At 43.2% G+C, this 71,117-nt stretch overlaps 4 protein-coding genes across 6 annotated transcripts in view; 3 read left to right on the forward strand and 1 right to left on the reverse strand.

Annotated features, from left to right (window-relative positions):
* Positions 1–2,392: 2,392 nt before the first annotated feature.
* On the forward strand, positions 2,393–10,093 carry LOC115173339 (probable C-mannosyltransferase DPY19L4). 3 transcript variants are annotated; one of them, XM_029731331.1, is made up of 20 exons: positions 2,393–2,621; positions 3,321–3,420; positions 3,531–3,707; positions 3,934–4,058; positions 4,343–4,433; positions 4,639–4,760; positions 4,955–5,100; positions 5,455–5,578; positions 5,834–5,968; positions 6,166–6,297; positions 6,555–6,656; positions 6,854–6,927; positions 7,117–7,275; positions 7,401–7,520; positions 7,617–7,737; positions 8,412–8,468; positions 8,589–8,671; positions 8,831–8,963; positions 9,171–9,329; positions 9,520–10,093. In XM_029731331.1, the coding sequence occupies exons 2-20, from the start codon at positions 3,324–3,326 to the stop codon at positions 9,682–9,684; spliced, it is 2,322 nt and encodes a 773-aa protein (XP_029587191.1). In that variant the 5' UTR covers positions 2,393–2,621; positions 3,321–3,323; the 3' UTR covers positions 9,685–10,093. The 3 variants fall into 3 exon arrangements, with proteins under 3 accessions (XP_029587191.1, XP_029587190.1, XP_029587189.1); XM_029731330.1 differs by lacking the exon at positions 2,393–2,621 and adding an exon at positions 2,648–2,840; XM_029731329.1 differs by lacking the exon at positions 2,393–2,621 and adding an exon at positions 2,649–3,001.
* Positions 10,094–16,670: 6,577 nt separating this feature from the next.
* ints8 (integrator complex subunit 8) lies at positions 16,671–43,299 on the forward strand. Its single transcript, XM_029731332.1, has 27 exons — positions 16,671–16,800; positions 18,108–18,243; positions 18,399–18,573; positions 18,726–18,866; positions 18,975–19,046; positions 19,156–19,207; positions 19,318–19,500; positions 22,768–22,875; positions 23,050–23,202; positions 29,680–29,780; positions 29,997–30,138; positions 30,296–30,366; positions 30,559–30,734; positions 34,362–34,492; positions 34,616–34,726; positions 35,016–35,220; positions 37,448–37,569; positions 37,840–38,024; positions 38,210–38,303; positions 38,390–38,451; positions 38,631–38,749; positions 41,503–41,606; positions 41,773–41,823; positions 41,937–42,010; positions 42,121–42,185; positions 42,276–42,319; positions 42,490–43,299. The coding sequence occupies exons 2-27, from the start codon at positions 18,114–18,116 to the stop codon at positions 42,604–42,606; spliced, it is 2,988 nt and encodes a 995-aa protein (XP_029587192.1). The 5' UTR covers positions 16,671–16,800; positions 18,108–18,113; the 3' UTR covers positions 42,607–43,299.
* A 13,048-nt stretch (positions 43,300–56,347) lies between these two features.
* On the forward strand, positions 56,348–57,623 carry LOC115173190 (uncharacterized). Its single transcript, XM_029731112.1, has 3 exons — positions 56,348–56,920; positions 57,108–57,189; positions 57,355–57,623. Exons 1-3 carry the CDS (start codon positions 56,435–56,437, stop codon positions 57,519–57,521), a joined length of 735 nt encoding a protein of 244 aa, XP_029586972.1. The 5' UTR covers positions 56,348–56,434; the 3' UTR covers positions 57,522–57,623.
* Positions 57,624–64,994: 7,371 nt separating this feature from the next.
* Positions 64,995–71,117, reverse strand: part of LOC115173120 (uncharacterized) — a 12,380-nt gene continuing 6,257 nt past the window's right edge. Inside the window, exons 2-4 of the mRNA XM_029731053.1 lie at positions 65,697–68,697; positions 65,424–65,505; positions 64,995–65,262 (exon numbers count right to left, since the gene is read on the reverse strand). Coding sequence (XP_029586913.1) covers positions 65,114–65,262; positions 65,424–65,505; positions 65,697–68,648 — 3,183 coding nt within the window. The 5' untranslated portion in view covers positions 68,649–68,697 and the 3' untranslated portion in view covers positions 64,995–65,113. The remainder of the gene's footprint in view (positions 65,263–65,423; positions 65,506–65,696; positions 68,698–71,117) is intronic.

Genomic DNA, 71,117 nt, shown 5'->3' on the forward strand with positions numbered 1-71,117 from the left:
GAAGTAGGGTTTCCCCTTGCGTTGCAAGGGCCGCTGCTTTTGTGGCGCGATGGGTAACGATGCTTCGTGGGTGTCATTTGTTGATGTGTGCAAGGGTCCCTGGTTCGAGCCCAGGTTGGGGCGAAGAGAGGGACGGAACCTACACTGTTACACAAGCATGCACTGACCCACTGGCAAGTGTCTTCACTTACATTTTCAACCTCTCCCTGTCTGCGTCTGTAATACCAACATGCTTCAAGCAGACCACCATAGTCCCTGTGCCCAAGAACACTAAGGTAACCTGCCTAAGTGACTACCAACCCGTAGCACTCACGTCTGTAGCCATGAAATGCTTTGAAAGGCATCAACAGCATTATCCCAGAAACCCTAGACCCACTCCAATTTGAGTACTGCCCCAACAGATCCACAGATGATGCAATCTCTATTGCACTCCACACTGCCCTTTCACACCTGGACAAAAGGAACACCTATGTGAGAATGCTATTCATTGACTACAGCTCAGGGTTCAACACCATAGTGCCCTAAAAGCTCATCCCTAAGCTTAGGACCTTGAGACTAAACACCTCCCTCTGCAACTGGATCCTGGACTTCCCGACGGGTCGCCCCCAGGTGGTACGGGTAGATAACAACACATCCGCCACGCTGATCCTCAACACGAGGGCCCCTCAGGGTTGCGTGTTCAGTCCCCTCCTGTACTCCCTGTTCACTCATGACTGCACGGCCAGGCACGACTCCAACACCTTCGTTATGTTTGCCGATGACACCAGTGGTAGGCATGATCACCGACAACGTTGAGACAGCCTAAAGGGAGGTCAGAGACCTGACCGTGTGGTGCAAGGACAACAACCTGTCCCTCAACGTGATCAAGACAAAGGAGATTATTGTGGACTACTGGAAAAGGAGGACCGAGCACGCCCCCATTCTCATTGACGGGGCTGCAGTGGAGCAGGTTGAGAGCTTAAAAGTTCCTTGGTGTCCACATCACCAACAAACTAACATGGTCCACGCACACCAAGAAAGTCGTGAAGAGGGCACGACCAAACCTATTCCCCCTCAGGAGACTGAAAAGATTTGGCATGGGTCCTCAGATCTTCAAAAGGTTTTACAGCTGCACCATCGAGAGCATCCTGACGGGTTGCATCACTGCCTTGTATGGCAACTGCTCGGTCTACAGAGGGTAATGCGTACGGCCCAGTACATCACCGAGGCCAAGCTTCCTGCCATCCAGGACCAGACGGTGTCAGAGGAAGGCCCTAAAAATTGTCAAAGACTCCAGCCACCCTAGTCATTGACTGTTCTCTCTGCTACAGCACGGCAAGCGGTACCGGAGTGCCAAGTCTATGTCCAAGAGGCTTCTAAACAGATTCAACCCCCAAGCCATAAGGCTCCTGAACATCTAATCAAAGGGCACATACCCTCCCCCTACATCTCTGTCCCTACGAACCACTACATATCCTTGTATGATAAACTCCAGTCGGTTTGAGCCATGTTTCCTGCACACAAATCACATCAGGATTAGCCGGCAGTGAACTGCTTGAACTCCTGCCAATTAGCCAACAGACTTCGAGCATTACATTGTAGTACTACCACCATAAAAAAAGATCCAGTAATACATGACTCTAACCTCTTCCCATGTCAACCCTGTCATACTCAGATGTCTCCCAGCCGCTTTCACTATGAGCTGAATCCTCTCTGTTTTAAACTACTTTAGCAGTGCTATTGACAGCTCCTGCTATGAACATACCAGCTTTCTATTATCTATCTACCTGCCACGTAATCCCCGGTCTAGATACTCCTACCCATCTCTCCCTTGAACCTGAACCTCCCAAGACCTGGACCACTCTCACTGCCTCAGCATATGACACCCTTCTCTCCACTCTCAGTTGTTGCACCTCCACTGCAACATTGCCTCACACCCACCATATGGGTACATAAGCCCTCACATAATAACTCATATATCCTATGGTTACTTTATTTGGCAGTACCCTGTCCTTGAAGTGTAACAGAATAGACAGGCTATCCAACCCTAACTCCACCCCTTGTTGCTTGCAATCTTTGAATATTCACTAGAATGTTGTCGCGTACCTCTTTAGTGCTAACACTCACAGGCACTCCTGTTATCACCCCTTTAATCCACTGCTTCCCTGCTTGATCAGTCCAGCTGCTCGACACCACCTTACACTTCCCTATTTGTTTCACTCTGTGAGATTTTTCCCTCTGCACAATGTTCTTACACAACAACAAGCTGCATCTCTTAACACTTTAGCACTGACAACTTACCCAATCAACTATTTTATCACAGCCGTCAACCTTATCGGACTCATTGCCCCAACCCGCCCTTCCTCCCTAAACTTCAGAATCACTTTATGCTCCTACACTCTCTACCAACGAACTGCCGCTAGCCTTGGAAAATGTTGTTCTCCTCAAACTTCATTTTCAGCCTCCTCTGTGCCTCCATAGACCTCTCGCTCCCCTTCAAACCCCTGCCCCCTTTCTTTTTCTCATTTCTACTCCACCCTTTATTTGTACTACTGCTCCATACTTGTTTCACTTTCTTCCCCATCACTATCTCCTACCATCTCTGACCCAGTTACAGCCCTGCCGAACCACCGCCACACCGAGTAAAGTTGTATTGTTTGTTTATCAACGATTGATACCGGAGTTCCGAACAGTTTTAGTAGAATCTCCCGATGCACTCTTTTTTTTGTGTTTATTTTCCTGGTTTAGACCTAGCTATGTTGAAGACTTCTTCCTCGGGAGTTCTAACAGAAACATTTAGCTAGTTTCCACACTGCCATCTAGTGTGTAGGAGAAGGGTTGACGACAGTAGGGAAGAAATGGTTGGTTAAAGAAATCGCTTGAGGACAGGGAGTCGCTAGCTAGCTCGTTAGTCATTCGTTGAATCAAGTTCGAAAACAAACTCGTTAGCTAGCTAAGTATTAGCAAGCTAGTAGTAGTAGTAGCAGCTCTGTTAATGTCATGGAATTGCTGTGAATCTCTGGTAGGTAGCTAGGTATTCGTTAGCTTAGCCATCTAGATAGCTACCTGTTTGTACAGATATGTCATAATTTGCTAGGACTTTGTCAGTATGCTAATTTTGGTTAGCTAGCTAGCAGACTTGCTTGCTTGCAGACTAGCTAACCTTAACATTGTTAATTAACGTTAACGTTATCTAGCAGGCCAGCAGTAACGTTAGCTGCTAGTTAGCTAGAATGATAGCTAGTTAGCCAGGAACTAGCTGCAGTTACGTTAGCTGTGTGGATTATGTTAGGCCAGGGTGTCTGACCCATAATGTGAATATGCCTCTTGTGGTTTAACAGGATATGGCAGAGTTGAGATGCCGAAAAACTGTGGTAAAGGAGGGAGAAGAGGAGGAACACCAGCAATGTGAATCTGAACCTTGCTCAGAGAATTTTACAAGTAACCAACCACACTCAATAGGTGTCAACTGTAGGCCTGCATCGTTTGATGACGGCCAGGAAATAAATGTATGTGGGTGAAGTTGTAATGTATTCCTTTTCTTTTACCAGTGGACAAGGTTAGTCTGAAGGAGAAGTGTTCAGAGGACACAGATGGAGCTACCTGTGGGGTTCAGGAGAAAGATAAGGAAGATGAAGAGGAGGAGGAGAAGAAGGAAGAAGATAAAAAGGAGGAGGCAGACAGTCAGAAGCCCTCTCCTGTCAAAAGAAACCGGAGCGCCTGCAGATGTGAGTGGATCTCTTGTTATTTTCTCGCTGTAAGGGTAGGGATGGAGCCTCTCACTGATGAATCTCTTTCACCAGATACTTCCTCCAATGCTATGTGCAAATAGCCTGGGTACAAGGTTACTCACGGATTGACACAATCACACAGTAAAAGACGTGCATTGGGTAATGTGTGACTTTTGCCTCACAATAACGTGATGTTCAAACGTACTCTACCCCCACTCCGCAGCGGTTATGCTTCAGAGTCTAGTGAAGCTGTTCTTCGGATGCCTGGCAGCAGTTACATGTGGCATGATGTATGCAGTGTATCTCTACACCTACCACGAGAGGAAGTTCTGGTTTTCTAGCAGACAGGTGGGTAGCGCTAGCCTGGGAACTAGTCTGTTTGTGCTACCATTCCACTCCTTACCACTCCTTGTCATGCCACACTTGCATGACAAGGAGTAGCACGGAGTGGAATGATAACCTACAGACTAGTAACCAGGCTAGGGTAGCGCTGGGTCTTCCCCAATCCATTTCTCTCTCGCTCGCTCTCTCTCTCTCTCTCTCTCTCTCTCTGATACATCGTTAGATAATGGCCAGGTGTTAACAGGAATATGAACACTGCTTACCCTGCCTTTGTGTTTATTTTGTTTCAGGAGCTGGAAAGGGAAATCACCTTCCAGGGTGGCAGTGGACTCTACTATTACTACTACAAACATATGTTGACAGCACCCTCCTTTGAAAGAGGTAATAACCTAATCTTTCCCCAAACAAACCAGTATCCAATACAAATCAGTGGTTTTGATATCCAAACCTGAGACAACCTGTCTCACCCAGTTACGGTTATACTGTAACACTATCATATGTTGCCATACTGTTACTACATCTAAGGTTTTCAGTCATCGTCATCATCTTATTTCTGTCTTATGGATTCGTTGTTTTTCTGCTTTAGGGATATACGAGCTGATGAGAGACAACAGGACTGTGTCTGGTCAGACCATTAACGCAGTGGAACGCCTGTCTCTGTACCCAGAGCTTATTACTAGCCTGCTCTATAGAATCACAGGAAGCCAGGTCAGTGCACCACCTAGAGATAATCTCTTTCCCTTGATCAAAAAGATCTGACATGAACTTGTGGTTTTTAGCTGCATGGCAACTTGCGTTAGTTGACGCGCTGCCTACCCACATCCTGCAGTCTTATCACCCATAAAGATGCTAGTGATGTACTCTGTGTGTGTCTGACTGGTAGGGTTTCCTCCACCCTGCAGGATGTAATAGAGCCAGTATACTTCTACATCGGAGTGGTGTTTGGCCTCCAGGCTGTCTACGTCACTGCCCTCTTCGTGTCCAGCTGGGTGATGAGTGGCACGTGCGTGGCTGGCATACTGGCTGTGGCCTGGTATGTTATCAACCGGTGAGTGGGAGATGGACACACTATCAGACACAATGTGTGTGTCCCAAGTGGCACCCTATTCCCTTTATAGTGTGCACTACTTTTGACCAGGGCCTTACGATGCAGGCTATGTCTGTTTCCCCATTGTCCTGCTTTTTCCAGAGGTGTGCACTTGTACCCTCCCTCTCATGGATTTAAAAGCATAGGAGTGTTGGCTGGCGGGTAGTTTCCACCATTGTTAAATCCATGAGAGAAAGTGTTTAAGTGTAAGTGTGATGAATCAGGACATAGCCATTATCATGGTCTTCCTAGGCATTCAGACATTAAAACGTAACTTGTTTTAATTCTGTCATTGTTCATTCATTGTCTCCCCAGACCAGACACAACCAAAGTGGACTATGCCATTCCACTGCGGGAAAACTGGGCCTTGCCTTACTTCTCTTGCCAAGTTGCAGCCTTAACAGGATTCCTGAGTAATAACGTTAACTCAGCCTCAGAGGTGAGCTACCTTTGCATGTTACTCCAAATGTAAAAATTGCTTTTTAAACACCTAGGTCATTGGAGTAATGGAAGAGGGATAGAGTGAGACATTCTGTGTATTGCTTTCAATTAAATTGATTTAAAAGCTGTAAGCTCATCGTTATGTGTGGGATATAGGGAATATGGATATTATAAGTTTGTGTTTCATCATACCACCTGTCGGTTTTTTCCTGTGGGTAAAATTGACATGATGGCTCTCCCCTCTGTGTTGTAGATGTTCTGTTACCTCCTGATGAGTGCCACCACCTTCACCTTCATCCTGGTGTGGGAGCACAGCCACTACGTGCTCTTCATCCAGGGCCTGGCCCTGTTCCTGCTCGACTCCTTTGACCTGGTGCCGTCCCGCAAGGTACTTACTTACTGCCCTCCAAAGTTATTGTGATATTATCTCATTTTGAAGACATATTTGCTGACTTCCGTCTTCATGGTTGTTGTAGATGAAACATTTGCTGAAGGATATTTTGGTATGATAAAATGTCAAAGTATTCAGTCAATTGGATATAGTCTCAGTATCTCCCTTTTCTGTCTCTCTGTGTGATTGACAAGATGGCTGACATTCACAAGGTGTACCTGAGCTCTCTCTTCCTGGCCTACGTCCTCCAATTCCAGAACCCAGCCCTGCTCAGCTCTCCTTTGCTCAGCCTCCTCATCAGCTCAGTGCTAGCGAGGTACTTCCAGGTAGAGAGAGCTTCTGACTTACTCTGTGAAACCAAATGGCAGTGAGGCTTTGGAGCTGTAAGTTAGCTTCCACCTTGCACACAAAATTATGAAATATTGAACATCCACTACCGTTCGCACATGGAGGGAACGTTTGATTGAAGCATAAGGCGTAAATTAGACTTAGTAAGATGATGGAAGCTGCTAATGTTAGATAATCAGAGGTTGCTTTGGCAGTTGCCACAATCGCTTTCAAATGTTTGTGGTCTTGTTTTCAGCAAAACATGAAGATGGGCCCCCTAGTGGCCAGACTGATGAAGCTCTTTCTGCATTTCTACCTTTGCTTCACCACCGGGATCACCTTCAGCTATGTGGCCAAGGTGAGAGTCCCTGAGTTTAGGTTCAGTTTCATCAATATTGTAACATTGTTGGAAATATGGGAGTGTTCCCCCTCTGGATGTGTATTTGAAAGGAAATTGCAACATCTGATTAACAATCACACAACATGTTGTAGTAGATGGGATTTGAGTTGGAAAATCAACATTTTCATGTAATATGCATCTAATTTGATTTCCAGCGACTAATGCCAGTCAGAGAGAGTGATTTCATTTTGAAATTTCTTGAAGTGAAATTCGGACTCAACACAACAACGTGAGTTGTAACACTTTCTAACATACAACTGACCCAAATATTTGGCATTCAGCAATAAGACAAAGATAAGGTAATTCTAGTGTGTTATCTTATTGTAGTAAATGTAGTAATATTAAGTGTTCAATCATAATGTTAACAAGCAATGAACAACAGTAAATATGAAAATATTGAATGGTTTCTCTTCCTCAGAGACTTTGTGACTAACCGGCTCCTGTGTCAAGAATGCTTCCAGACCCCCAGTCAGGACTTTTTCCTGCGGCTGACCCAAGCATCAGTCCTGCCTTTTTACCTTCTGGTCCTCCTTATCTGTCTCATATCAACACTGCAGACCATCTACAGGAGGCTCAGGTTAGAAACTACACATAGTAGACGGCAAGAGAAGCTGTTGTTTTGTGTTCTCATAATATGGTCGATTTGAAATACAAGAACCATCATATGGCCGTTCAGTAATTTTTGTGTCTCCATGGTGATAGTGGTGAGCCAATGAAAACGAACCTCAGACTCGAAGATGGACGAATAGGAGAGCAACCCGAGGTCATCTACCACGTTTTCCACACAATGCTGTTCGGGGCTCTGGCTATGGTCTTTGAGGGGTATGTTCCTAAATGATTCAGGTTTACTTGCTATAACCTTTCAGACATGAAAACAAAAAATGGCTGTCATTGTTCACACGTGGTGTTCTCCCGCAGGATGAAGTATTTGTGGACCCCATACGTCTGCATGTTCACAGCTTTCGGCGTGTGTTCGCCAGAGCTCTGGGTGACTTTGTTCAGGTGGCTGAGGTTGAAGTCCATCCACCCTGTGGTACTGGTGAGAGAGGCATTTTCCATTCAATTGTCTCCAATCACCATAACCTCTACGCTTTGAGTGTGGACATGCCTCCGTTTCCATTTTCATAGCTAACGAATAGATTCCAGAACACCAAACAGTCCCTTACAAGTCAGAATGTTGAATACATTTTATTTGAACTTACTCTACTGGTTGTCAGCTGATTTCATCCTTATGCAGTTGGAAATGTGAGACAAAATATTCCCAGGAAAGTATTATTTAACCGACTTCAAAACGCATGTGGGCTGCTGTGCGTGGCTATCACAGTTTGTTCATCACCTGAGGCACGCTCATACGATGTAAATACATGCTGCATGCATACTAGCCGATCGCGTGCAGGTGTGTACATGGTTATGCGCGTGTGTCAGGTGATAGAAATCTCTGTGCAGTACCAGCGTCTTGAAAAGTCAGGTTAATAATAGATATTTCTTCTCAAATTTCCAGAGGCATAAGGAACAACCGCAGAGACAACCAGTAGAGTAAGTTCAAATGTCATTTCATTCTGCTTGTAAGAGGAAGCTTTCCAAACAATTGTATTGCTTTGTTTCAGACTGTGATACCTAACTATCACAGTCTGTTTTAGGCTACAAGCACCATATCTGTTCATAATGTAAAAATATAACATTAATCTTTTGCTGCTTGTTTTACCCAAACAGGCCCTGATATTGAGCACAGCAGTTCCAACCATCATTGGATTCAGTTTATGGAGAGAGGTGAGGTTTGCAATATACGTTAGTATCATCATGTATTAGTATTCTCATGCTTTGAACTTTAACAATTAAGGTGACATTTGTAACATGTTAAATTGGCATAACCCTCTGTCCTTCTTTCAGTACTTTCCCCGTGTCATAGCAGAACTATCAGAGCTGCAGGAATTCTATGACCCAGATACAGTCGAGCTGATGAACTGGATAAAGTGCGTAATCTGCCTCATTGCCTCTCACACAGATCATTTAATACAGACTTGAGGGTTACACAGTACGTTCTTACTGAGGGTTCTGACCCACCAACCCATTTCTGCATCCCTCCCTCTTCTTCTTTCCATCCCGCCTCTGTTCCTCTCTTTCCTCTCCAGGACCCATGCCCCGATGGCGGCAGTGTTTGCGGGCAGCCCACAGCTGTTGGGTTCGGTGAAGCTGTGCTCAGGTTGGACTGTGACCAGTCTGCCTCTCTACTCAGACATTGACCTGCTGAGGAGGAGTGAGGATGTGAGTAGGGCTACCTGAATCATATGGTGTGCACTTAATAGAGTAGATGCAAACAGGAGAAAACATTATGAGATAGAACAAATATTATTAATCCTACAGGTTAAAACATATCTCCCCCTGAAACATAGGATAGCTGATCTCCCTAGTAATTAGTTTTTTCCTTCTGTCAATCCCCCCATTTGAAACCTTGTGTTTTGCGTCAAATAGACATACCAGGTGTATGCAATGAGGTCTGCGGAAGATGTCTACAAGATTCTGTCTTTGCACAAGACGAGCTACGTGATTATCGAAGAGTCGCTGTGCAACGAGTTGAGTCATACCAAGGGCTGCAGGATCAAAGACCTGCTGGATATCGCCAACAGCCATGTGAGTATTATGAACACCACTCCCTATACTGCAACATTATACCAGGCACACCCACACACACTTTGATGATAAACAGTAAATTGTTACAGTACATAACGACGCTCTGAGAAATATAGCCTATATACATGATTGCTTTCTTGCACATGACTGTTTTTTCTTGCATTGACTGTTGCCCTCCTTCCTCCACCAGGTGGTGTATGACAAAGGCGAGATGTACTCCTTCTCCAAACACGGACGATTCTGTCATGAGATAAAGATGAACTACTCGCCCTACACAAACTACTTCTCAAGGGTTTTCTGGAACAGGTCCTATCACGTCTACAAAGTCAACTCCGTCATCTCCTTCCAGTACTGAAGACAGCTCAGCTTCAGCTTAACTACTGAGACAAGACTTTCTTCTGTCTCTGCGGTGTCTGTTACCATAGTTGGATGCAATACAACTCCTTCGCAGTTGGTTCTCGTAAAATCCGTGGAAGCGTGTTGATTGAATATTCAGTCCCCTTGACATTCTACGGGGAGTGTAAATTGTCTTGATATTCTGCACAGTAACAAATCATACATGTAACAGATTGAGATCCATGATGAGAACATTCAGTTGGTCCCCCAATTATTGCATGTCAGATAAGTGGTCAAACTCTTAATGAATAGTTAGGGGCGATGTTCACAATGCCATGTGAGTCATAGTACTGTATTTTGTTTTCCAAAACACTAATTACTGTGATGTCTTGAGTGAAAGTAAAGCACACATGCATGTAAGGGAGACAGGTCCACTATTCTCTTGTCATTATTTACCTCTTAATATTGACGCACATGCAGTGCATATGTGTTTTAACAGTTAAAGTTTGCTGCTTTGCGTCTTAGGATGTATTTGCCTGCACACCCCCGTTTCTTCTGTATGATGTAAAAGAGAAGGGGCGGATAAGGTTCACCAGAGCTCACTCTTAAGCCTTTTGGCAAGATTCCCCAATTTGGTCCGTGGGTGGTTGTATTTGGCCCCCCAAGTTTTCTGAGAGAAAAAAATATACACAGTGCATTCGGAAAGTATTCAGACCACTTGACTTTTTCCACATTTTGTTACGTTACAGCCTTATTCTGAAATTGACTACTTTCCGAATGCACTGTGTGTGTGTGTGTGTGTGTGTGTGTGTGTGTGTGTGTGTTGTTGGACATAAAAGCCTGTCAAAACATCAGGAAATCAGCTCCAAGTGATTTTAATTTATGAAAAGAGAGAGCCACGTGATTGTATATGCAGGGTTTGAAATACTTTTGTTTTAGTCAAACATATCTGGGTGTCTTGCGGTCAATTTGCAGACTAGAAAGTAGAAATGATTTGTAATTATGTTCTGGCCCCCTGACCATCCACTCAAGAAATAATCGGCCCGCGGCTGAATCTAGATGATGATCCCTGCCTTATGGGGAGTGAAGGCAGGCTCTGAGGCTATCCATTTAGGTTGCTTTTCATTTTAAAAACCTATTGTTCTGGATGCCTTAGTCTTTTTTATTTATTTAACTAGGCAAGTCAGTTAAGAACAAATTCTTATTTACAATGACCCTAACACGGACGATGCTGGGCCAATTGTGCGCTGCCCTATGGGACTCCCAATCACGGCCGGTTGTGATACAGCCCAGTATCAAACCAGGGTCTGTAGTGCCTTAAACCGCTGCGCCACTCGGGAGCCTGAGTCTTGACCTAAAATGTTCACTCAAATGAACAATTATAAGTCACATAGCTAAAGCAGTGGCATTTAAGAGGCTATTTTGAGCTACCGTCAACTTGGATCTTTTACTGGTTGTCATAGTATGCCAGTCTAACTTGCTATGTCTGGAAATTGTAAAGAAAGTGGATGAATTTGTAAATGCAAAGAAACTATGAAGTCTATCTACGATGTGTTTTAATTATACTTGTCTCAAATGTTTTGCTATTGCTAGTGCTGAACTGCAATGACTTTTGCAAAGCTGCTATCTGCGGTTTTTCTCCTGAAATGTCAATGCAAAGAATATATGCTCTTGGAGCGGTCTCGTGTACCAGAATCTGTACACTCAGTGACCCTTCCCTGTATGTTTTACCTCAGAGACAATTATGCCTATGCGTCTTTGAATAGATTGTTCTAAACTGTTGGGTCCTTCTGGAGCCGGTATGCCACATTTTATGGTGGCAGATGGTTGATCTGGTCCTTTTAACCCTGGTAAATTCAGAACATAACTCAACAGGAAGTTAGCAAACACTATTTTATGTTGTGCGTCATATATGCTTCTTGCCTTTTTTCGGAAGGTGATGTATCCTAATTAATGTTCATGATGTGAAAACAGTCAACTGGCTAGTAACCAGCTGGTACCTAGCCCTCCAATTGCCAAAGGAGTTTCCACTAGTTTCAACATGTACAATTATTGAGGTGAAGTTACTTTTTGTCCTCATTGTTAGTAGATACACTATACAGTTGAAGTCGGAAGTATTTCATGTTAACAAACTATAGGTTTTGGCAAGTCGGTTAGGACATCTACTTTGTGCATAACACAAGTCATTTTTCCAACAATTGTTTACAGACAGATTATTTCACTTATAATTCACTGTATCACAATTCCAGTGGGTCAGAAGTTTACATACACTAAGTTGACTGTGCCTTTAAACAGCTTGGTAAATTACAGAAAATGATGTCATGGCTTTAGAAGCTTCTGATAGGCTAATTTACATAATTTGAGTCAATTGGAGGTGTACCTGTGAATGTATTTCAAGGCCTACCTTCAAACTCAGTGCCTCTTTGCTTGACATGTGAAAATCTAAAGAAATCAGCCAAGACCTCAGAAAAAAAATTGTAGACCTCCACAAGTCTGGTTCATCCTTGGGAGCAATTTCCAAATGCCTGAAAGTACAACATTCATCTCTACAAACAATAGTACGCAAGTATAAACACCATAGGACCACGCAGCCATCATTCCACTCAGGAAGGAGATGTGTCTCCTAGAGATGAACGTACTTTGGTGCGAAAAGTGCAAATCAATCCCAGAACAACAGGAAAGGACCTTGGGAAGATGCTGGAGGAAACAGGTACAAAAGTATCTATATCCACAGTAAAACGAGTCCTAAATCAAATCAAATGTATTTATATAGCCCATCTTACATCAGCTGATATCTCAAAGTGCTGTACAGAAACCCAGCCTAAAACCCCAGACAGCAAGCAATGCAGGTGTAGAAGCACTGTGGCTAGGAAAAACTCCCTAGAAAGGCCAAAACCTAGGAAGAAACCTAGAGAGGAACCAGGCTATGAGGGGTGGCCAGTCCTCTTCTGGCTGTGCCGGGTGGAGATTATAACAGAACATGGCCAAGATGTTCAAATGTTCATAAATGACCAGCATGGTCAAATATTAACAATCACAGTTGTTGAGGGTGCAACAAGTCAGCACCTCAAGAGTAAATGTCAGTTGGCTTTTCATAGCCGATCATTGAGAGAATCTCTACCGCTCCTGCTGTCTCTGGAGAATGGAAAACAGGAGGTCTGGGACAGGTAGCACGTCCGGTGGACAGGTCAGGGTTCCATAGCTGCAGGTAGAACAGTTGAAACTGGAGCAGCAGCACGGCCAGGTGGACTGGGGACAGCAAGGAGTCATCATGTCAGGTAGTCCTGAGGCATGGTCCTAGGGTTAAGGTCCTCTGAGAGAGAGAAAGAAAGAAAGAGAGAATTAGAGAGAGCATACTTAAATTCACACAGGACACCAGATAAGACAGGAGAAATACTCCAGATATAACAGACTGACCCTAGACCCCCGACACATAAACTACTGCAGCATAAATACTGGAGGCTGAGACAGGAGGGGTCAGGAGACACTGTGGCCCTATCCGACAATACCCCCAGACAGGGCCAAACAGGAAGGATATAACCCCACCCACTTTGCCAAAGCACAGCCCCCACACCACTAGAGGGATATCTTCAACCACCAACTTACCATCCTGAGACAAGGCCGAGTATAGCCCACAAAGATCTCCGCCACGGCACAACCAAATGGGGGGGGCTCCAACCCAGACAGGAAGACCACATCAGTGACTCAACCCACTCAAGTGACGCACCCCTCCTAGGGACGGCATGGAAGAACACCAATAAGCCAGTGACTCAGCCCCTGTAATAGGGTTAGAGGCAGAGAATCCCAGTGGAGAGAGGGGATCCGGCCAGGCAGAGACAGCAAGAGCGGTTCGTTGCTCCAGAGCCTTTCCGTTCACCTTCACACTCCTGGGCCAGACTACACTCAATCATAGGACCCACTGAAGAGATGAGTCTTCAGTGAAGACCGGTTGAGACCGAATCTGCATCTCTCACATGGGTAGGCAGACCATTCCATATAAATGGAGCTCTATAGGAGAAAGCCCTGCCTCCAGCTGTTTGCTTAGAAATTCTAGGGACAATTAGGAGGCCTGCGTCTTGTGACCGTAGCGTATGTGTAGGTATGTACGGCAGGACCAAATCGGAAAGATAGGTAGGAGCAAGCCCATGTAATGCTTTGTAGGTTAGCAGTAAAACCTTAACAGGAAACCAGTGTAGGGAGGCTAGCACTGGAGTAATATGATCACATTTTTTGGTTCTTGTCAGGATTCTAGCAGCCATATTTAGCACTAACTGAAGTTTATTTAGTGCTTTATCCGGGTAGCCGGAAAGTAGAGCATTGCAGTAGTCCAACCTAGAAGTAACAAAAGCATGGATGAATTTTTCTGCATCATTTGTGGACAGAAAGTTTCTGATTTTTGCAATGTTACGTAGATGGAAAAAAGCTGCCCTTGAAACAGTCTTGATATGTTCTTTAAAAGAGAGATCAGGGTCCAGAGTAACGCCAAGGTCCTTCACAGTTTTATATCGACATAACCTGAAAGACCGCTCAGCAAGGAAAAAGCCACTGCTCCAAAACCGCCATAAAAAAAACAGAATATTATTTGCAACTGCACATGGGGACAAAGATTGTACTTTTTGGAGAAATGTCCTCTGGTCTGATGAAACAAAAATAGAACTGTTTGGCTATAATGACCATCGTTATGTTTGGAGGAAAAAGGGGGAGGCTTGCAAGCCAAAGAACACCATCCCAACCGTGAAGCACGGCGGTGGCAGCATCATTTTGTGGGGGTGCTTTGCTGCAGGAGGGACTAGTGCACTTCACAAAATAGATGGCATCATGAGGCAGGAAAATGATGTGGATATATTGAAGCAACATCTCAAGAAATCAGTCAGGAAGACAAAGCTTGGTCTCAAATGGGTCTTCCAAAATGGACAACGACCCCAAGCATACTTCCAAAGTTGTGGCAAAATGGCTTAAGGGCAACAAAGTCAAGGTATTGGAGTGGCCATCACAAAGCCCTGACCTCAAGCCTATAGGAAATTTGTGGGCAGAACTGAAAAAACGTGTGTGAGCAAGGAGGCCTACAAACCTGACTCAGTTACACCAGCTCTGTCAGGAGGAATGGGCCAAAATTCACCAGACTTATTGTTGGAAGTTACCTGAAATGTTTGACCCAAGTTAAACAATTTTAAGGCAATCCTACCAAATACTAAATGAGTGTAATGAAAGAAATAAAAGCTGAAATAAATCATTCTCTCTACTATTATTCTGATATTTCACATTCTTAAAATAAAGTGGTGATCCTAACTGACCTAAGACAGGCAATTTTTAATAGGATTAAATGTCAGGAATTGTGAAAAACTGAGTTTAAATGTATTTGACTAAGGTGTATGTAAACTTCCGACTTAAACTGTATATACAAAAGGATGTGGACACCTCTTCAAATTAGTGGATTTGGCTATTTCAGCCACACCCGTTGTTGACAGGTGTGTAACATCGAGCACACGGCCATGCATTCTCCATAGAGATACGTTGGCAGTTGAATGGCCTTACTGAAGAGCTCATTGACTTTCAAACTGGCACCATCATAGGATGCCACCTTTCCAACAAGTCAGCTTGTCAAATTTCTGCCCTGCTGAGCTGCCCTGTCAACTGTAAGTGCTGTTATTGTGAAGTGGATTAGTCTTGGAGCAACAACGGCTCAGCCAGCAAAGTGGTAGGCCACAGAAGCTCACAGAACAGGACCACCGAGCGCTTAAAAATTGTCTGTCCTTGGTTGCAACACTCACTACCCATTTCCAAACTGCCTCTGGAAGCAACGTCAGCACAATAACTGTTAGTCGGGAGCTTCATGAAATGGGACGAGCAGCTACAAACAAGCCTAAGACTCCATGCGCAATGACAAGCGTAGGCTGAAGTGGTGTAAAGCTTGCCGCCATTGGTCTCTGGAACAGTGGAAACACATTCTCTGGAGTGATGAATCACGCTTCCCCATCTGACAGTCCAACGAACGAATCAGGGTTTGGCAGATGCCAGTAGAACGCTACCTGCCCCAATACATACTGCCAACTGTAAAGTTTGTTGTAGAGGGATAATGGTCTGGGGCTGTTTTTCATGGTTAGGACTAGGCCACTTAGTTCTAGTGAAGAGAAATCTTTACGCATACAATAACATTCTAGACAATTCTGTGCTTCCAACTTTGTGGCAACAGTTTTGGGAAGGCCCTTTCCTATTTTAGCATGACAATGCCCCCGTGCACTAAGCGAGGTCCACACAAGAATGGTTTGTAGAGATCTGTGTGGAAGAACTTGACTGGCCTGCACAGAGCCCTGACCTCAACCCCATTGAAAACCTTTGGGATGAATTGGAACGCCGACTGTGAGCCAGGCCTAATTGCCCAACATAAGTGCCCGACCTCATTATTGCGCTTGTGGCTGAATAGAAGCAAGTCCCCGCAACAATGTTCCAACATCTAGTGGAAAGCCTTCCAAGAAGAGTGGATGCTGTTGTAGCAGAAAGGGGGGACCAACTCCATATTAATGCCCATGATTTTGGAATGAGATGTTCGACGAGAAGTTGTCCACATACTTTTTGTAATGTAGTGTATGATGGACCCACAGATGGAGGAATTACATTTTCAGTCATATGGACCACAGCATTATGTAAATCTGTATAAGAGCCACAAAAGTAACATCAGTGGTCCACCACTGGAGGTATTGGATTAGACTTGTCAAACAAATGTCAGACTATTCATCAGTCTGCCTGGAAACTGTTTTTGGTTGTAGTAATTTGAATTGAAGAAAATATGTTACTGGCATAATAAAGTTCATCCAAACTGTCCATGGAAGTGATGTAATAGCTTGTTATTGTTTCCATCTTTTTTAAACTAACAAATAGGTAGATGAATAGGAAGATTAGGCAAACATCTGCAATTTGTGAAGACTGTCAGATAAAGTACAAATGCAAGTGCACGATGCGCAAAAAAAGGTGCAAGATAACCACGTTCATGATTGGAGCGGATCCGGAAATTACGTCATGGGTGTTTATTGAGCAAAGCAAATCATTAGAAAGCATCTTGGAGTAAGCTCGCTAACGTTAGGTGTCAAAACATTAAACCTTTCTGAATATTTTTAGAATTGCAAACTCAAAAAAGGTAAACTCTCATGCATTTACATTTGCCAGCTTGATAATATTAGGGAAACCCACCTAGCTAGCATCAACCGCTAGCTGCTAACATTAGTTTAGATAGCTAGCCAGCTAACTTTTGTTTGCTTGATTGTGCACCTCATCAGATGTTTTTCTCTTTAGCTTAATTTCTTTAGGATTTTGATATTTGTATAACTTAAGTTAGACTGGTTTTGGATTTACTATTTAATATCCATTAGACATTTGGTTACTTAGCCACTAGGTAGCATTTTGGAAAAGTGAGCTTGCAGGGTTGGTAGCTCTGGGTCCAGTGTTTCCACTAGATAGCCCAGCCACAATCAATTTGGCTATATCGTAAATATTTATGAAAACAAACATTTGTTTTTAATTTGAGGTTGGGTGTAAGGTTATATTGTCGTTAGGTTTAAAATCAGATTTTAAGAAGAGGAATTGTAGAAATAGGCGGGGTATATGACTTTGTGGCTGTGTTAAGTATCTGGTCCAGGGTGTAGTGAGCGAACGCGACCAGAACTACAGGGTTCAGGTTGCAAAACTTTCGAATTCCCTGCACTTCCGAAATCCCGGTTGGGATCTAAAGGGAACTACTATTTATGGCAAACCAGTGAATTTATTTTAAATTGGGATTAATTCCATTATAATTTAGGAGATTAGGTAATTGCAATTTCAATTCAATATGAAATTGCAATTTCTTGTTGCTTACTGAGGATTTTTTTTCAGCGCTTTGAGGTGGAATTTCTAACAAGCATGGTTAGCTTCTTAAAAATGTAAGCATCATGTAACCTTGCTCTCCAGAAGCCAAGGAAGCATTCTATCTTATCCCTAGGGTTCTCAGATGTAAGTATCGCCCATAGCTGGGACCATGGGGACTACAATCCAGACACTCTCTGTTTTAACATTTAGAAATGTTAGACTCTCTTGTGATATGGTTTTGGAAACATAAAATCCTCTACTTTCACATCACGTAAAAATAATTTCACAAATGCAAAACATACAGTTAGTTACTGTACACTGTTGTAACCGGTTTAACAGTTGTAGCAGGACAGTATTTATTTTTAGTTACAACACTTTTCTGGCATCCTTCCATTACACAGGTGTTCGGGGGCCGCTAGATAATTAGTACAGGTGGTCGATCACCTCTGTCTTCCGTGAACAAGCATTGTAACGTGAAAATATGGCTTTGTGGGAACCCTAACCTTATAACGATCCCACCCCCCCGGATGGAAGATGCCTTCGTGAATAGAATTGGCATCTATGAATAGCCTAAGTGTAACCAAGACTGTGTGACACTGACAGGTGGAGATGAGTGCAGAGGCGGCAGACCGTGTGGCTGTGAGCGGCAGCCGGCCGAGCACTCCTCCTCAGACCTCCTGGTTCGAGTTTCTCCTGGATGAGATGCTGCTGGAGAACCACCTCCAGAAGTCCCATCCAGGTCTGCTGAGAGAAAGAAAGAGAATCCTCTCTGAATATTGGTCCAGATCTGATTGGCATAACCATATTGGTAGCAGTGATTGAACTTAGACATGAGGGGACTCAAACTTCACTGGTTTGTTTGACTGAAAACGTATATACGTTTCCTTCCTTCAGATCCTGTTCCAGTGCAGCTTGTCATCCAGTTCCTTGAACAAGCGGCCAAACCCTCTGTGAATGAGCAGAACCAAGTCCAGCCTCCTGCAGACAACCGCAGGAACCGCACTCTGAAGCTGTTGGCTCTTAAAGTAGCAGCACACTTGAAGTGGGATCTAGATGTATTGGAGAAAGGGTGAGTGTGATGTAGAAACGTTTGCAGTGACTCTTTTTATTTGAGAATTTGTTGTTATTCCGTTACCCTGAAAAGCTAGCATAGTAGTGTGGTTTTTGTTAGTTTTTATGTAGGTGTTTCATATTGAATTGACACATCCTTTTTCCCTCCAGCTTGACTATTCCTGTGTTGAACATGCTGCTGAATGAGCTGCTGTGTGTGAGTAAGGTTCCACCTGGAGTGAAACATGTTGACCTGGATCTGTCTACCTTGCCTCCCACCACTGCCATGGCTGTCATCATCTACAACCGCTGGTGAGAATGGGTAATGCGGAGGAGGATTGATTGTACTGTATAATAGACCACCAGGTTGACATAATTCTGTCATTTCTAATAATTGTATCCATATTTTGTCTCTCGAAGGGCCATACGAACCATTGTGTTAAGTAGTTTTCCAGAAAAACAGACAAAACCCGGGCCTCATCAGATGAACATGTAGGTTCTTTGGTTCTCCTTCTGCTTTCAGAATTAAATTGGTATTGCTGTAGGTATGACAGGATGTTTATCAGTACAGCGTTACATTCCTTTTCCATGTTGTCTATAGGTTGAATATTGTGCAGCAGGAGAAAGAGTTGACTGAAAATATCCTGAGCGTGGTGAGTCTGCTATTTTCCTCAGGACATATTAGACAACGGAACACCATTTTAAAACATGAGTGAATGACCTGAGGGATTACATGGTGCTGTGTCACTGTCTCCTATTGCAGCTGAAAGAACAGGCAGCGGACTCTATCATGGTGTTGGAGGGATCTCTTGGTCTGAAGAAGGACTTTTATATCCACACCCTGAGGACTCTGGACCTGCTGGCTGCCGACCCCAGTACTGCTAATGGGGAAACGGAGTCGTCCACAGCAGGCCTTAGGATCAGTGCTGATGAGCTGCACTGTCAGGTGGGTATACTCACAGAGACTATTAAATTACCATATTATATACAGTACCAGCCTAAAGTTTGGGGACACCTACTCATTCAAGGGTTTTTCTTTATTTTTACTATTTTCTACATTGTAGCATAATAGTGAAGACATCAAAACTATGAAAAAACACACATGAAATCATGTAGTAACCAAAAAAGTGTTAAACAAATCAAAATGTATTTTATATTTGAGATTCTTCAAAGCCTTGATGAAAGCTTTGCACACTCTTGGCATTCTCTCAAACAGCTTCACGTGGAATGATTTTCCAACACTCTTGAAGGAGTTCCTACATATGCTGAACACTTGTTGGCTGCTTTTCCTAAACGCTGTGGTCCAACTCATCCCAAACCATCTCATTTGGGTTGAGGTCGGGTGATTGTGGAGGCCAGGTCATCTGATGGCTTAGAAGGAATAGAAGCTGTTTAGAAGCCTCAAAGACTGTTTTTCTCAAGTCTAGGTCCATGAGAAGGGTGGCTGGAGTCTTTGACAATTTTTAGGGCCTTCCTCTGACACTGCCTGGTATAGAGGTCCTGGATGGCAGGAAGGTTGGCCCCAGTGATGTACTGGGCTGTTCGCACTACCCTCTGTAGTGCCTTGTGGTCAGAGACCGAGCAGTTGCCATACTAGGCAGTGATGCAACCAGATGGTGCAGCTGTAGAACCTTTTGAGGACCCATGCCAAATCTTTTCAGTCTCCTCAAGGGGAATAGGTTTTGTCGTGACCTCTTCACGACTGTCTTGGTGTGCTTGGACCATGTTAGTTTGTTGGTGATGTGGACACCAAGGAACTTGAAGCGCTCAACCTGCTCCACTGCAGCCCCGTCAATGAGAATGGGGGTGTTCTCGGTCCTCTTTTTTTCTGTAGTCCACAGTCATCTCCATTGTCTTGATCACGTTGAGGGGGAGGTTGTTGTCCTGGCACCACATGGCCAGGTCTCTGACCTCCCTATAGGCTGTCTCATCGTTGTCTGTGATCAGGCCTACCACTGTTGTGTCATCGGCAAACTTAATGATGGTGTTGGAGTCGTGCCTGGCCGTGCAGTCATGAGTGAACAGGGAGTACAGGATGGGACTGAGCATGCACACCTGAGGTGCCCGTGTTGAGGATCAGCGTGGCGGATGTGTTGTTACCTAACCTTACCACCTAGGGGCGGCTGGTCAGGAAGTCCAGGATCCAGTTGCAGAGGGAGGTGTTTAGTTCCAAGGTCCTTAGCTTTGAGGGCACTATGGTGTTGAATGCTGAGCTGTAGTTCATGAATAGCATTCTCACATAGGGGTTCCTTTTGTCCAGGTGTGAAAGGGCAGTGTGGGGTGCAATAGAGATTGCATCATATGTGGATCTGTTAGGGTGGTATGCAAATTGCAGTGGGTCTAGTGTTTCTGGGATAATGGGGTTGATTTGAGCCATGGCCAGCCTTTCAAAGCACTTCATGGCTTCAGACGTGAGTGCTACTGGTTGGTAGTCATTTAGGCAGGTTACCTTAGTGTTCTTGGGCACAGGCACTATGGTGGTCTGCTTAAAACATGTTGGTATTACAGACTCGGACAGGTTGAAAATGTCAGTGAAGACACTTGCCTGTTGGTCAGCGAATGCTCGCAGTACCCGTCCTGGTAATCCGTCTGTCCCAGCGGCCTTGTGAATGTTGACCTGTTTAAAGGTCTTACTCACATCGGCTGCGGAGAGCATTATCAGTCTTCCGGAACAGTGCTCTTATGCATGTTTCAGTGTTATTTGCCTCGAAGCGAGCATAGTAGTCGTTTAGCTCGTCTGGTAGGCTCGTGTCACTGGGCAGCTGTCGGCTGTGCTTCACTTTGTAGTCTGTAATGGTGTGCAAGCCCTGCCACATCCAACTAGCGTCAGAGACGGTGTAGTTCGATTCGATCTTAGTCCTGTATTGACGCTTTGCCTGTTTGGTGGTTCGTCGGAGGGCATATTGGGATTTCTTATAAGTTTCTGGGTTAGGGTCCTGCTCCTTGAAAGCGGCAGCTCTAGCCTTTAGCTCAGTGCGGATATTGCCTGTAATCCATGGCTTCTGGTTGGGGTATGTACGTACGGTCACTGTGGTTCATGTACAGTCACATCTCTGTGTACGGAGTAAAGGTGTGTGTCAGTCAGTCTGTGGTGGTATGTAAACAGCTACAAAAGTACAGATTAAAACTCTCTAGGTAGATAGTGTGGTCTACAGTTTATCATGATATACTCAACCTCAGGCGAGCAATAACTCGAGACTTCCTTAGATATCATGCACCAGCTGTTATTTACAAAAATACATAGTCTGCCGCCCCTTACCAGACACCGCTGTTCTATCTTGCCGGTACAGGTTATAACCAACCAGCTGTATGTTGAGTGTGTCGTCATTCAGCCACCTCTCTGTGAAGCATAAGATATTACAATTTTGAATGTCCTGTTGGTAGTTTAATCTTCCGCGTAGGTCATCAATTTTATTCCCCAAAGATTGCATGTTTGCTTGCAGAATGGAAGGAAGTGGAGGTTTATTAGATCGCCTACGAATTCTCAGAAGGCAGCCCACCCTTTGGCCCCTTTTTCTCTGCCTCCTCTTCACGCAAATCTATGGAATCTGGGCCTTTTCCCGAGAAAGCGGTATATCATTCACGTTGGGCTCGTCAGACTCGTTAAAGGAAAAAAAGGATTCTGCCAGTCTGTGATGAGTAATCACTGTCATGATGTCTAGAAGTTATTTTCGGTCATAAGAGACGGTAGCGGCAACATTATGTACAAAAAAGTTACAAACAACGCAAATAAACAAAACAAAAACACAATCGGTTGGGGACACATAAAACATCAGCCTTCTCCAGCGCAAATGCATTCCAGGTGACTACCTCATGAAGCTGGTTGAGAGAATGCCAAGAGTGTGCAGAGCTGTCATCAAGGCAAAGTGTGGCTACTTTAAAGAATCTCAAGTATAACATATTTTGATTTGTTTAACACTTTTTTGGTTACTACATGATTCCATATGTGTTATTTGATAGTTTTGATGTCTTCACTGTTATTCTAGTGTAGAAAATTGTAAAAATAAAGAAAAACCCTTGAATGAGTAGGTGTCCAAACTTTTGGCTGGAACTGTATATAATTATTGTTTAATATATGTCCTATTAAAGTTCTATATGTCATTATATGGGTAGACTACTCTAGATAGAAGATTATCCTATTGGATGCAGTATGGCCAGAGAGAACGGCTCACAGAGCTCAAGCTCTTGGTAAACAACGTCTTATGTCCTACAGGTGCATTATGATTTGGGAGGTATTTTCTTTCAACAAGGCTGCTCAGACCAACTGGCATATGAGAAGGCTAGAGAGCATTTTCAACAAACACGAGAGTTGCTGTTGAAGGTACAGTATTGAGCTGTAGATGTTGATATATTTTGCTTTGGTAGTTTCATGGTCTCTTGCACTAAAATATATTCAAAAACATATCATACATTTGGTCTGACTTTGATTCAATTTGATATGAGTTTTTGTGTTAATGATGTTCATCACTGTAGCTCTGCTGTTCTTGTATTGCAGTTTGACTTGACGCTTCACGTTCACCTGGATGAGAAGCGTCTTGCTGGGTACTGGAACGCCTGCAGGGCCCTGACTGGAGCCTTGGACCCCAGTGACACACAGCTAAACCCCTACGGACAGATCAACAGCCTCATCAGAACTCGCAACTACCAGGTCAGTCAGCCTGAGAACATAAAAAATAAATAAATGCAACAAGCAAAAAAACAAATTAGCACCAATGTAGACTGTGCCTTGCTGCTGATGGTATAAAAATGTTCTCCTGTGGTTTAGGCATTATGTAAGGAACTGAAAGCCACACAAACACAATCAGTAATTTTGTGAACAATTATTTATGTTTTTCTTGCATGTCCTAGACAATTACAGTTTCACGATATTAATATGTACAGTTCATTGGGGGGAAACAATCACAAACTAAACACCATACAAATTAAAAAGGACAAAACAAAATAGATTAAAGATGAATAGTTTTCAGTTTTTTAAAACAGTCTGTTAAAATGTAATTCTCAAAGGCTACCAACCCAGAGCCACATAGCATTGCCCTGCTCCCTGCTCTTCTTTTTTCCTATCTCACATTGTTGTGAAATTTAGCTCTTGCAGGTGGTAGATAGCATGTGACCATTTACCAAAGTTTTGGGCTTGGCCCCACGCAGTCTGGCAGTGGATCTTTCCAGCTGTGCAATGTCCAAGTACATAAGAAGGCACCGTGATGCCGACACATTGGTAAATACCCAATAAATGACTGGGAGTTTATATATGGAGTGTGCGACTCTATTTATTTTGATACTTTATAGTTTATTCACCGTTTAGTCAGCACCTCCAAACAAAATCATTTTTCTGGTTGTGCGCCAGCGCATGTTTTTTTATTTTACAAGTACATAAGAAACCATCTGCAAAGGGCAATACCCGGTTCAAAAACACTGCTGTTGATGCAGCCGTAACAATCCGCCTCTCTTGACAAGATAATGAATTGCTACGGCTACAACCCAGCAGGAGGAGGGATGGGCAAACGGGTAGGTTCCTGCCAAGAATAGCATTATAAAACACTAACAACATGAACCCAAAGAGACTTTACCGGTACACAGCTCCAAACGGTCCTTCTCCCAGAGCTCCATAACAGGTAGATGTTTTATATTACGAGTCACTAGCCTATCATATAGTGAGGATGCCATTCCAGCTTTCCTTGGACGTGAAAGCGGTTTCAGTAAAGAGTGAGGGTTTGGTGTCCCATGGTACAGCATAGGTTTTCAACACTGTATGGAATCTGAGATTTAAACAAAGAACCAGGTAGAGTGACTCTTTCAGAACTTGAAAGAAACAAATCCCTTGCACGTTGACGATACACTTTAAAACAAGAATATCTTGCTTAAACCACAGAGGGAATGTAAACTGCATAATGCCAGATACAATAAAATTGTTATTACAAATAGGAGAACTCATGAAAATTGCAAGTTGTGCCCAGATAATTATTGATTTGGTACCAAACAGTCAAATGTATTTTTGTTATAATAGATCCCATAAAAGATTAGCCTTTTTTGGTTATTGCTTTATCCCAGAAGAAAGAAGGTCCTGAATTCTGATTGGGTGAGACTTGGCCTCCTCTATTGTCCACCAAGGCACATCTTGTGAGTCATGCCAAATAGTCACTGACCTCAGCTGATATGCCCAATAGTAGAGTTTAAAGTTTGGTAAAGAGAGCCCTCCAAACTTTTTTGGGGCATTGTAAGGTGGAGAGGCTAAATCTAGGACGTTTCCCATTCCAAATGAAAGTTCTCACCAAGATATCTATGTCTTTAAAGAATTAAGTTGGGGAAGGAAGAGGAAGCATTGAAAACAGGAAATTCATATGGGGGTGGACATTCATTTTAACAACCTAAACTCTCCCATAAAGAGTAACATGGAGACCATCTACTTACATTTTTTTTTTTTTTTCAATGTTGCAACAAAATTCTCCTTGGGTTGCAAATTAGGTCAAATTTTTATGCCCATGTATGTAAATAACTTATTTTCTAAACTGAGCGGTAAAGAGGGTAAAGTAACTTGTTTAGAGGCATTCAGATCGACTTGGACCAGTTAATATTATAGCCAGAGAAAGAGCCAAATTCTTTAGAGGTCAAGTACGTGTGGTATAGAATTAGAGAGATTGGACAAATACAGTAATGTGTCATCAGCATAATGGAAGATGTGGTATATGGTAAAATCTTAATATTTTGCCTGATGGCCTGGGCTAGCAGCTCTAATGACAAGGAAACTCTGAGGTGTATATAGATTGGAATAAAAAGTAGTAAATGTATGATTTAATTTGGGAGGGATAGAAATAAAGTTCACCTTTTTACTGTTCCTAATGACATCAATAGATGACAAATGTTCACGTTTGCTTCAGTTAATTTCCAAGTGCCTACTCGGTCTATCCGCATTCTCATAGTAATTCTGTCTCAAGTTCGAATGAATAAATTCAGCCCTAGAACTAGTCACCATCTTAGGCTCAGTTTTAAATGCGTTGGGTTCTCTCTGCACATCTTCAGTGTAGTTAGACTTTTGCATCAACTCTAGACAGGCTATTTCTCTCTAATTAAGAATCAGAAGGTTGCTTTTTTTTATTATGTGATGAAAAAGAAGTACATACTCCTAATGCAACACTTTGTTACTTCCCTTAATGTACTGTATATGGGTCTACCCCTGGTTGTGCATTAACCTGTAAGAAATTCTTAATGCCAGCCAAAATTGTGTTTTAAGAATTCCCTATCCTGCAAAAGAAAAACATGAATCTCTTAAAACCTGTGACTTCTCAAAATGATAAATCAATAATGGAGAATGGTAAGATAACAGCATAGGTAAAATATCTGCATGGGATATACAGTACCTTTTCAGAAAGACGGAGTCTGTGGTCTCTAGTACTAGGATTTCTTAGGTGTTAGGCATCCACAATGTTCATGTCATCTAAAAAGCTCTTGAAATAATTTGAAGGTGCCCGGTGTGCCAAGATATTAGCACTGGTGGTATCAATAGTAGGATCTAGAGTCAAATTAAAATCTCTACCAAGAATGGTCACTGAATCTGGGAAGTCTAACAATTTAAGCTTCAGGTCTTCAAAAAGGATTTAACAATAGCCTTTGGTGCATACATGGAGGACTAACCTAATTTAGTGTCATTTAATAGTAAGAGGGATAACTATACTGACCTTCAGTTTCTCCCCCAGACACCACCACCTTCATATTAAGTTTCCTCTTAATTACAATTATAACACACTTTGTGTTCCTTGGGGCACAAAAGTAGGCTATTATCGACTAACCTGTACCACAGCACATTGACTCAGTACCTGTATCCCCTGTACATAGCCTCGTTATTGTTATTTTTTTTACTTCTAGTTTATTTAGTAAATATTTTCTTAACTGCATTGTTGGTTAAGGACTTGTAAGTAAGAATTTCACGGTAAGGTCTACACCTGTTGTATTCGGCGCATGTGACAACTTAAAGAAAATGTGTTCTTATAAAATTTGTTCTGAAATCTTTTTATCAGTGGGAAGTAGGAAGGCAAAATCTTTTTTTTTTTTTTTTTTACATCGTAAATACTCAACACTTAATTCTCTTGATAGGGGTGTTTGAAAAAACTTTGCACAGAATATTGTTTAGACCCTTCAGAATAGCGCAAACTGGCTCTTACCAGAATAGACAGAGTGGGAGGTCCTGGTGCACAACTTATTTAATTTAAATTTAATTTAAATTAACTGATTAAATTAACATAATGCCCACTAAAATAAATGACATTGTCCATAACACGAGGTGGTTAATCCATACATGTACATAGCTAAATGTATGGAGAAACATTGTGGGAGGAATAAACCTCCACTGAAACACATATATCCCAAAGTATGTGATCCTCATTAATATTGTACGTCAGTCATTGTATAAGGGACATGTTGGGAGACCAGTTAAATCTCTGGGAGTTTAAGTATGTCACAATGAAAATGTTTTTCATACACTACCGGTGAAAAGGTTTAGAACACCTACTCATTCAAGGGTTTTTCTTTATTTTTACTATTTTCTGCATTGTAGAATAATATTGAAGACATCAAAACTATGAAATAACACATGGAATCATGTAGTAACCAAAAAAGTGTTAAACAAATCAAATGTATATTTTTTGATGACAGCTTTGCACAATCTTGGCATTCTCTCAACCAGCTTCATGAGGTAGTCACCTGGAATGCATTTCAATTAACAGGTGTGCCTTGTTAAAAGTTCATTTGTGGAATTTCTTTCCTTCATGCGTTTCAGCCAATCAGTTGTGTTGTGACAAGGTAGGGGTGGTATACGGAAGATAGCCCTATTTGGTAAAAGACCAAGTCCATATTATGGCAAGAACAGTTCAAAGAAATAAAGACAAACGACCATTACTTTAAGACATGAAGGTCAGTCAATATGGAAAATTTCAAGAACTTTGAAAGTTTCTTCAAGTGCAGTCGCAAACACCATCAAGCACTATGATGAAACTGTCTCTCATGAGGACTGCCACAGGAACGGAAGACTCAGCGTTACCTCTGCTGCAGAGGATAAGTTCATTAGAGTTACCAGCCTTACCAGCCAAATTGCAGCCCAAATAAATGCTTCAGAGTTCAAGACAGACACATCTCAACATCAACTGTTAAAAGGAGACTATGTGAATCAGACCTTCATGGTCTAATTGCTGCAAAGAAACTACTAAAGAACACCAATAAGAAGAGACTTTCTTGGGCCAAGAAACACGAGCAATGGACATTAGACCAGTGGAAATTTGTCCTTTGGTCTGAGTCCAAATTGGAAATTTTTGGTTCCAACCACCGTGTCTTTGTGAGATGCGGTGTGGGTGAACGGATGATCTCCGCATGTGTATTTCCCACCGTAAAGAATGGAGGAGGAAGTGTTGGGGTACTTTGCTGGTGACACTGTCTGTGATTTATTTAGAATTCAAGACACACTTAACCAGCATAGTTACCTGCAGCGATACGCCATCCTATCTGGTTTGGGCTTAGTGGGACTATCATTTATTTTTCAACAGGACAATGATCTAACACACCTCTAGGCTGTATAAGGGCTATTTGACCAAGAAGGAGAGTGATGGAGTGCTGCGTCAGATGACCTGGCCTCCAACCTCAACCAAATTGAGTTGGTTTGGGATGAGTCGGACTGCAGAGTGAAGGAAAAGCAGCCAACAAGTGCTCAGCATATGTGGGAATTCCTTCAAGACTGTTGGAAAAGCATTCCAGGTGTAGCTGGTTTTGGTATTTTAATAGGATCCCCATTAGCTGTTGCAAAAGCAGCAGCTTCTCTTCCTGGGGTCCACACAAAACATGAAACACAATACAGAATGACATAATACAGAACATCAATTCACAAGAACAGCTCATGGACAGAACTACATACATTTTTTTAAAAGGCACACGTAGCCTACATATCAATGCATACACACAAACAATCTAGGTCAAAAAGGGGAGAGAATGGTAATTTTGTTTTAGCACTTTTGGTTACTACATGATTCAATGTATTATTTCATAGTTTTGATGTCTTCACTATTATTCTACAATGTAGAAAATAGTAAAAATAAAGAAACCCTTGAATGAGCAGGTGTTCTAAACCTTTTGACCGGTAGTAGATATCTACCTATAGAAGGGAACCATAGGAGCGCTAAGCAGAACTCATGATTATTACAGTTTCCTGTTTCCTATTGCTCGTTCATGTACAATGAGGACAGTCAATGCTTTCTGAAGGCTATGCAGGAATTTCTGAGCCTCATCAGGAGTGTTGAATAGAAGCTGTCGATTTGTTGTGGGACACTTTAAGCTTAGCAGGATACAGTAGAAAGTTCGGTATAGCTCTTTCTCAGGCTTTGCATGAGCGACCCAGCTGCTTTGTATGCATCCATGAAGGCCATTTTGTAGGTATATATAGCGGAGCATCCTGAAGATCAATGTTCTCGGTTGGTTGTTACCGCCGGGTTTTAGTTCAGCGACGTGCGCGTTCCAGTTCAATCACCCCACGGGATGACAGTCTGGGGAGCCACAGGCGTAAGGATGAGCTGCATGAATAATCTTCATCTCGGCTAAATGATTCGTCATGCCATAGGAGTTATCTGCGTAGGTACTGATTTCGTCAGTGTTGTGTTTACATTGTATTGTCTGTGTGGGATGATTTTGTTGCGACAGCCTAGTTTACCTTTTGTGTTTTTCAGTCTGAAGTTGGATGAATTTCATCTTGAATAATTCAATGTCTGTGAAGATGGAATTGACTGTGACACTGGTAGATATTATGTCAGTATGCATTTCAAGTAAAGAGTATTTTAGATCACCACGCTGTCCCAAAATAAGGAAGAGTTGAGATAAAACCGACTCATCCATGCCGGGAAGGTGAACGCCTTCTGCAAGCTACATCCTCTTTCTTATCTTCTTGATTTGTAGACTTGGTAGTCATGTCCAACATATCAATTTTTCGGTGTTTCAGTGTTCATCCTTGTTCGTGATTAGTTAAGAGATGTTCAAAAGTATGATAGAAATGCCATTTTAAAAGTTTGCACCAGCATGAGCAAAACTCCTATGCCACCATCTTGCTCAGTAACCGGAAGTCTTTGAAGTAATTGAAGCCTCTTCTTTTCCTCAGGCTCTTGTAGAGGCTTTCATCAAAGACAATGTGTCCCTCAGCTTGCCCAACCACCTCAGACAGTCTGTCCTGAGGGAGTTTTTGCACAAAGTCCAGCAAGGGTGAGAACACTTGGTGGTTAAAGCATTCAACCCAAAATGGTATCTTTGAAATGTACTATACACCACTTCACTGTTTTAGGCGTAAATATTTTTCTAAGAACCAAATGTATTAAAATGAGGCACATCAGTCTTGATTGCTTGCAAGCAGTCCCATCTTTAAGACGTTTAAATGCTTGCTGGTGTTATGTTAATGCTCTGTTTACATGATGTACACAGGGAGAGGGGCCTGGACGAAGTGTGTCACAAGCTTTGCGTGTGCAACGCTGTTCGAGACGCCCTGCAAGGGGAGGTCCTCAGTGTGCGTTTTCAGCAGCTGCTCCACAAGCCAAGAAAACATGTGGTGGACTTTATGCTAGAGGTAGAACTACAAACTCATAGCCTGATTAAACCACAATAAAGGCTGTGCTCACCATTGTTTGTCTGGTTTAACCAGGCTAACAAACCCACTCTTCTCAATTAATTTAATTCCTATGTATAAACACTAATCTACATTCAAACGGTGTTTCCTCTTACAGGTATGCACAAGGTCGTTAGACAAGGACCGTTCATCAGAGACCTCCAAGAGGAAGATGGTTATTTTTCTAAAGTGCGTAGGATTGAGTTAACTTAGATTTGAGGCATTTTGTAAGCTTGTAATAACTGCAGATCTAATGTGTTGGTGTAGCCTGTTGGTGGTGAGCAGTATGCCAAATGCTGATACCTGTCCTGACATTTGATGCTTCCCCATCATAGACATGTATTAATATCTTTCTACATCATTGTCCCCACTCCCATGCAGAACCCTGTGTGAGAGCTTGGCAGAGCCCCACCTGGTGTTCGTGGTAACCGCCCATAAGCTGTTCACGGAGCTGCTGAAGGAGGAGGATAGGAAGATCCTGGTGGAGCAGATGAGGAAGAGGTCAGCCACGGTCAACCTCTGTGCCAAGCCTCTGCCCTCCTTCTATGACATCCCAGGTATGCTGCTAAACTCAGCAAAAAAATAAACATCCTCTCACTGTCAACTGCGTTTATTTTCATCAAACTTAACAAATATATGTATGAACATAAGATTCAACAACTGAGACATAAACTGAACAAGTTCCACAGACATGTGACTAACAGAAATGGAATAAGGTGTCCATGAACGAAGGGGTGGAATAAGGTGTCCATGAACGAATCTGGTGTGGCCACCAGCTGCATTAAGTACTGCAGTGCATCTCCTCCTCATGGACTGCACCAGATTTGCCAGTTCTTGCTGTGAGATGTTACCCCACTCTTCCACCAAGGCACCTGCAAGTTCCCGGACATTTCTGGGGGGAATGGCCCTCACCCTCCGATCCAACAGGTCCCAGACGTGCATAATGGGATTGAGATCCAGGCTCTTCACTAGCCATGGCAGAACACTGACATTCCTGTCTTGCAGGAAATCACGCACAGAACGAGCAGTATGGCTGGTGGCATTGTCATGCTGGAGGGTCATGTCAGGATGAGCCTGCAGGAAGGGTACCACATGAGGAAGGAGGATGTCTTCCCTGTAACGCACAGCGTTGAGATTGCCTGCATTGACAACAAGCTCAGTCCGATGATGCTGTGACACACCGCCCCAGACCATCACAGACCCTCCACCTCCAAGTCGATCCCTCTCCAGAGTACAGGCCTCGGTGTAACGCTCATTCCTTCAACGATAAACTCGAATCCGACCATCACCCCTGGTGAGACAAAACGGCCACTCGTCAGTGAAGAGCACTTTTTGCCAGTCCTGTCTGGTCCAGCGACGGTGGGTTTGTGCCCATAGGCGACATTGTTGCCGGTGATGTCTGGTGAGGACCTGCCTTACAACAGGCCTGCAAGCCCTCAGTCCAGCCTCTCTCAGCCTATTGCGGACAGTCTGAGCACTGATGCAGGGATTGTGCGTTCCTGGTGTAACTCGGGCAGTTGTTGCCATCCTATACCTGTCCCGCAGGTGTGATGTTCGGATGTATCGATCCTGTGCAGGTGTTGTTACACGTGGTCTGCCACTGCGAGGATGATCAGCTGTCCGTCCTGTCTCCCTGTAGCGCTGTCTTAGGCATCTAACAGTACGGACATTGCAATTTATTGCCCTGGCCACATCTGCAGTCCTCATGCCTCCTTGCAGCTTGCCTATGGCACGTTCACGCAGATGAGCAGGAACCCTGGGCATCTTTCTTTTGGTGTTTTTCAGTCAGTAGAAAGACCTCCTTAGTGTCTTAAGTTTTCATTACTGTGACCTTAAATGCCTACCGTCTGTAAGCTGGTACTGTCTTAACGACCGTTCCACAGGTGCATGTTCATTTAATTTTTTATGGTTTATTGAACAAGCATGTGAACAGTGTTTAAACTCTTTACAATGAAGCTCTGTGAAGTTATTTGGATTTTTGAATTACAGTTGAAGTCGGATGTTTACATTCACCTTAGCCAAATACATTTAAACTCAGTTTTTCACAATTCCTGACATTTAATCCTAGTAAAAAATTCCATGTCTTAGGTCAGTTAGGATCACCACTTTATTTTAAGAATGTGAAATGTCAGAATAATAGTAGAGAGAGTGATTTATTTCAGCTTTTATTTCTTTAATCACATTCCCAGTGGGTCAGAAGTTTACATACACTCAATTAGTATTTGGTAGCATTGCCTTTAAATTCTTTAATTTGGGTCAAACATTTCGGGTAGCCTTCCAGAAGCTTCCCTCAATAAGTTTGGTGAATTTTGGCCCATTCCTCCTGACAGAGCTGGTGTGACTGAGTCAGGTTTGTAGGCCTCCTTGCTCGCACACACTCTTTCAGTTCTGCCCACAAATGTTCTATAGGATTGAGGTCAGGGCTTTGTGATGGTCACTCCAATACCTTGACTTTGTTGTTCTTAAGCCATTTTGCCACAACTTTAGAAGTATTCTTGGGGTCATTGTCCATTTGGAAGACCCATTTGCAACCAAGCTTTATCTTCCTAACTGATGTCTTGAGATGTTGCTTCAATATATCCACATAATTTTCCTGCCTCATGATTCCACCTATTTTGAAGTGTACCAGTCCCTCCTGCAGCAAAGCACCCCCACAACATGATGCTGCCACCCCATGCTTCACGGTTGAGATGGTGTTCTAAGGCTTGCAAGCCTCCCCCTTTTTCCTCCAAACATAAGGATTGTCATTATGGCCAAACAGTTCTATTTTTGTTTCATCAGACCAGAGGACATTTCCCCCAAAAGTACGATCTTTGTCCCCATGTGCAGTTGCAAATCGTAGTCTGGCTTTTATATGGTGGTTTTGGAGCGGTGGCTTCTTCCTTGCTGAACGGCCTTTCATGTTATGTCGATATAGGACTCGTTTTACTGTGGATATAGATACTTTTGTACCCGTTTCCTCCAGCAAGGTTATTTGCTGCTGTTCTGGGATTGATTTGCACTTTTCGCACCAAAGTACGTTCATCTCTAGGAGACAAAATACATCGCCTTCCTGAGAGGTATGACGGGTGCATGGTCTCATGGTGTTTGTACTTGCGTACTATTGTTTGTATAGATGAACCAGATTTGTGGAGGTCTTGGCTGATTTCTTTTGATTTTCTCATGATGTCAAGCAAAGAGGCACTGAGTTTGACGGTAGGCCTTGAAATACATCCACAGGTACACCTCTAATTTTAGATTTTATTTATTTTACCTTTTTTAACTCGGCAAGTCAGTTAAGAACAAATTCTTATTTTCAATGTGGGTTAACTGTCTTTTTTCAGGGGCAGAACGACAGATTTGTACCTTGTCAGCTCGGGTATTCGAACTTGCAACCTTTCGGTTACTAGCCCAACGCTCTAACCCCTAGCCAACAGCCAATGGCATCGCACGGCGCGAAATACAAAACCAACTAAAATACCACAATTCAATTTTCTCAAACACAGATGCTGTAATGTCGATAGAGATGCAACAGAAGGACAACAAATTGTCAGACAGGGCACTTCCTGTATGGAATCTTCTCAGGTTTTGGCCTGCCATATGAGTTCTGTTATACTCACAGACACCATTCAAACAGTTTTAGAAACTTTAGTGTTTTATATCCAAATCTACTAATTATATGCATATTCTAGTTTCTGGGCAGGAGTAGTAACCAGATTAAATCAAGTACGTTTTTTATCCGGCCGTGGAAATACTGCCCCCTATCCCAAAGAAGTTAACAAGAAATTTGTGGAGTGGTTGAAAAACGAGTTTTAATGACTCCAACCTAATTGTATGTAAACTTCCAACTTCAACTATCTTTGAAAGACAGGGTACTGAAAAAGGGATGTTTCTTTTTTTGTGGAGTTTATATTTGCACTGCTGTCTGGCTAAACACAGGTGCCACACAACATCACTTCGGCAAGTATTCAGAGCTCTGTATGGCAGGGGTGGAGAAGTAGGGGCCAGTATGTGGGTTCTTAGGTGATTTAGTAGATGACTTATTTATCATACCTCTTGTCTGTCTTGCATGGAAAGTTTGCCCTCTTGTTTAATCTAAAGCTCCCATCAAGGAGTGATGCAGTCTTCTTTCCCATGTATTATGTTATGGATGTGCATATCCCTCTGATCCTGTGCTTGTCCTTCTGTTCCCTGTTGCTCCCCAGCTGCGGCCAGTGTCAACATTGGACAGCTGGAGCAGCAGCTCATCCTCTGCCTGGATGCCCGCCGCATCCGGCAGATCCTAATTGAGCTGCACAGCATGGCCGAACGACCCTTCTGGCGGGTTAACAACAAGGTCAGGGTTCAAAGGTCACCACAGCTGGACACAGACTGCTTCTACAGCACCTATTATTTTAAATGTTAGCAGTGATTTTGTTAGAATGATACTTGCCTGAAACGTTATTCCTTGTACCTACAGTGGGAAGTACCTCCAGATTACATCAATGTGATACTCAACATCAAAGACAACCTGACCAAGGATCTGGTGTACATCCTCATGGCCAAAGGGCTTCACTGCATCACTGTAAAGGTCAATCCCTTTCATATTCTCCATAAAATCATGAGAATTATGGAATATGAAGTTCATGGGTCAACACAGTGTTACTGTTGGTTGATGGAAGATGGGATGTATTCCTTGTCAACAAACCTTGATTTTGTAGTACTTATAGGTCCGGTTTCCCAGACACAGATTAGGCCTAACCCTGGACTAAGAAATGCTTTCTGATTTTTAGTCCAGGAATAGACTTAATCTGTCTGGGGAAACCAGCCCATAAAGAACTTGGGTTGATCTCATCTTTGTAATGTTGTTGGTATCCCAGGACTTTGCCCACACGCGGCAGCTCTTCTCAGCCTGTCTGGAGCTGGTGACTGAGTTCTCTCCTAAGCTAAGGCAGGTGATGCTAAACGAGATGCTGCTTCTGGAGGTGCGGGCCCACGAGACCGGGGTGGCTGAGGGTAGCAATGTCAGACCCCCACCCGACCTGGTCAGCAGGGTGCGAGGCTACCTGGAGATGAGGATACATGGTAGGTGAATGGAGAAACGGTCACTTTACTCATGAAACGTTCAAGGCATAAATAATGAAGCACATGGAAAGTTTGATTTCAGGCCTCAGGTCCCTCAGAGTTTTGCATATCAGTGTCTTATAATGTACAGTTGTGGCAAAATATATTGGCACCCTTGCACTTTTCTTAAATAATTCCCTATTTCTTCTCAAATAAATTGAAATAATTTCAACATTGTAGGACCAATTTTGTTTTAGTCAAGCATGGGTAGAATTATTGGCACCCCAGAGCTAGTACTTGGTCACACAGCTTTTTGCTGTTCACAAATGCTGCCAACAAATGCTTCCTGTAGCCATCAATGAGCTCTGCGCAGAAAACTGCTCTAATTCTTCAATGTTTGAGGAGTGCCCTCCACCAAGTGTTGTTTTCAGCTCTCACCATGGGTTATGGATGCGATTCATTCTTCGCTGGCCACTCCAGAACAGTCCAATGTTTGTTCTTGAACCGTTCCAGGGTGCATTTCATGTGTGTTGGGGGTTGTTGTCCTGCTGGAATACCCATAACCTTCAACAGAGAAACAGGTTTTGGATCCTGGGTTGAACATTGCACTCCAAAACATTTTTATAATCTGCTGATTTCATGATGTCTTGCACACATTCAAGTCACCCAGTACCAGAGACAGAAAAGCAACCTGGGTCTCCATTGAAGGTTGTGGGTCTTCAAGCAGGACAACGACCCCAAACACACACCAAAAAGCACCCAGGAATGGTTCAAGAAGAGATGCTGGACTGTTAAGTGGCCACTGACGTGTCCAGAGATGAATCACATCCAAAACCTATGGTGAGGGCCGGCCAAGTGGCGTAGAGGTCTAAGGCACTGCATCGCAGTGTTGCAGCGTCACTACAGCCTGGGGTTCGATCCCAGGGACACCCGGCCGTGACTGGGTGTCCCGTAGGGCGGCGCACAATTGGCCTAGCGTCGTCCAGGTTAGGGAAGGGTTTGGTCAGGGGGCTTTACTTGGCTCATCGCGCTTTAGCGACTCCTCCAACACATTTGTGCAGCTGGCTTCCGGGTTAAGCGAGCGGGTTTTAAGAAGCGCGGGTCATGTTTCGGAGGACGCATGACTCGACCTTCGCCTCTCCTGAGCCCATTAAGGAGTTGCAGCGATGAGACAAGATTGTAATCACAAAATTGGGGAGAAAAAGAACATTTAAAAAAAATATATACCGTAATTTCCGGACTATTGAGCGCACCTGAATATAAGCCGCACCCACTGAATTTAAAAAAATAATATTATTTTGAACATAAATATAAGCCGCAGGTGCCTACCGGTACATTGAAACAAATTTACACAGGCTTTAACGAAACACGGCTTGTAACAAAAATAAATAGGCTTTAACGAAACACGGCTTGTAACAAAAAATAAAAAATTAGCAGTAAACAGTAGCCTACCAAGAAAGTCATTGCTCCAGACCAAGCTCCAGTGCAGCAGCTCTATTTCCTTTTCCAACAGCCAGATCAATCGCCTTCAACTTGAAAGCTGCATCATATGCATTTCTCTGTGTCTTTGCCATGATGAGGGTGACAAAATGACTACCGTAATCAGAATGATGGGAAGTTTGAGAGCGCTCGATTTAATCTAAACAGTAAACAAAAAAGTTGTTTGACCTTAACCCATTCGTCAATTTCATTGGTCTAATGAAAGCTTCATGCCGCCAAAAAACTGAGCACTTCACAATGTTTAAAAAATATATATATATATTATGTGAAAGCGGGAAAAATCCATATATTAGCCGTGTCATTGTTTAAGCCGCGAGGTTCAAAGCGTGGGAAAAAAGTAGCGGTTTATAGTCTGGAAATTACGGTATATAAAATGGTAATCTCAAAACAGCAGTCGGTGTAGGGCACCCCTCAAACATTGAAGAATTAGAGTAGTTTGCTTCTTAAAGAGGGCCAAATTTCCAGTAGAAAGGAGCAGCAATCTCATTGATGGTTACAAGAAGTGTTTGTCTGCAGTTACCTTGGCCAAAGGCTGTGTGACCAAGCTCTGGGGTGCCAATAATTTTGCCCATGCGCATTCTAAACTAAAGGTTACAAAAACAAAATTGCTTCTACAATGTTGAAAATTTAAAACATTTGTATTTTTCTTAAATAAGGAATTAAGAAAAGTGGCAGTATAATTAAGGGTGCCAATATATTTGGCCACAACTCTGTATGCCTATGGTCCGTGTGTTTCTTGCCATTCCAGATCTCCCTCTGCGCCAGATAGTAGGGGAGGAGTGTGTGGCCTTCATGTTGAACTGGAGGGAGAATGAATACCTGACACTGCAGGTGCCCCAGCAGCTGGTCATGAACAACCCCTACATCAAGGTACAAGTCTCTCAAAGACTGCACGACACCTCACTTTCTATCTGAAGAGGATATAAGATGTGTTTATCATCAGTGTTCTGTGACTGAACCGTATCATAAATACATTTGTGACACACAAAACTACCACACTGGTTATTGCTTTGTGATATTGAGACGTATTCAATGTTACTTGTGTGCCAGTTTAGTTGTATTGTGTTCTGCCAATCATGGTCTGTTGATAGACTCAAATCCTTTGCTCTACACCTGTGGCACACCTTTTGACCCCAATAGCTGGGTCAGCTCCTGGCCTCCACCTGTAAGGAGCTCCCGGGTCCTAAAGAGAGCCGGCGTACAGCCAAAGAGTTGTGGGAGGTGGTAGTGCAGATCTGCAGTGTGTCCAACCAGCACAAGAGAAACAGTGACGGACGTGTCAGCCTCATCAAACAGAGAGAGTCCAGTATGGGCATCCTGCAAAGGTAAACAGGCCGGTAGCCATAGTTGGTCAATGACCAAATAAGAATGGATGAAATAAACATGATTACACTCAGGTTAACTACTGTTTTTATAACTACAGGTTTCTTCACCTGGCTTAGTCCTCATCAGTTTATACTGAAAATTGAGGCAGACATAAATGTGCTGACGTTTCCCATATTATTTTTAGGAGCCGATTCATCACATTCATCAAGAAGCTTCGGGAACCACTGGTGCTGACCACCCTTATCTCACTTTTTGTGAGGTTTCATAGCATAGTGCGGGTAGGTTTGGCCACCTTCTGCACACTGGTGCAGGCTATAATGAAACATGTTCTCTCATGGTTGAACAAATTTGCATCTCTCTACAGGATGATATTGTCAATGAAGTGACAGCAGAACACCTTGCCATTTGGCCATCAACCCTGGCAAAGTATGAACATGTTTGCTTCTATATGGCTACAGAATGTGGTCCTATTTTCCATTGAGTTCCATTTTTGAGTTTCTAAAAGATAGTGTCTTCTCACCGTATGAGTTTATGAAGACTATTTACTTTGCTGCTCACTCGACAATAAGGCAACTTACTGTCTTCCGATAATGTTTGTCTTCTAGCATGCAGGCTGTGGATGTGGAGGCGGTGGCTGTGACCGTTAAAGAGCTTGTGACCTACGCCCTTACACTGAACCCCAACAACCAGTCCTGGCTCATCACGCAGGCCGACATCTACTTTGGTAAGCAGCACTCAAATGGTGGTAGAGAACCTTACCAGGGGGTGTATGTATCAAGTGTCTGAGTAGTGCTGATCTGGAATCGGATCCCCTTTGTTCATGTGATCTAATTAATTGTGATCTATAAGGCAAAACTTGCCCTAAATCAGCCCTCCTACTCCCAAGTCACTTGATATACACTGAATGCACAAAACATTATGAGCAACTGCTCTATCAAATCAAATGTATTTGTCACATACACATGGTTAGCAGGTGTTAATGCAAGTGTAGCGAAATGCTTGTGCTTCTAGTTCCGACCATGCAGTAATATCTAAGTAAGTAATATAACCTAACAATTTCACAACAACTACCTTATACACACAAGTGTAAAGGAAAGAATACAAATATGTACATACAAATATAAATGAGTGATGGCCGAACGGCATAGGCAAGATGTAATAGATGGTATGGAGTACAGTATATACATATGAGATGAGTAATGTATGGTATTAAAACATTATATGAAGTGACATTGTTTAAAGTGGCTAGTGATACATTACATCAGGATGGCAAGATGCAGTAGATGGTATAGCGTACAGTATATGCATAAGAGATGAGTAATGTTGGGTAATTAAACATTATATAATATAAAGTGGCTAGTGATAAATTGATTACATCAATTTTACCATTATTAAAGTGGGTTGAGTCAGTATGTTGGCAGCAGCCACTCAATGTTAGTGATGGCTGTTTAAGTCTGATGGCCTTGAGATAGTCTCTCGGTCCCCGCTTTGATGCACCTGTACTGACCTCGCCTTCTGGATGATAGCGGGGTGAACAGGCAGTGGCTCGGGTGGTTGTTATCCTTGATGTTTTTGGCCTTCCTGTGACATTGGGTGGTGTAGGTGTCCTGGAGGGCAGGTAGTTTGCACCCGGTGATGCGTTGTGCAGACCTCATGACCCTCTGGAGAGCCTTCCGGTTATGGGCGGAGCAGCTGCCGTACCAGGCGGTGATACAGCCCGAGAGGATGCTCTCGATTGTGCGTCTGTGAAAGTTTGTGAGTGTCTTTGGTGACAAGCCGAATTTCTTCAGCCTACTGAGGTTGAAGAGGTGCTGCTGCGCCTTCTTCACCACGCTGTCTGTGTGGGTGGACCATTTCAGTTTGTCCGTGATGTGTACGCCGAGGAACTTAAAACTCTCCACTACTGTCCCGTCAATGTAGATGGGGGGGCTGCTCCCTCTGCTATCCATGGCAGAATGACCAGGTGAATCAAAGTGAAAGCTATGTTATCTTATTGATGTCACTTGTTAAATCCACTTCAATCAGTGTAGATGAAGGGGAGGAGACAGGTTAAAGAAAGATTTTTAAGCCTTGAGACAATTGAGACAGGGATTGTGTATGTGCTATTCAGAGGGTGAATGGGCAAGACAAAATATTTGTGCCTTTGAACAGGGTATGGTAGTAGGTGCCAGAACTGCAACACTGCTGGGTTTTTCACACTCAACAGTTTCCCATGTGTATACACAAATGTCCACCACCCTGTGGGAAGCATTGGAGTCAACATGGGCCAGCATCCCTGTGGAACGCTTTCGACCCCTTGTAGAGTCAATGCCCAGACTAATTGAGGCTGTTCTGAGGGCAAAAAGGTTGGAGAGGGGTGCAACTCAGTAGTAGGAAGACATTCTTAATGTTTTGTACACTACATATACAATGCATTCGGAAAGTATTCAGACACCTTGACTTTTCACATTTTGCTAATCCGTAATCTAAAATTGATTTGAAATAAGTTCCCCCCCCCCTCAATCTACACACAATACCACATAATGACAAAGCGAAAACAGATATTTAGACATTTTTGCAAATATATAATAAATAGAAATACCTTATTTACATAAGTATTCAGACCCTCTGCTATGAGACTCAAAATTGAGCTCAGGTGCATCCATTGATCATCCTTGAGATGTTTCTACAACTTGATTGGAGTCCACCTGTGGTAAATTCAATTGATTGGACATGATTTGGAAAGGCACACACCTGTCTATATAAGGTCCAACAGTTGACAGTGCATGTCAGAGCAAAAGACAGGATTGTGTCGAGGCACAGATCTGGGGAAGGGTACCAAAACATTTCTGCAGCATTGAAGGTCCCCAAAAACACAGTGGCCATCAAGACTCTTCCTAGAGCTGGCCGCCAAGACTCTTCCAACTGTTGGAAGGTTCACCTTCCAACAGGACAACGACCCTAAGCTCATAACTAAGACAACGCAGGAGTGGCTTCGGGAAAAGTTTTTGAATGCCCTTGAGTGGCCCAGCTAGAACATCTCTGGAGAGACCTGAAAATAGCTGTGCAGCGACAGTCCCCATCCAACCTGACAGAGCTTGAGAGGATCTGCAGAGAAGGATGGGATCAACTCCCCAAATACAGCTGTGCCAAGCCTGTAGCGTCATACCCAATTAGACTCAAGGCTGTAATCGCTGACAAAGGTGCTTCAACAAAGTACTGAGTAAAGGGTCTGAATACTTATGTAAATGTCATATTTCAGTTTTGTATTTTAATACATTTGGAACATTTTCGAAAACTATTTTTGCTTTGTCATTATGGGGTATTATGTGTAAATCGTTTTTTTAAATCCATTTTAGAATAAGGCTGTAACAAAATGTGGAAAAAGTCAAGGGGTCTGAAATACTTTCCGAATGCACTGTACAGACCCTAGAACAAGTTTAGTTGGTAGCTAGTTGTCACAGTCAAGTAATGTCCTTCTCTATTTTGTCTCCCCAGTGACCAACCAGTACTCTGCAGCGTTGCATTTCTACCTCCAGGCTGGGGCAGTGTGCTCTGACTTCTTTACCAAGGCTGTGGCTCCTGATGTCTACACTGACCAGGTCGAGAAACAGTCTGGTGTTTTCAAATGAAACTCATAGGGCTCTGGTCAAAAGTAGTGCACTATATAGGGAATAGAGTGCCATTTGGCACGTAGACTTGGTGTTTTCTTGTTTAAACACCCAAGATCACTGGATTATTTGTGACGCTGATCTATTTTCTTTGCAGGTCCTAAAGAGAATGATCAAGTGTTGTTCGATGCTGAACTGTCACACACAGGTCAGACTTCTTTCTTTCCAGAAAGTTTATAATGGTTCTTATTCAGTACGTTGATTTTAACTTTGTAAATGTTACATGTTTGAAGGCTATGATCATGTTGTCTTGCTGATTAGGTTGCAGTTCTGTGCCAGTTTCTAAGGGAGGTGGACTACATGACAGCATTCAAAGCTCTTCAAGAACAGAACAGGTATGACAATTTATTGGGAGGGAGGGCCTTGTACACCCAGGCAACGAGATGAGATTTGGAAGGATGGCCCTGTGACTAATATAGGCCTATTTGTTCCATCTTATCATTAGTCACGATGCCATGGATTCGTTCTATGACTACATCTGGGACGTCACCATCCTTGAATATCTCACACGTATCCTTTAAAATTTAGTTATTTACTTAGGCATTATTTTAGCAGGCAAGTTTTTAAAACAATGTTTACCTCTTGACTGCGTGCGTGTAGACATCCACCATAAAAGGGGTGAGAGCGAGAAGAGACAAATTGCTGTAAGTAGAATCTATTTCCATTGAATACCTTAATTCGCTATGGCTTATCTAGTCTCCGTCGACAGCCATGTGTCTTTTGGAGAGCCTAGAAGCCCAATCGACTAAACCTTAGGGGTGGTTTCCCGTACCGATTAAGCTTAATCCTGGACTAAAACAGGCTCTCTCCTCAGATCAAGGCGATCGGACAGACTGAGCTGAATGCCAGTAACCCCGAGGAAGTTCTGCAGCTGGCTGCACAGAAGAGAAAGAAGAAATTCCTGCAAGCTATGGCCAAACTGTACTTTTAGATAAAACCGGACCACCAAACGTGGGGGGAAAAATGTTTTCAAATAAATAGTTAGCAGTTCATATTTTGTACTCAATACCTGTAAGCAGTTTTATTCCCTGTGTTCAGAGATGGTAATCCCCTGAGGTACACAATGGCCTGGTTTAACAAACAGCACCACTTTAAGTTACATTAGCCTTTCAGAAGTGTTCAAGTTAACAGATTTTACCTCTGGTTGCATATACAAGAAAATACTCAGTGGCCAGTTTTAGGTACACCACCCCGTTCACGAAAATGGTTCACTCTGTGGCTTGCTATAAGGCAGGCAGACACAGGCATTCAGTTACTGTTCAATTGAATATTAGTGGGCAAAATAAGTGGCCTGGGCATGGTATGATCGTCGGTTCCAGTATCTCAGAAACGGACGGCCTCCTGGGCTTTTCACGCACGACAGTGGCTAGGGTTTACAGAGAATGGTGTGACAAACAAAAAAAATCCAGTTAGCGGCAGTCTTGTGCGCAAAAACAGCTCGATGACAGGTCAAAGGAGATTTCAGGCGGCAAAGGGGGCGGGTCCGAGCTGGCACTAGATTGGTGTACCTAATAAACTGGCCACTGAGTACATGTAGTTAATGCCATACTCTGATTTACATACAGGAATAGAATCTTCCAGAAATATAATTCAGAAAACTCATCAATATAACCTCACATTTTAATGTTCTGGTATACTAATCAGTGGATAAAAAATAAAAATAAGTTAAAGATCAATCTAAGCACAAGTACCACAGGCCAATAAACCCATAATACGTTGAGGTAATTTGTCCCCATTACTGAACGTCAGTACGACGGTCTTCATTCAAACCATAACGTTAAAATAAATAAAAATTAACCATATGAAATACAATTGCTCCTTTGCAAAAAAGTTCATTAAATGAGCTGGACATCCAGCTCAGACAAAACAGCCAGGTCTGGGCCCCTTGGTGGAAAGCAGACTGGTCATTCCTTTGGTACCTAATAATCAACCACAAACCATGTCCTGTATTTGCCTATTAGAATATGACAGAGCCAGCTCTTTGCTGTTATCTTCCAAGCGTTAGTTTAGAGCTTCAGACCACTCTCTCCAGGCTCAGTGTCATGGGCTTCTCTGTGCTTTTGGGGGGAGTCAGGAATTGGTGCTCCAACTCCTTCCTGGCATCCTCCTGAAAGGAAAAGACACCAAGTGGTTGGGCAAAGCTTAATCCCAATTCACCCACTGAGAATCCTTCCTCTACAACTGTTATTTACAGCAACCACATTGACATCCACAGTATGGAAATTAAATAAATTAAGTCAATGGTGTCTAAGTACTCACCAGCATGAGTAGGTAGCTTGAGTGTGTCTGCATGTTGTGTCTGAATGTTAGGCCTGTCCTCAGAGGCTACTTTGATAAATTCCTTCAACTGTGCCCTGCCACACACAGCAACCATCTTCACAAAGGGAGCCATCCAGTCAGTAACAGCGTCCAGGACATCCCACGTCAGACCTGAGAGAGCGAGAGACAATAACAGTCTCCTCAGTAATCACATTGCAAAAAGTCATTTATATTTCCTCCTCAACAGCAAAACCATAGATAAATGACTTGTACTTTCTCACCTGATACTTTTTCTGCTACTTCATACGGTAGGTAATGACATAACGCTGCAGCCACCAGCACCCGATACTGATAGTCCAATGAATTGATATTGAGGATGCACAGAGCTAAGAGCTGAGAATGACAGGTAAATTGCAAATATGGGCACTGTAGGTAATTTGACTAATTTGGGATCATAATACAGTGCCTTCGGAACATATTCATACCCCTTAAGGCATTCCACATTTTGTGTCAGACCAGGTAATCCCAAACTGGGGTACGCCAAATAAAAATGATTCACATTATACTTTTTTTTTTTTTCAAACTACATTTATATTTTCTAACGGGGCTATACATTTGGGTGAGTTTTTTTTCTCTCACCTGAGTAGCCTCGTTTTACTGTCAAAATAAAATTAAACCATGTAGTGTTCAGTGAAATAACAACACAATGTCAAATACAGGTAGCCTAGTCAAATAATTAAAATCAAATCACATTAACCGTTACTCTCTCTCGGGAAACCTTCACTCTTGCGCAGACATTTAGAAACTAAATATGATCATTTGAAAAATAAGCCACGGGAGTTTTGAGCGAGAATTAAGATGACTTTGTATGACATGTATTAAAGCAACCAATGCCATTCATAAGAAGGGGCTAGAAGCGTCTTATATGGTGAGCTACCGAGTGGCTAGGACAGGCAAGCACCATACTTTTGTGGAGGACTTCATTCTGTCACAATGCTGTGGGGAAAAGGCCCAAAAAAACTATACAGACTGCCTTCATCAAACAACACTTTCACAACGCATCAGTGAAATGGTAGATGTTTTGAAACAATTACTGCTTCGCATACAAGCCAGTGAATTACATGTTACAGCTGGATGAGTCAACAGACGTGGCGGGCCTGGCACAGGTCCTGGTATATGTCCGTTATGTTTATGGGGGGTCAATTAAGGAAGACATCTTCTGCAAATGACTGGAAACCAGGAGAGGATATTTTTAAAGTACTGGATAGCTTTGTGACATCAAATGGACTTTGGTGGTCAAGATGTGTTGGTATCTATACTAATGCGGCAAAAGCCATGACAGGGAGACAGTGGTAACGCACATGCAAGCAGTTGCTCCCGACATACACTGCAGCATCCACCGAGAGGCTCTTGCTGCCAAGGGAATGCCTGACAGCTTGAAAGACGTTTTGGACACAAGGCCCCTGAACTCTCCTGTATTTTCTGCATTATGCAATGATATGGGTAGCGACCATGTAACGCTTTTACAACTTACTGAAGTGGGCTGGTTAATACATCCACTGGTACACCACCAATTGAATGAAGTCAACAAATTCAATGACACCCTAGGAACAGTGTGATAACTGCCTTTTTCAGGGGCAGAACGACAGATTTGTACCTTGTCAGCTCGGGGATTCAAACTTGCAACCTTTTGGTTACTAGCCCAATGCTCTAACCACTAGGCTACCCTGCTGCCCCATGCAGTCAATTAGCCTATCAGAAGTTTCTCAAGCCATGACATAATTTTCTTGAATTTTCCAAGCTGTTTAAAGGCACTGTCAACTTAATGTATGTAAACTTCTGACCCACTGGAATTGTGATACAGTGAATTATAAGTGAAATAATCTGTGAAAAATTGTGTCATGAACAAAGTAGATGTCCTAACCGACTTGCCAAAACTATAGTTTGTTAACAAGAAATGTGTGGAATGGTTGAAAAATGAGTTTTAATGACTCCAACCTAAGTGTATTTGCACAGCTACTGAGTAAACCTTCAATTGTTCTCCACTATTCCACACGCTAAAACCTCCCCCCATCCCAAGTTGGGTTGTTTTACCTGTGACTGGCAGACCACCCCTGTCCACCTGGATCCTAGGGCCTTTGAGAGATTGGGACTGTCGTGGAAATTCAGTACTGAGAGAGACTTTGTCATTTCTTCCAACAATCATCTTTTATTTAATATTGATTAATTATTGCAATAATGAAACCGTCGACCCCACAAGTGTGTTGCCGAGTGCTTAACTGATAATGAAAAAACAGATGTTATATAGGACCTAAAAATGCTTAGTCAGCCTGGTTCCAACCTTCCCATAAGCCACCTTGGTTCATCTCCTGGTTATCTGCATGGGATATTGTTTTACTTCCAACCCGGCTTTGTCTCATCTTCCTGGCATCTGGGAAACTATGAGGCATTGTTCTAAACTATTCCAAGCTATCTCTATCTCGGTTTACATACACCACATCTTGTCTATGGAATGCCAGCTTTTAGGTTTTTATCACCAAGTCATTGTCAGCTCAAGCTATCTCTAGCAGACTAACTGCAGGAAGCTAGAGTGGAAACCATCTCTTTACAGAAACAGAATTAAACAGAACAACAAATCAGGTAATTATGTAATTTTTATATCACAGGACCCATCCTTTAAAAAGAGCATTCAGTGCCACCCACAGAACAGAAGGAGATTAACTGCCAAAATAATTTCCAAATCTCTCACCTTGATTGTATTGTATACAATTATTAAAATATATATATATATACTGCTCAAAAAATAAAGGGAACACTTAAACAACACAATGTAACTCCAAGTCAATCACACTTCTGTGAAATCAAACTGTCCACTTAGGAAGCAACACTGATTGACAATACATTTCACATGCTGTTGTGCAAATGGAATAGACAACAGGTGGAAATTATAGGCAATTAGCAAGACAACCCCAATAAAGGAGTGGTTCTGCAGGTGGGGACCACAGACCACTTCTCAGTTCCTATGCTTCCTGGCGGATGTTTTGGTCACTTTTCAATGCTGGCGGTGCTTTCACTCTAGTGGTAGCATGAGACGGAGTCTACAACCCACACAAGTGGCTCAGGTAGTGCAGCTCATCCAGGATGGCACATCAATGCAAGCTGTGGCAAGAAGGTTTGCTGTGTCTGTCAGCGTAGTGTCCAGAGCATGGAGGCGCTACCAGGAGACAGGCCAGTACATCAGGAGACGTGGAGGAGGCCGTAGGAGGGCAACAACCCAGCAGCAGGACCGCTACCTCCGCCTTTGTGCAAGGAGGAGCAGGAGAAGCACTGCCAGAGCCCTGCAAAATGACCTCCAGCAGGCCACAAATGTGCATGTGTCTGCTCAAACGGTCAGAAACAGACTCCATGAGGGTGGATGAGGGCCTGACGTCCACAGGTGGGGGTTGTGCTTACAGCCCAACACCGTGCAGGGCGTTTGGCATTTGCCAGAGAACACCAAGATTGGCAAATTCGCCACTGGCGCCCTGTGCTCTTCAGAGATGAAAGCAGGTTCACACTGAGCACGTGACAGACGTGACAGAGTCTGGAGACGACGTGGAGAACGTTCTGCTGCCTGCAACATCCTCCAGCATGACCGGTTTGGCGGTGGGTCAGTCATGATGTGGGGTGGCATTTCTTTGGGGGGATGCACAGCCCTCCATGTGCTCGCCAGAGGTAGCCTGACTGCCATTAGGTACCGAGATGAGATCCTCAGACCCCTTGTGAGACCATATGCTGATGCGGTTGGCCCTGGGTTCCTCCTAATGCAAGACAATGCTAGACCTCATGTGGCTGGAGTGTGTCAGCAGTTCCTGCAAGAGGAAGGCATTGATGCTATGGACTGGCCCGCCCGTTCCACAGACCTGAATCCAATTGAGCACATCTGGGACATCATGTCTCGCTCCATCCACCAACGCCACGTTGCACCACAGACTGTCCAGGAGTTGGCGGATGCTTTAGTCCAGGTCTGGGAGGAGATCCCAGGCGTTGTAGAGAGGTCACACAGGCACGTGGAGGCCACACACACTACTGAGCCTCATTTTGACTTGTTTTAAGGACATTACATCAAAGTTGGATCAGGCTGTAGTGTGGTTTTCCACTTTAATTTTGAGTGTGACTCCAAATCCAGACCTCCATGGGTTGATAAATTGGATTTCCATTGATTATTTTTGTGTGATTTTGTTGTCAGCACATTCAACTATGTAAAGAAAAAAGTATTTAATAAGATTATTTCTTTCATTCAGATCTAGGATGTGTTGTTTAAGTGTTCCCTTTATTTTTTTGAGCAATATATATATATATACTGCTATATATATATAAACATCTTGCATATCTTAATTTATTTCCACAATTAACAAATAATATGCATAATAATGTAGGCAGTTCATACTGTCGTGACGTATTATCGTTAATGTGATGACATGCTATTTATCAAATAATTAACTATGTTTATAATTACGTGATTAAATTAATCCTGTAACCATTAAGTGATGCGATGTCCTCCTTTTGCTTAGAGGTCACGTTTTCCAACTTTCTCATCTGGGATTTCTCATCGTTCATTAGATCAGCGACTTCAACGAGTTCTGCTGTTTTGTACAACTTGGTAATTGTGTTCATTAACTGATCGTCTTTGGTCTGCAGCTTTTGGAATATAACATTATTGCTTTGAGTGGTTTCTTTCAAAACTGTTTGCAGGGCATTAAGTTGCTCGCCCCGGTTTTTAGCTAGCTTGTCAGATTCATCTAGTTTTACGTGGACTTCATCACATACATTTTTGGCTAAAACGAGTTATTCCTGTAGAATACAGACTTGGTCAAGAGTTTGTTCACGTTCTGTCACAAGTGTCAGCCAGATCTTTCAATTGATTTGTTCTCAAAGGCAGTATCTTGTCTTTGTCGGCTTTTATCGCCAACTTCCTGGTTCTCTCCACCTGTCCCTTCAACTCCACAGCTTCCTGCTCATGCTTCTGCTGGGCACTGAGGTATTGGACTACTGTCCATCTCTGCTGGTGTTCATAGTTTTGGGCTAAACTGGAGAAAACCTTCACAAGGCCTTAGCCTGATGGTCTAATGTTGAGAGCGTCTGTTGCAATTTCTGAGGTTTTTCACTTATGGCATCATGATCTAACATTTTCAGCCCCTCGGCATAGTTAGGATTTGTATCGCTGCTGATTGATCAGGCTATTTGGGAATTAAACTTGAATTAACCTGAAAGCGTTGCTATATCTAAGTTAATGTGGAAAAGTTGAATAATGTCTCATTGGTTGGAACAAATCAGGTTGTGTATTATCCCAATAAACGACCTGAAACGTTACTATGGCAATTGAACGAGACAATGATATTCAATCAGTTGAGATTGAATGGATACCATACAGTGTGCCCCGTTGTAACAAACGTGAGCATACGGTTTCTGTCACAAGAAATTATTTAAAAAAATAGAAAAAAAATTATATGACTTGCGATTCATCACGACCAGGTTTCCCACACTGCACGGGATTTCACCTTGAACAAAGGGGAAAACAAAAATGGCTGCTCCCCCTAGTTAACTTAGCATTTTGTGCAATGCTTAGCTTCACTTGTGTGGAATCTTACTTTCCAGCACAGCAAAAGTCCCCTCCAAAAAGGGAACGGGTTTACTAAGTTACGTCTCACATTCAACCTTTCTGCAATATTTTTGGTGATTAACCCAGAATGAGCAGAAAACACAGAAATACACCGTTGGTCTACTCACGCTAATGAAAAGGTGAGGGACTGAGAGATAATTACTAGCTTGGTCAAGCCAATATCTACTCAAGTTTCAATCGGCTGACCCATGTCCCTGCTCGAGAAATGAATTATGACCGAGTCTTCTCGCTCCTGAACGCGATAGACAGAAATAACACTACGTTGGGCCCAACTAGTATTTATCTCAGAATGCCTGCATCGGCTGGTACATATGCCCTAGCTCATAGCATTCAGTAAATCCCCTATACACTGATTTTCGTCAGATATACCACACGAGGTAATCTCTCGCCACTAGTATCTAGGTGACAAGAACCACTCACACACCACTCAACATTAATCCTGCCTATAGCTATTGGTGTTTAAGCATCTTGTTACACTTCATATGGACTGAATTCAACAGTGAGGCCTAGTTTTATCTTAGATTCCTCGCAAGGGGGCATCAATATGTCGTGACGTATTATCATTAATGTGATGACATGCTATTTATCGAATAATAACTATGTTTATAATTACGTGATTCAATTAATCCTGTAACCATTAACTCAGTAACCTGGGGCACCACAGGAAAAGTTTGTTTAAAGAGTGACCATTTCCCGAATTCATACAAAGAATATCAGAACATCGATTTCATAGCAGTCACTAATTAATACGTTTCCTCATCACTCATTCTGAATGTCTTATAATTCGTAACTCTGCACAAACCCGGGTCTCACTATATCATTCCGTACTACACAAATTGAGTTGATTATTTATTTACTAACAAGCTAAATGATAACATAAGATACACAAACACACACAATCTAGGCTGTTGATTAAAATTTAATACAATGACAACAGGTCCCTAGTGGACCAACTCAATATGACACGTGTTACACAAGATGGAGATTTAAAGAGATAGAGAAAGAGCAAGGATACATTTGTAACTATGCTTAGTTTTAGCCCTAACACCTTGCCCCGAACTGCCACTCTTATAGGTAAAACGTGTAATGCTGGGTATTGGGTATCTATTCGTGGGCCGAGTTCCGCTTAGTGGGAAAGGTTTGGCCGACGCTTTGTTCTTTCATCTTCAGGTGTAAGTCTGATTGTCCACACGATGTCACAATGTCCTTTCTCTTAGTCGTCTGTTTCCTTGCACTCGTTCTGTGAGAGTGGTCTTCTCAGGACGGCTAATCACAAAATCGACATTCATTTTCATATTCCATCTATTGTTGTTACCACCATTTTGGTTAAGGCCCAAACAGACATTCCAGTCCCTAACACTAAAGGACTAGGCTGGTGCTTTAAGATTTACAATGGGCGTGAGGTGTCAATATTTTGTGAAGTGCACCAGTCCCTCCTGCAGCAAAGCACCCCCACAACATGATGCTGCCACCCATGTGCTTCATGGTTGGGATGGTGTTCTTCGGCTTGTAAGCCTCCCCCTTTTTCCTCCAAACATAACGATGGTCATTATGGCCAAACAGTTTTATTTTTGTTTCATCAGACCAGAGGACATTTCTCCAAAAAGTACGATATTTTTCCCCATGTGCACTTGCAAACCGTAGTATGGCTTTTTTATGCCGGTTTTGGAGCAGTGGCTTCTTCCTTGCTGAGCGGCCTTTCAGGTTATATCGATAAAGGACTTGTTTTACTATGGATATAGATACTTTTGTACCTGTTTCCTCCAGCATCTTCACAAGGTCCTTTGCTGCTGTTCTGGGATTGATTTGCACTTTTCGCACCAAAGTACGTTCATCTCTAGGAGACAGAACGCGTCTCCTTCCTGAGCAGTATGACAGCTGCATGGTCCCATGGTGTTTATACTTGCGTACATTGTTTGTACAGATGAACGTGGTACCTTCCGGCGTTTGGAAATTGCTCCCAAGGATGAACCAGACTTGTGGAGGTCCACAAATTTTTTTCTGAGGTCTTGGCTGATTTCTTTTGATTTTCCCATGATGTCAAGAGGCAATGGTTTTGAAGGTAGGCCTTGAAATACATCCACAGGTACACCTCCAATTTACTCAAATTATGTCAATTAGCCTATCAGAATCTTCTAAAGCCATTACATAATTTTGGGGATTTTTCCAAGCTGTTTAAAGGCACTGTCAACTTAATGTATGTAAACGTCTGACCCACTGGAATTGTGATGCAGTGAGTTATAGGTGAAATAATCTGTCTGTAAACAATTGTTTGAAAAATGACATGTGTCATGCACAAAGTAGATGTCCTAACCGACTTGCCAAAACTATAGACATTTGTGAAGTGGTTGAAAAATCAGTGTTAATGACTCCAACCTTAGTGTATGTAAACTTCCGACTTCAACTGTATGTGCGAATGCATATGCAGTTGGAGCTGTTTGAGAAGGCATGCAAGAATGGGGAGAATTGATTAACCAATTTCATGTCCTAGCTCAGATACACCCCCCACCCTACAACACACACATGCTGGTCCCCCGTTGTGACCATTTTCCCAATCGTCTTTGTGCAGTCAGACCTTTAGATTTGTTTTGTGCCACCAGGGCCACAATAATTTGCCGACACTCTGATTGTCCAAGTGTGACCCTCTCCCCATGGAGAGCTAGTGTTGCCAGCACTGACACTACTCAGTGGGGGCACCCCACTGGAATTCCCACCAGCTAGGTACTGTACAAGGTCGTCAATGTTCTCATTAGTAGCTTTGAGAAATTCCTTGTATTTTATGCTCACCCATCCGGAGGCTTTGGCTTTCTTGGACCAACCCTGACAGGCAGGCTCAGACTCTTGAGGGGGCAGTTTTATAAAACAAATAAGGACTTCTCCTTAGTGTGTGTGTGTGTCACTCAGTTGGGTGTCTAGAGTATAGGGTTGGGGACTGTTTCATCATGATATGACAATAAATAAATAAACCATTTATAATTTATTTGAAAATGTATATCCCATATCTGCACAAAATTGAAAGTTCTCTCTGTCACTCTTTTTAGCAGACACACATGGGCTCTGGCATTTGCAACCATTTTCCTTTAACACTCACTTACACTTTTCCAAACACAAAAACACACACCTTCCATCACAATACACCCACACATACCCTCATACTGTGCCTTCTATGTCCTCTGTTTGATGTGTTTTTATCCCTACCATGATGATTCCTACCTAATTTCAGTTTTTTTGAGTACTTTTAAATAAGTGTTCCAGTTCCTTATATTTGAAGATGTTATTTCAATAATTCTAATTTCTTCTACTGCTGTATCTATTCATAAATACCTGCTGTTTTCAACTCTCTAGAGACAGCAGGAGCGGTAGAGATGCTCTGAATGATCGGCTATGAAAAGCCAACTGACATTTACTCCTGAGGTGCTGACCTGTTGCACCCTCTACAACCACTGTGATTATTATTATTTGACCCTGCTGGTCATCTATGAACATTTGAACATCTTGGCCATGCCGGCACAGCCAGAAGAGGACTGGCCACCCCTCAGAGCCTGGTTCCTCTCTAGGTTTCTTCTTAGGTTCCGGCCTTTCTAGTCAGTTTTTCCTTGCCACTGTGCTTCTAAAAGACGACACCATTCTGTATACATCTGGCCCGTCTTTGGATACACTCTGTTAACTAACCTCCAAACGAGCTTCAATGCCATACAACATTCCTTCCGTGGCCTCCAACTGCTCTTAAACGCTAGTAAAACCAAATGCATGCTTTTCAACCGTTCGCTGCCTGCACCCGCCCGCCCACCCCCACTACTCTCTCTGGACGGTTCTGACCTAGAATATGTGGACAACTACAAATACCTAGGTGTCTGGCTAGACTGTAAAGTCTCCTTCCAGACTCATATTAAAACATCTCCAATCCAAAATAAAATCTAGAATCGGCTTTCTATTTCGCAACAAAGCCTCCTTCACTCACCGCTAAACTTACCCTAGTAAATCTGACTATCCTACCAATCCTCGACTTCGGCGATGTCATCTACAAAATAGCGTCCAATACTCTACTCAGCAAACTGGATGCAGTCTATCACAGTGCCATCCATTTTGTTACCAAAGCCCCTTATACCACCCACCACTGCGACCTGTATGCTCTAGTTGGCTGGCCCTCGCTACATATTCGTCACCACACCCACTGGCTCCAGGTCATCTATTAATCTATGCTAGGTAAAGCTCTGCCTTATCTCAGCTCACTGGTCACGATAACAACACCCACCCATAGCACAAGCTCCAGCAGGTATATCTCACTGGTTATCCCCAAAGCCAACAACTCCTTTGGCCGCCTTTCCTTCCAGTTCTCTGCTGCCAGTGACTGGAATGAATTGCAAAAATCGCTGAAGCTGGAGACTTATATTTCCCTCACTAATTTTAAACATCAGCTATCTGAGCAGCTAACCGATCGCTGCAGCTGTACATAGTCCATCTGTAAATAGCCCACCCAATCTACCTACCTCATCCCCATATTGTTTTTATTTACTTTTCTGCTCTTTTGCACACCAGTATCTCTACTTGCACATCCTCATCTGCTCATTTATCACTCCAGTGTTAATCTGCTAAATTGTAATTACTTCGCTACTATGGCCTATTTATTGCCTACCTCATGCCATTTGCACACACTGTATATAGACTTTTTTCCCCTTTTGTGTTATTGACTGTACGCTTGTTTATTCCATGTGTAACTCTGTGTTGTTTGTGTCGCACTGCTTTGCTTTCTTGGCCAGGTCGCAGTTGTAAATGAGAACTTGTTCTCAACTAGCCTACCTGGTTAAATAAAGGTGAAAAAAATAAAATAAAAAGACCATTCCATAAAAATGGAGCTCTATAGGAGAAGCCCTGCCTCCAGCTGTTTGCTTTGAAATTCTAGGAACATTAAGGAGGCCTGCGTCTTGTGACCGTAGCGTACGTGTAGATATGTACGGCAAGACCAAATCGGAAAAATAGGTAGGAGCAAGCCCATGTAGTGCTTTGTAGGTTAGCAGTAAAACCTTGAAATCGGCCCTTGCCTTAACAGGAAGCCAGTGTCGAGAGGCTAGCACTGGAGTAATATGATCACATTTTTTGTTTCTAGTCAAGATTCTAGCAGCCGTGTTTAGCACTAACTGAAGCTTATTTAGTGCTTTATCTGGGTAGCCGGAAAGTAGAGCATTGCAGTTGTCTAACCTAGAAGTGACAAAAGAATGGATACATTTTTCTGCATAATTTTTGGACAGAAGTTTTCAGATTTTTGCAATGTTACGTAGATGGAAAAAAGCTGTCCTTGAAACAGTCTTGATATGTTCGTCAAAAGAGAGATCAGGGTCCTGAGTAACGCAGAGGTCTTTCACAGTTTTATTTGAGATGACTGTACAAACAAGATTAATTGTCAGATTCTTGGGACCTAGAACTAGCATCTCTGTTTTGTCCGAGTTTAAAAGTAGAACATTTGCCGCCATCCACTTCCTTATGTCTGAAACACAGGCTTCCAGGGAGGGACATTTTGGGGCTTCACCATGTTTCATCGAAATGCACAGCTGTGTGTCGTCCACATAGCACTGAAAGTTAACATTATGTTTCCCGAATGATATCACCAAGAGTTAAATATATAGTGAAAACAATAGTGGTCCTAAAGCGGAGCCTTGAGGAACACTGAAATTTACAGTTGATTTGTCAGAGGACAAACCATCTATAGAGAGAAACTGATATCTTTCCGACAGATTCTTGTCTGTGTAGATGAAGAAAAATGTATCCATTCTTTTGTCACTTCTAGGTTTGGGTTTCCAATCGCTCCAAAAGAATGTGGTGATCGACGGTATCAAAAGCAGCACTAAGGTCTAGGAGCACGAGGACAGATGCAGAGCCTCGGTCTGACGCCATTAAAAGGTAATTTACCACCTTCACAAGCGCAGTCTCAGTGCTATGCTGGGGTCTAAAACCAGACTGAAGCGTTTCGTATACATTGTTTGTCTTCAGGCAGTGAGTTGCTGCGAACAGCATTTTTCCCAAAATTTTGAGAGGAATGGGAGATTCAATATAGGCCGATAGTTTTTTGCATGTTCTGGGTCAAGGTTTGGCTTTTTCAAGAGAGGCTTTATTACTGCCACTTTTAGTGAGTTTGGTACACATCCGGTGGATAGAGAGACGTTTATTATGTTCAACATAGGAGGGCCAAGCACAGGAAGCAGCTCTTTCAGTAGTTGAGTTGGAATAGGGTCCAGTATGTAGCTTGAAGGTTTAGTTGCCATGATTATTTTCATCATTGTGTCAAGAGATATAGTACTAACACTTTAGTGTATCCCTTGATCCTACGTCCTGGCAGAGTTGTGCAGACTCAGGACAACTGAGCTTTGGAGGAATACGCAGATTTGGAGAGGAGTCCGTAATTTGCTTTCTAATGATTGTGATCTTTTCATCAAAGAAGTTCATGAATTTATCACTGCTGAAGTGAAAGCCATCCTCTCTTGGGGAATGCTGCTTTTTAGTTAGCTTTGCGACACTATCAAAAATATATTTTGGATTGTTCTTATTTTCCTCAATTAAGTTGAAAAAATAGGATGATCGAGCAGCAGTGAAGGCTCTTCGATACTGCACAGTAGTGTCTTTCCAAGCTAGTGGGATGACTTCCAGTTTGGTGTAGCGCCATTTCTGTTCCAATTTTCATGAAACTTTCTTCAGAGCTCAGGTATTTTCTGCATACCTGGGAGCTAGTTTCTTATGACAAATGTTTTGTTTTTAGGTGTGCGACTGCATCTAGGGTATTACGCAAGGTTAAATTGAGTTCCTTGGGTGGAGTTATGCCACTGCATTCCCACTGCAGTACTTGATGGACTCCAGCAAAGATGATGTCATCTGTTTGGTCACCGTACTGGTGATAAGGTTGCTATCGAAGATCAGACCCTCAGCCCTAGATGGACCCTTCCAACAGGCACCAGACATGACAGAAACATCTCAGCAACTCATCAGACAAGTCCTGTCTGAGTTCTGTGCTGCATCCAGATTCTCCAGGACACAGGAATATTCCCAGAACCTGCACATCCACAGGGTGTTCAGAGGTGTACATAACTTGATGGAGGAGTTTGGCTCTTATAACACCCTGCAAGCAGCTATTTCCTCCCAGGACCCTGCATTTGACAGAGTCCTGGTAAAGTCCTTGACCCAGCAGCTGGTACAGGGACGCAAGGAGGCGTCAAGACCAGCTTCTGCTGCAACAAACCCAGCAGACCAGGCTGAGACAGAGAGGGGGGCTGAGCAGAAAGCAAGAAGGAGCTTCCTTTGCTTTTCAATGACCAAACTCAGGATCAACTTCAAGGTATAGCAGGGAGTTAGCATTTGTTTTTTGTTCCAGTTAGGTGCTGATGTTATTGATGTGGCTATGATAAGACAAATATATGAGATAAATATGTTTTTATTCATCACTAAATTGTTGCCTTGGATTCAGAAGTGTTCCATTTCTTTATATATTCTCTGTACCATTTTCTTTACCTTTCTCCTGTTAGCGTTCCAAGAGAGGAAACAAAAAGGACTGCCATTCAGTCCAGGAACAGACTGAGATTACCTCTACTGATGGACATTGCATAGGTAAGGATGTTTTAGAGCTCTCCTATAGCTTGTAGTTTTGTTTAGGTGTGTGTTAGAAACATAGAGTATGCCTACCAAACTCATTGCACTGTTATTTATCAAAGTTATTATACTGTATTTCTCTCTCTCTCTCTCTCTCCCCATCCATTTCTCTTGTGTTTCTAGCTCCACACATTGAGGCTCATGGTGCTGAATCTCCAGTTGGAGAGGTTTCTCCCTCCATATCTCAGCCTATCAAAAAAACAATCCTTGATTGTCAGGGTCTTTTCAGCAATGATGAAGCCATTCAGGCGCTTCACCAAGAAGAACCTGTAACCTGTTACGCTGCATGAAGAACTACTTTTGTAACAGCAAGATTTTTGACAAGAGGAATTTCTGCATGTCTACCCTTTCAAAGTCTATTTGATCAAATAAATCCAAATTGTTTTACAAGAGTTTCAAGTGTTTTGGATGATTGGTAGCACCGAAGCAGCTTTTCTCAGAGAAATGCTCTAGTTCCCCCTTGGTGACACATTTATTGTGCAGTTTTTGAGTCGGCAGGACTTGGGGCGGCAGATAGCCTTGTGGTTAGAGCGTTGGGTCAGCAACCGAGAGGTTGCTAGATCAAATCCCTGAGCTGACAAGGTAAAAATCTGTTGTTCTGCCCCTGAACAAGGCAGTTAACCCACTGTTCCTAGGCTGCCACTGTAAATAAGAATTTGTTCTTAACAACTTGTCTTGTAAATAAAATAACCAGAGCTTGTCTCTAATACAATAGTTGATGCATAGACCGTCAGATAACCAGATGTTCTCTATTAATTTAGTTAGATGACAGTTCCTGATTCTGAGATACTGTAAATCAACAGACCTTGAGAGGAGATAAAACAACATCTGTTGATCCATTTCACAGGTTTCTGGTGGTTTCTAAGCATTCTACATGTGTTGGGGAAGGAGGGTGGGATCTCTCCAGAGCATCTAATTACATCAATCATGTCTTGCCATGCATGTGATATGAGATAATGTTATGCACCACGCAAATATACATTGCCTAAGGCTGCAGTGCTATACTCCATGGAGACAGTGCTCATTGTTCATTTTACATGATGGATATATGCTACTCCATTTCATACAATCAATCGTCAATCAATCAGTACAATTTATTTATAAAGCCCTTTTTACATCAGCAGATGTCACAAAGTGCTTATTTAGACACCCAGCCTAAAACCCCAAATAGCATGCAATGCAGATTTAGAAGCACGGTGGCTAGGAAAAACTCCCTAGAAAAGCAGGAACCTAGGAAGAAACCTAGAGAGGAACCAGGCTCTGAGGGGTGGCTAGTCCTCTTCTGGCTGTGCCGGTGGAGATTACAAGGGTACATGGCCATTAACCCCTGGTCGGGGACGGACATCCAGTGAAAATTCCTATCGCCATTTGCATAACAAAATGTCATTTTTTTTTTTTTCAAATATAGGACTATATTATATCGTTTTAGAGATACACCTCTCCTGAATCGACCCACGTTGTCCGATTTCAAAAAGGCTTTACAGCAAAAGCACAACATTAGATTATGTTAGAGGAGTACATCGTAAAAGTATTCACATAGCCATTTTCCGACCAACCACATGCATCACAAATAACCAAAAAACAGCTAAATGCAGCACTAACCTTTGACAATCTTCATCAGATGACACACCTAGGACATCATGTTACACAATACATGCATTCTTTTGTTCGATAAAGTTCATATTAATATATAAAAACAACATTTTACATCGGCGCGTGACGTTGACTAACTATTTTTCCTCAAATGCTTCAGGTGAAACAGCGCTACCATTTACTAAATTACTATTCGAAAACATTTTTAAAATGTAATATTGTCATTCTAAGATTTATAGATGAATATCTCTTGAAAGCACCTGTAATGCCAGATTTAAAAATAACTTTACTGGGTAATCATACTTTGCGATGAAAGGGGACGCAATACTCTGAAAAATAGGCTAACGTTACAGGTCAGCGCCATCTTGGAACAATCGCATATCAAATCTAGTCTTGTATATTTTTTTAAATATTTCCTTACCTTTGATTATCTTCATCAGAATGCACTTCCAGGATTCCCAGGTCCACAAGAAATGTATTTTCGTTCTAAAAAGTTATTCCTTTATGTCCCAATAGCTTGTTCTGGTTAGGGCGTCCTGAAGGCTGCAACAAAAGTACCGTTGTGCGTGCGAAACCTCTTACCAAAAGTGATTTTTTTTTACATTTAGGTTTGTTCAAACATGTCAAACGTTGTATAACATAAATCTTTCGGGCCTTTTACAACCACAGATCCTATAACATTCAAGGGGGACGATTTCATTGTCTTTCAAAACGTTTTGAAAGGTGGGGGTAGCCAGGGGCGCCGGCGTCATAATGCGTTCCATAGCCTCTCTTTCAGGCATTTTTCACAGTAGGAGACCCAAACCACTTTGTAAAGACTGGGGACATCTAGTGGAAGCAATAGGAAGTGCTCAATGAACCATAGCTCACAGTGTGAGTGATAGGCACAGCGCTGAAGTTGAGTCCGCAATTCAGAATTCCACATCCTGTTACGATCGGTCTCGGGGTTTTGACTGCCATATGAGTTCTGTTATACTCACAGACACCATTCAAACAGTTTGAGGAACTTTAGGGTGTTTTCTATCCACATATATTAATTACATGCATATCCTAGCCTCTGAGTTTGAGTAGGAGGCCGTTGAAAATGGTGTAGCGCCCCCTATCCTAGGCGACCGTCAAGAGGTTAAGGCCAGATTGTTCTTCATCTACGTAACATTGCAAAAATCAGAAACTTTCTGTCCAAAAATGACGCAGAAAAATTAATCCATGCTTTTGTTACTTCTAGGCTGGACTACTGCAATGCTCTACTTTCCGGCTACCCGGATAAAGCACTAAACAAACTTCAGTTAGTGCTAAATACGGCTGCTAGAATCCTGACTAGAACCAAAAAATTTGATCATATTACTCCAGTGCTAGCCTCCCTACACTGGCTTCCTGTTAAGGCAAGGGCTGATTTCAAGGTTTTACTGCTAACCTACAAAGCATTACATGGGCTTGCTCCTACCTATCTTTCCGATTTGGTCCTGCCGTACATACCTATACGTACGCTACGGTCACAAGACGCAGGCCTCCTAATTGTTCCTAGAATTTCTAAGCAAACGGCTGGAGGTAGGGCTTTCTCCTATAGAGCTCCATTTTTATGGAATAGTCTGCCTACCCATGTGAGAGACGCAGACTCAGTCTCAACCTTTAAGTCTTTACTGAAGACTTATCTCTTCAGTAGGTCCTATGATTAAGTGTAGTCTGGCCCAGGAGTGTGAAGGTGAACGGAAAGGCTGGAGCAACGAACCGCCCTTGCTGTCTCTGCCTTGCCGGTTCCCCTCTTTCCACTGGGATTCTCTGCCTCTAACCCTATTACAGGGGCTGAGTCACTGACTTACTGGTGTTCTTCCATGCCGTCCATGGGAGGGGTGCGTCACTTGAGTGCGTTGAGTCACTGACGTGGTCTTCCTGTCTGGGTTGGCGCCCCCCCTTGGGTTATGCCATGGCGGAGATTTTGTGGGCTATACTCGGCCTTGTCTTCGGACGGTAAGTTGGTGGTTGTAGACATCCCTCTAGTGGTGTGGGGGCTGTGCTTTGGCAAAGTGGGTGGGGTTATATCCTTCCTGTTTGGCCCTGTCCGGGGGTATCATCGGATGGGGCCACAGTGTCTTCTGATCCCTCCTGTCTCAGCCTCCAGTATTTATGCTGCAGTAGTTTATGTGCCGGGGGGCTAGGGTCAGTCTGTTTCATCTGGAGTATTCTCTTGTCTTATCCGGTGTCCTGTGTGAATTTAAATATGCTCTCTCTAATTCTCTCTTTCTCTCTTTCTTTCTTTCTCTCGGAGGACCTGAGCCCTAGGACCATGCCTCGGGACTACCTGGCATGATGACTCCTTGCTGTCCCCAGTCCACCTGGCCATGCTGCTGCTCCAGTTTCAACTGTTCTGCCTGCGGCTACGGAACCCTGACCTGTTCACCGGACGTGCTTGTTGCACCCTCGACAACTACAATGATTATTATTATTTGACCTTGCTGGTCATTTATGAACATTTTAACATCTTGACCATGTTCTGTTATAATATCCACCCGGCACAGCCAGAAGAGGACTGGCCACCCCTCATAGCCTGGTTCCTCTCTAGGTTTCTTCCTAGGTTTTTGGCCTTTCTCGGGAGTTTTTTCTAGGGAGTTTTTCCTAGCCACCGTGCCTCTTTCACATGCATTGCTTGCTGTTTGGGGTTTTAGGCTGGGTTTCTGTACAGCACTTTGAGATTTCAGCTGATATACGAAGGGCTATATAAATAAATTTGATTTGAAGTACTGTAGTTCAAACATTCTTCATAGATGACCAGCAGGGTCAAATAATAATGTGGTTATACAGGGTAAAACAGGTCAGCACCTCAGGAGTAAATGTCAGTTGGCTTTTCATAGCTGAACATTCAGAGGTAGAGAGGTAGAGAGAGAGAGGATCGAAACTGAAGGTCCATGACAAAGTATCACGTCCGGAGAACACACATGCCTCTTCATGTGATACATGATGTTTGGCTGTGATGTGCAAAGTGTTATCTAATGGGTTTGGTGATTGTTCTGTGTGAAGCCGTATTCTGCATTGCATCATGGAATGTGATGTGAAATCCCTGGGCCTATGGCTGTTGAAGCTACTCCACTGCACTGCTGCTGTGAGCAGGAGTGGGAGAGAAGCCATGCTTTTATTAGACTCTTCTTCTGTCACTCATTCTCCTGCCTCTCCAACTCAAAGGCTGCCAAATATTTTGAAGAGTGGTTAAAGAGGTGGCTGTGTGCACACACACTTAGACTCCAACTCTATTTACAGTGAAAAGGATTTGATCCCCTGCTGATTTTGTACGTTTGCCCACTGACAAAGAAATGATGTCTATAATTTTAATGGTAGGTTTATTTGAACAGTGAGAGACAGAATAACAACAACAAAAATCCGGGAAAACGCATGTCAAAAATGTAATAAATTGATTTGCATTTTAATGAGGGAAATAAGTATTTGACCCTCTGCAAAACATGACTTAGTACTTGGTGGCAAAACCCTTGTTGGCAATCACAGAGGTCAGACCTTTCTTGTAGTTGGCCACCAGGTTTGCACACATCTCAGGAGGGATTTTGTCCCACTCCTCTTTGCAGATCTTCTCCAAGTCATTAAGGTTTCGAGGCTGACGTTTGGCAACTCGAACCTTCAGCTCCTTCCACAGATTTTCTATGGGATTAAGGTCTGGAGACTGGCTAGGCCACTCCAGGACCTTAATGTGCTTCTTCTTGAGCCACTCCTTTGTTGCCTTGGCCGTGTGTTCTGGGTCATTGTCATGCTGGAATACCCATCCACGACCTATTTTCAGGGAAGGAGGTTCTCACCCAAGATTTGGCGGTACGTGGCCCCGTCCATCGTCCCTTTGATGCGGTGAAGTTGTCCTGTCCCCTTAGCAGAAAAACACCCCCAAAGCATAATGTTTCCACCTCCATGTTTGATGGTGGGGATGGTGTTCTTGGGGTCATAGGCAGCATTCCTCCTCCTCCAAACACGGCGAGTTGAGTTGATGCCAAAGAGCTCCATTTTGGTCTCATCTGACCACAACACTTTCACCCAGTTGTCCTCTGAATCATTCAGATGTTCATTGGCAAACTTCAGACGGGCATGTATATGTGCTTTCTTGAGCAGGGGGACCTTGCGGGCGCTGCAGGATTTCAGTCCTTCACGGCGTAGTGTGTTACCAATTGTTTTCTTGGTGACTATGGTCCCAGCTGCCTTGAGATCATTGACAAGATCCTCCCGTGTAGTTCTGGGCTGATTCCTCACCGTTCTCATGATCATTGCAACACCACGAGGTGAGACCTTGCATGGAGCCCCAAGCCGAGGGAGATTGACAGTTCTTTTGTGTTTCTTCCATTTGCGAATAATCGCACCAACTGTTGTCACATTCTCACCAAGCTGCTTGACGATGGTCTTGTAGCCCATTCCAGCCTTGTGTAGGTCTACAATCTTGTCCCTGACATCCTTGGAGAGCTCTTTGGTCTTGGCCATGGTGGAGAGTTTGGAATCTGATTGATTGATTGCTTCTGTGGACAGGTGTCTTTTATACAGGTAACAAGGTGAGATTAGGAGCACTCCCTTTAAGAGTGTGCTCCTAATCTCAGCTCGTTACCTGTATAAAAGACACCTGGTAGCCAGAAATCTTTCTGACTGAGAGGGGGTGAAATACTTATTTCCCTTTTTAAAATGCAAATCAATTTATAAAATTTTTGACATGCGTTTTTCTGGATATTTTTGTTGTTATTCTGTCTCTCACTGTTCAAAAATTAAAATTATAGACTGATCATTTCTTTGTCAGTGGGCAAACGTACAAAATCAGCAGGGGATCAAATACTTTTTCCCCTCACTGTATAGGTTTGTCTTATTCCAGAATACACCCATAATTGTGATCCACACAGTAGGGTTCTATGTTTTCCACTCTGTGATTAAAAGTAGTTCTCAGAATAGAGCATTTTTCAATTGCTAATTATGTTTGTTATTATGTAATGTAAGGGGCAGGCATCAAGATCTAAAGCATGGCAGATTGAGCTGCTGTGGAGTGTTGTGCTACTTGGGCCTCTAGTTCCTATGCAGGCTACAACATGTTACCAGAAGAATACGTTCAGGAAATGTAGTATTCTTATATTTTATAGTGTACATTTACAGTGCAAAGCCAGTGGCATGTCGTCAGTAAAGATTGAAAAAGGTAAGGGGCCTAAACAGCTACCCTGGGAAATTCCTGATTCTACCTTGATTATGTTTGAGAGGCTTCCATTAAAGAACACACTCTGTTTTCTGTTAGACAAGTAACTGTTTATCCACATTATAGCATGAGTGGCTTTGTTTGACCGCTCTACCATAAAGGCCTGATTGGTGGAGTGCTGTAGAGATGGTTGTCCTTCTGGAAGGTTCTCACACCTCCACAGAGGAAGTCCGGAGCTCAGAGTGACCATCAGGTTCTTGGTCACCTCTCAGACCAAAGCCCTTCTCCCCCAATTGCTCAGTTTGGCCTGGCGGCCAGCTCTAGGAAGAGTCTTGGTGGTTCCAAACTTTTTCCGTTTAAGAATGATGGAGGCCACTGTGTTCTTGGGGACCTTCAATATTGCAGAAATGTTTTGGTACCCTTCACCAGATCTGTGCCTTGACACAATCATGTCTCTGAGCACTACGGACAATTCCTTCGACTTCATGGCTTGGTTTTTGCTCTGACATACACTCTCAACTGCTGGAGCTTATATATTCAACATACACAAAACATCTCAGAGGGTTGATCTAGCTGCAGATAGCTAATTCTCCTCTATGTGTTTTCCCCTTGCTGCTAATAAGCTCTTATCAATCTAACTAAATTAATAGAGAACATCTGGTTATCTGACAGTCTATGCAGCAACTATTGTATTAGAGACAAGCTCTGGTTATTTGATTTATTTTACAAGACAAGTTGTTAAGAACAAATTCTTATTTACAGTGGTAGCCTAGGAACAGTGGGTTAACTGCCTTGTTCAGGGGCAGAACAACAGATTTTTACTTTGTCAGCTCAGGGATTTGATCTAGCAACCTCTCGGTTGCTGACCCAACACTCTAACCACAAGGCTATCTGCCGCCCCAAGTCCTGCCAACTCAAAAACTGCACAATAAATGTGTAACCAAGGGGGAACTAGTGCATTTCTCTGAGAAAAGCTGCTTCGGTGCTACCAATCATCCAAAACACTTGAAACTCTTGTAAAATAATTTGCATTTATTTGATCAAATAGACTTTGAAAGGGTAGACATGCAGAAATTCCTCTTGTCAAAAGTCTTGCTGTTACAAAAGTAGTTCTTCATGCAGCGTAACAGGTTACAGGTTCTTCTTGGTGAAGCGCCTGAATGGCTTCATCATTGCTGAAAAGACCCTGACAATCAAGGATTGTTTTTTGATAGGCTGAGATATGGAGGGAGAAACCTCTCCAACTGGAGATTCAGCACCATGAGCCTCAATGTGTGGAGCTAGAAACACAAGAGAAATGGATGGGGAGAGAGAGAGAGAGAAATACAGTATAATAACTTTGATAAATAACAGTGCAATGAGTTTGGTAGGCATACTCTATGTTTCTAACACACACCTAAACAAAACTACAAGCTATAGCAGAGCTCTAAAACATCCTTACCTATGCAATGTCCATCAGTAGAGGTAATCTCAGTCTGTTCCTGGACTGAATGGCAGTCCTTTTTGTTTCCTCTCTTGGAACGCTAACAGGAGAAAGGTAAAGAGAATGGTACAGAGAATGAATAAATAAATAAATGGAACACTTCTGAATCCAAGGCAACAATTTAGTGATGAATAAAAACATATTTATCTCATATATTTGTCTTATCATAGCCACATCAATAACATCAGCACCTAACTGGAACAAAAAACAAATGCTAACTCCCTGCTATACCTTGAAGTTGATCCTGAGTTTGGTCATTGAAAAGCAAAGGAAGCTCCTTCTTGCTTTCTGCTCAGCCCCCCTCTCTGTCTCAGCCTGGTCTGCTGGGTTTGTTGCAGCAGAAGCTGGTCTTGACGCCTCCTTGCGTCCCTGTACCAGCTGCTGGGTCAAGGACTTTACCAGGACTCTGTCAAATGCAGGGTCCTGGGAGGAAATAGCTGCTTGCAGGGTGTTATAAGAGCCAAACTCCTCCATCAAGTTATGTACACCTCTGAACACCCTGTGGATGTGCAGGTTCTGGGAATATTCCTGTGTCCTGGAGAATCTGGATGCAGCACAGAACTCAGACAGGACTTGTCTGATGAGTTGCTGAGATGTTTCTGTCATGTCTGGTGCCTGTTGGAAGGGTCCATCTAGGGCTGAGGGTCTGATCTTCGATAGCAACCTTATCACCAGTACGGTGACCAAACAGATGACATCATCTTTGCTGGAGTCCATCAAGTACTGCAGTGGGAATGCAGTGGCACTGCTGATGTCTGGGCTGATTAAGAGCTCCCTCAGATGGCCAGAGCTGCTGGGGATGCTCACCTCCTTCTCTTCAATGTCAATCCCATCTCCCTTTGGTACCAAAGAGGTTCCCTTGCTGGTGAAAGATGGAGTAGTGGAGGATCGAAAAGAGGCTTTAGCACTCGGTGGTCGGCTGCTGTCAGTCATTGGACTGTTACGATGCAGGGGTTCATCTGTGTGTGCCATCATCTTTGTCCTTAGGTCACTTGTAGAAATCTCTGGCATTTTAGAGTCCCTGGTGTCGATGCAGGAGCTCCTGACGATGGGGCAGGTCAGATCAAAAGGCACTTCGTCAGGGATGGGAGTGCCAGGGAGGTTGATCTCTAACTCACACTCTGACCTAGGACCCTTTGAAGAGCTAGACAAGGAACTACGACCCTTTAAAGAAGTGGACAAAGATGAACAGGTTCTAGGGATGTCTTGGCAGACTTGTTCACTGTCATCCTCACTTTTCTCAACCTCCTTCAGCATAGTTCCTACCATATCGTTGATCTGAAGGAGCTCCCTGGAATCCTTAATTCGCCCTAAGTTTGAGATTTCACTCTGGATAGCAACCAGGATTTCCCCAAGGGTCTCTTTGGAAGAAGCATTTTCTGTCCTTTCGGATCCGGATGGCTTCAGCCCTGTGAAGAAATCCTTAAGTATGTTCTTCATATTGACGCAGATGGTCTTAGCTGTTGACCAAAGCTTCTCTTCTGATATTTGAACACTCAATTCAGTATCATCCAGTTGGGAGCCCCCGTGGGAGCACTGCAAAACTCTCCCACTTCTTTCCAGGAGCACAGTGTCAGTGGACTCATTTTTCTGGAAAATAGTCGCCATTCCTTTGACAAAGGTTTCCACTAATCCAGGGGCTGTATTCTGAGAGGACATGGAGGCAATCTCTGATGGCGAGCTAGATGATAAGCCAGCCTGCAGACTTTTCTGAAGACCAGTATGGCTGATCTGTGTGATAAAGGAATGACTGGATCTCATCAGCACTTTACTCACTGCCTCTTCTGCCTGAGTCTGAAAGTCATTGCTAGAGAGCTTCTTAATGCTCTGAATCAGACTAGTAGAGGACTGTGTGATTCTGACACTCTCTTCTGAGCTCAGTTGAGAACATTGAGTACTCACACTCAAGTCTTCATTGGGTGAGGGTGACTGGGAAATAGTATAGTCATCAAGCTTTGATAGGACACCATCAACAAGCCAACAAGCATCTAGGGACTCATCAGATGAACTGACAACGGCCAAGCATTTACTCTCCACTTTTGATAACTCTGACTTGTAGATGGAAAAAACACTGCTAAGAACTTCTTGAGTGCTGTTATCCAGATTGGAGAGACAGAGAGCTGGTATTGGTTGGCTCTCACTGGGAACTCTACTAAGTTTGGTGCTGGGTAACTGGACCTCAACAGTTGAAACAGTTGCCTTTTCCAGGGTGTCTGAAGACTCCTGAAGAGAAGCATCCTTAGCCACACCTTCTTCTCGAGCGGATAGAGTTAAAAGGTCCCTCAGCTTTGCTCGTATAAGGCCATAGAGTGTGCGGGCTGGAGAGAAGGTTATCTTCTGTGAAAACCCTGTTTTGTGGTCATTTACAGGAACTGGCCAATCAACTGCTTCACATTTGCCTTCAAATGATGCTATCGTCTCCATGCCTCCCACAAATGCCTTAACAATCACTGTGGCAGTGGAGCTTACAGATGTCAGGGCTGTGCAGCTGGTATTCAGGGGAGCTTCAGTAAGGCTAGGAGCAGCACTAGAAGGCCTAGAGGAAGGAGCCACGCCAGAAGAGCTGCTGACTTTCCTTGTAAGGATGGTGCTCACCGCCTTGAGGGCTTTAGACTGAAAGTCGGGGCTAGAGAGGGTCTGAAGCTTTCTGGACACCACACTGCTAGAGGATCCAGTCTCTTTGAGAAAGTGAGTGGTCCCTTCTTTCCCAGATGGACACTCAACATCAAGGTCACATTGAAGATTGGTCAGAAATTTAGACCCAAAGATTGTCATCTTCTTGGCCAGATCCAATAGGATGTTGTAGTCCTGTGCCATTTTGTCCATTGTGCCGACAATGGCATTCAGCACATCATCGGTCACAGGGTCCATGAGGGGCTCGATAAACCCTACCCACTCTGGCTCAGACGTTTGGCTCTGTAGCTCGGCCAGGATCTGCACCGAAGCTACCCGAATGACCTCCTTGCCTGCTGCTATGTCCTGACTGTCCATAGGGGGGCAACTCCCCGAGCTGGCCTGAATGGCCACTGAGAGGCCAGAGTTAAGCTGGTGTACTACCTCCCCCGCGATAGCATAGCTCAACTCGGAAGAGCTGGAGGAGGTGGGGTTGGAGTGACCCTCAACCAGGGATATCAGGAGGCTCTCTTCCGTTACCCCAAAGAGAGCTTTCAGAGGCTCCTCCATGAGGGGAGCCTCTCTAGTTGCTGGCAAACTCTGCAATGAGGTCTGGGAACTTGAAGATAAACACACAATCACCACTTATGCCATGCAAATGTGACCAGCCAGCTGGTATCTAATCTGGGTCATTAGTGAGCTTGAAAATCAAATGAGAGCAATGATGGTTTACTTCTCATACCACCGTAGTTCTAGAAGCCTAAAGCCAACTGACATGAGTTTTTGCCAGATTTTGATGTTTGTACGACATCAGAATATGATTAATTCTGAAAGGCATGTACCTGATCTATTTATTCATAGATTACTTTATGGCTAACCCAGTTAAAAATTACTTTCACCTGGACCCACCCCCTCAGGGGCAACATTTCTGACCAGAACTTCAAACTACAAGGTATGAATTCCAAGTTAATAATTTATGATAAGTATGGGTCAGGTCTTGCAATTATTAAGTTGAAATATTGCTGTGAACATACTGTCGTGGACGAATGAGAATTAGTTGGGTAACATAGATAATTAAGATGTTTTATTAGTATAATATGCTTATTTGAGGTACTTGTCATTAGAAAGTAGAAAGTGTCCATTGGACTCTGGTGTCTTTTCAGTTGCACGTCTACCTTAGCTGGGGCTCAGACACTTGGGGCCCAGAGAGAGGAGAGGTCAGACTTGTCGTCATGGGAATGTGTCTTTACCTATGCTTAAACCATGTGAAGGGATGGTGTGATTATTGGGGAACCAATGACTTGTCTCCACAATGTCTGTGAGCAAGTCACACCCTCCTTTTCCTTATTGTGGGGACGTTTATGGCAGTGGCTGGGACCATGGTCTCTTAGATCTCACACTTATCCTGTGATAATATATGGCCTAGAGGCTCACTCCCTCCAGTGAGCCTGTCCAGGAGTGGGGTCAAGAGGGGGTTTGCTTGAGATGGGAGTATCTAGAGTTGACAATTGATATATGCCATTGGATGAAATAGTTCTGTTCTATACCGTACCTGGGAGGGACAGTTCTAAGGAGACCAGATACTGGGCTATATAATGAACCAGGTTGACATAGTAGTTACTGTCTGATGTGTTTTATGGATATCTGTCATACAAAACGTAACCTTTGTGAACTGTTACTAAGTATCTGTGGTTTGTCAATGTACGTTGAAGGGGCTGTATCGTTGCTATAAAATATCCCTGAGCCATTCTGTAAGCACCTCATTAAATGATTCATTCGAGAGAATGCATTGGTGGGGTCAAGAACTTTTGCAAAAGTATCTTAAGTATTAAAGATGTAGTTTTAACTCGGACTGGTGTGTTTGTAAATCCTCATTTGGTAATGCGGAAATTAGCCACCACATTTGGCGACGAGGATGTGATGTGAATCTTCACTTGGTGATCGCTCCTGACGACCTAGGTAAATTGTGCACGAGGGATCCCTCAAACTTGGGATCTCAGGGAAACCACACTTCGGGAACGAAGCAGATGGACCCACCTTTGATCTGAGAGGCAGCGAGCCGAGTGGATACCACATTTCGAACGTAGTTTTTTTTAAAGAAAGAGGTGAGCAAAACACACTTGAAGTCGAGTTTTTAGAAATTAGCCTCTGTTACGTGAGCTCTGAGTGTGTATTCCTTTGTGAGGGGGGCACCTTGGAGGCGTAAACAGGGCCGAGTCAGAGGAGAGAAAACTGAGAGTTTGCGGACTCAATGATACTCTGCCACTGGTCGGTTGAAGGCGACCTAGAGCCGTCCTGACACTGAATTGATCACAGTGGGGATTGGTGCGGTCTGTGGGGGTGAGGGGCCAGGGTGACTGTGTGTTCTGTGTGAAACATGGTACTTGGTGAAGCCCTATTGGAATAAGGACCTAGTTCTGAGAATGTCTGTGTGACTGTCTAAGTGACCCTCAGAGGTGGTGAATTCCAATTATTTTAAATGTGCTAGCCAGGTATGCCCTGGGTTACTCTATGTGAGTATTTTGTTAAAGTTACCACTAGGTAATCTTTGTAGGAGCGTTCTGTGTGAGCGTGAGTAGGTTTACTCTGTGTGAGTAACCTTTCAATTATGTTCTGATGTTCTGTGTGAACATCGGACCAGTTCTGTGCGAGTATCGGGCCAATCCTGTGTGGGTGATCCTTAAAGTTCTGTGTGAGTACCTAAACATTTCTAACGTTTTATATGGATTCTGTGAAAATATGATAAATTGTATGTGTGTATAATCGATTACTAGAGATTTGATAAAGTAATGGTGAGAATATAATTAGCTACAATTTAAACCATCCATTCGTAGACGTACGTAGGTTTTGAGTTGGTATCTTTAATGGATAATTTAATAAAGATGAGGTTTTAAGCGTTATTAAACTGTCTACAATGTTTGGGAAATTGTGCTCTAGAAACTGATTGGCGTGTGTCCGCTTTTGGTTCTTACCCTAACGATGTAACTATAAATGCTTATTGTATTATCCCCATCTGGGTACAACAGTTGAAATAAAAAT

Source organism: Salmo trutta, chromosome 34 (assembly GCF_901001165.1).
Source record: "Salmo trutta chromosome 34, fSalTru1.1, whole genome shotgun sequence".
NCBI classification, from domain to species: Eukaryota; Metazoa; Chordata; class Actinopteri; order Salmoniformes; family Salmonidae; genus Salmo; species Salmo trutta.

Bases quoted from the DNA above. Each gene is read 5' to 3' on its own strand.
- LOC115173339 (XM_029731329.1), top strand. From the start codon at position 2,975: ATGTCATGGAATTGCTGTGAATCTCTG. The intron at 5,969-6,165 runs GTACTTACTTAC...GTGATTGACAAG, and splicing joins ACCTGGTGCCGTCCCGCAAG to ATGGCTGACATTCACAAGGT. The intron at 8,469-8,588 runs GTGAGGTTTGCA...TCCTTCTTTCAG, and splicing joins GATTCAGTTTATGGAGAGAG to TACTTTCCCCGTGTCATAGC.
- ints8 (XM_029731332.1), top strand. From the start codon at position 18,114: ATGAGTGCAGAGGCGGCAGACCGTGTGGCTGTGAGCGGCAGCCGGCCG. The intron at 29,781-29,996 runs GTGAGAACACTT...TGATGTACACAG, and splicing joins TTGCACAAAGTCCAGCAAGG to GGAGAGGGGCCTGGACGAAG. The intron at 35,221-37,447 runs GTAGGTGAATGG...TTGCCATTCCAG, and splicing joins CCTGGAGATGAGGATACATG to ATCTCCCTCTGCGCCAGATA.
- LOC115173190 (XM_029731112.1), top strand. From the start codon at position 56,435: ATGGACTCCAGCAAAGATGATGTCATCTGTTTGGTCACCGTACTGGTG. The intron at 56,921-57,107 runs GTATAGCAGGGA...TTCTCCTGTTAG, and splicing joins AACTCAGGATCAACTTCAAG to CGTTCCAAGAGAGGAAACAA. The intron at 57,190-57,354 runs GTAAGGATGTTT...TTGTGTTTCTAG, and splicing joins TACTGATGGACATTGCATAG to CTCCACACATTGAGGCTCAT.